At 36.9% G+C, this 72,089-nt stretch overlaps 1 protein-coding gene across 6 annotated transcripts; it reads left to right on the forward strand.

The window, feature by feature from the left end:
* Window positions 1–22,173: 22,173 nt before the first annotated feature.
* Window positions 22,174–35,703, forward strand: PTHLH (parathyroid hormone like hormone). Of its 6 annotated transcripts, none has more exons than XM_020977197.2 (4): window positions 22,174–22,493; window positions 23,107–23,226; window positions 29,829–30,251; window positions 31,641–32,093. In XM_020977197.2, the coding sequence occupies exons 2-4, from the start codon at window positions 23,126–23,128 to the stop codon at window positions 31,672–31,674; spliced, it is 558 nt and encodes a 185-aa protein (XP_020832856.1). In that variant the 5' UTR covers window positions 22,174–22,493; window positions 23,107–23,125; the 3' UTR covers window positions 31,675–32,093. The 6 variants fall into 6 exon arrangements, with proteins under 6 accessions (XP_020832856.1, XP_020832853.1, XP_020832857.1 ...); XM_020977194.2 differs by lacking the exon at window positions 22,174–22,493 and adding an exon at window positions 22,728–22,947; XM_020977198.2 differs by lacking the exon at window positions 22,174–22,493 and adding an exon at window positions 22,728–22,885.
* Window positions 35,704–72,089: the final 36,386 nt, after the last annotated feature.

The raw sequence follows: 72,089 nt of genomic DNA on the forward strand, positions 1-72,089 counted from the left end.
GAAGATGGTTTCAGAAAAACCTGGGAAGACTTATATAAATTCATGCAAAGTGAAGTAAGAAGAACCAGGGAAAAATGTACACAGTAATAGTAATATGATAAGGATGAAAGACCTAGCTATTCTAATCAGGACAATGATCCAAGACAATTTCAAAGGATCTATGATGAAAAATGTTATCAACCTCCAAAAAGAGAACTGAGGAACTACAAATGCAGATAGAAGCATATTTTTTTTAACCTTTTATAGTCTTTTTTAATTCTTTTTTTGTCTGTATTTTCTTTTGCAACATGGTTAATATGGAAATGTTTTGCATGATTTTCACATGTATAATTGATCACCACACACCAGAAGGTGAATATGTATATACATACACACACATATGAAATCCTGGGAAAACTTTAAGGCACTATATAAAAAAACAATGATACATATTTTTTAAAAAATAATTTATGTGAACTAGGGTAGTGACAGGGTGAGTAGAGATATACAGATGGGTTTGAGAAATATTTCAGAGTATCAAAGTGAGAATGGCAGAATGGAAACAAATCAAACCATTTTGCTACTTATAAGCAATGCAACTAAAAAATAAAGACACATAGAGAATGAAAAGAGAAAGGTGTATTGTAAGACCATTGTAATATTTCTTATTAGATAATGAGGCTAGCATGGTCACATTGGGAATAAAGAAGAAATATCATAGAGGTGGAACTGATAGTACTTGTAACCACCTCTGTAAGAAAAAGAAAAGAAAGAAAAAAATTGATGATAATTTATAGGTATCCAATATGGAGTAGTAGGTGAATGGTGATATCACAGACAGAAACAAGGACATCAAAAGGGAAGCATATTTGAGATGAAATACAAGCTTGGTTTGGGTCATGAATGAGTTGTGATTCTAGTTTTTCTCTTAATTTTAGTTATATACATATTAATTTGGGGGAGGAGTCAAGATGGTGGAGAAAAGGCAGGGACTTGCCTGAGCTCTCCCAAATTTCCCTCCAAATACCTTTAAGATATTGCCTCAAAACAAATTCTGGAGTGGCAAAACCCACAAAAGGATGAAACAATTTTCCAGCCCAAGGCATCTTAGAAGGTTGCCAGGAAAGGCCTGTCAAACCAGGATAAGAGTGGAGCCCAGTCCAGTGCAAGCTGTGATGGCACAGATCGGGCCCCAGTAAACCCAGAGCAGGCCTTGGGAGCAACTGAATAAGCAGTGGCAGTGGCTGCTTGCAGAATTCTCAGCCCACAGTTGGTAAGAGAAGTCAGACAACTGGTCAGAAGGAATAGAACAGGGGTCCCTTTGCTGGCACTGGGGGACAGGACTCTGTTGCATTGCCCAAACTCACATCTGTTTCACACTCCTGGGCCTCAGTCCCAGGTCTATGAGGAGCACTAACACACCAGAGCTTGCAGCCAGAGTGGAGCAGAGACTCTGGTCACAGTTACAGGGTAGAAAACAGTGCTTGTGGTCACTCACAGACCAGAGCACAAGCCAGGAGAATAGTAAACACACCTCTCCTTAAATCATAGCACCTTGGAAGAATGGAAAGCTTACAGGCCCCTAGAACTGGCTCTGAAAACAGCTTCACAAAAATCCTGAAGCTTGGGTAAGTGAATGCTCTGCCTTGGAAGCAGAGCCCCACTTTATTTTTAATAGTATTTTTTTTCTAATTATATGTAAACACAATTTTTAGCATTCAGTTATATAAGATTTTGAGTTCCAAATTTTTCTCCCTGTCTCTTTTCCCTCCCTCCTCCCTAAGACAGTAAGCAATTTCATGTAGGTTATATAGGTGCACTCATGTAAAACATGTCCATATTAGTCATGTTGTGAAAAAATAAAAAAAATAAAGAAAGTAAAAATAAGGAAGAGAAATTAGAAAGTAGAAGCTAATAACTTTATGAGACATTAAGAAAAAATAAAACAAATAAAAAGAATGAAAAAACAAAAGAAAATGTAAAATATCTCATTGAAAAAAACAACTGACCTGGAAAATAGATCCAGGAGAGATAATTTAAGAATTATTGGACTACCTGAAAAAAGAACCTGGATGCCATATTTCAAGAACTTATCAAGGAAGGATACCCTGATGTTCTAGAGCCAGAGAGTAAAATAGAAATTGAAAGAATCCACTGATCACCTTCTGAAAGAAATCCCAAAATGAAACCTCCCAGGGATATTATAGCCAAATTCCAGGTTGAGGAGAAAATATTGCAAGCAGCAAAAAAGAAACAATTCAGATATTGGGAAGGCACAGTCAGAATAAGGCAGTTTCTACATTAAATGATAGGAGGACTTAGAATAGGATATTCTAGAGGGCAAGGGAACCAGGATTACAACCAAAAATCATCTACACTATAAAACTGAGTCTAATTCTCCAGGGGGAAAATAGACATTCTATGAAATAGAAGACTTTCAAGCATTCCTGATGAAAAAAAACAAAGCTGAATAGAAAATTTGACTTCCAAATACAAAACTCAAGAGAAGCATAAAAAAGTAAACAGAAAAGAGAAATCATAAGGATTTCAATAAGGCTAAACTGTTTATATTCCTATATGGGAAAATGATACTTGTAACTCATATGAACTTTCTCATTATTAGGGCAGTTAGAAGGAGTATATATAGACAGAGGGTATATGTGTGTGTTGAATATGAAGAAATGATTATCTAAAAAAATAAAATTTAGAGGTGAAAAGAGAATTGCATTGGGAGAAAGGGAAAGGGAGAGGTAGAGTGGGGTAAATTTTGTCAAATAAAAGAGATGAAAAAGAGCTTTTTAAAAATAATTTAGTGGAGAGAGCAAATGAACATTACTCTCATCATAATTGGCTCTGAGAGGGAATAACATACATAGTCAGTTAGGTATAGAAATCTATCTTACCTTACAGGAAAGCAGGAAGGAAAGGGGATAAGAGAAGGCAGAGGAGGTGATAGAAGGGAAGGTAGATTGGGGATAGGTAAAAGACAGAAGCAAAACATTTTTGAGGATGGACAGAGTCAAAGGAGAGAAAGCAGGATAAATGGAGGGAAATAGGATATGGGGAAATACACAGTGATCATAACTGTGAAAAAAAAATCACAGCAAGTTTCTCTGATAAAGACTTCATTTCTCAAATATATAGAAAACTGAGTTAAACTTAGAAAAATAAGAGTCATTCCTCAATTGATAAATGGTCAAAGGATATGGACAGGCTGTTTTCAAACAAAGTAATTAAAGCTATCTATAATCATGTGAAAATGTTGTAAATCACTACTGATTAAAGAAATGCAAAATAAACAACTCTGAGCTACCACCCCAGAACCATCGAATTGATTGATACTACAGGAAAGGAAAATGACAAATGTTGAAGTGGAAATGGTAAAACTGAAACGCTAATGCACTGTTGGTGAAGTTGTATACTGATGTAGAGCAATTTGGAACTATACCCAAAGGACTATATAATCATGCATACCCCTTTGACCAAGTAACACCATTACTTGGTATGTATCCCAAAGAGATTTAAAAAAAAAAAAGGAAAAGGAACTATATGTACAAAAATTTTAAAGCAGCTGTTTTAATGGAGCTAACAAATTGGAAATTGAGGAGATTTCTGTCACTTGGTGAATGGCTGAACAAGTTGTGGTATATGATTGTGGTGGAATATGATTATGCTTTAAGAAATGATGAACAGGATGTTCTCAGAAAAAAAAACAAAAAAAGACTTACATGAACTGATGCAAAATGAAATGAGCAGAACCAGGAGAACATTGTACACAGTAACAGCAATATTTTACAATGATCAGCTGTGAATGATTTAGCTATTCTCAGCAATACAATGATCCAAGGCAATTTCAAAGGACTTAGGATGAAAAATGCTATCCATTTCCAGAGAAAGAATTAATAAAATTTGAAGGCAGATCAAAGCACATTTTTCTTTGCTTTTTTAATCTTTATTTTTGGACTGTGTTTTTCTTGTACAACATGACTAATGTGGAAATATGTTTAGCATGACTACGTGTGTATAACCTATATCAAATTGCTTGCCTTCTCAATGGAGGTAGGTGAGAGAATTTGGAACTCATAATTTTAAAAAACTGAATGTTAAAGATTGTTTGGCACATAATTGGGGGAGAGGATAAAAATATTAAATCATAAAAAAACTGGTTCAAGTTTGTTCTTGTTAAGTTGTTTCAGTTGGGTTCAACTCTTCATGATCTTATTTGGGATTTTCTTTTTTTAAATTAATTTATTTTGATTTATCAACAATCACTTCCATATGCTTTTGAGTTTTAAATTTTTCTCCCCCTCCCTCCCTACCACCCTTCCCAAGACAGTGCACAATCTGATACAGGCTATATATATGCATTTCTATTAGACATATTTTCATATTTGTGATGTTGTAAGTAAGAATTAGACCCAATAGGAGGAACCACCTGAAAGAGGAAACAAAACACAACAGAAGAAAAAAAAATTAGCCAATACTATGCTTGGATCTGCATTCAAATTCCAGAATTCTTTCTTTGGATGTGGATAGTATTTTCCATCACAAGGCTTTTGGAAATGTCTTAGATCCTTGTTTTGCAGGGAAGGGTAAGTTTATCAATGTAAGTCATTATACAATGTGGCTGTTATTGTGTACAACGTTCTCTTGGTTCTACTTATTTCACTCAGCATCAGACCATACAAGTCTTTCCAGGTTTTTCTGAAGTCAGCCTGCCCCTCATTTTTTATAGCAAAATAGTATTCCATTACATTCACATATCACAACTTGTTCAGCCATTCCCCAATTGATGGGCATCCTTTCAATTTCCAATTCTTTGCCACCACAAAAAGAGTTGCTATGAATATTTTTGTACATGTGGGTCCTTTTCTCATTTGTATGATCTCTTTGGATATAGCCCTAGAACTGCTAATGCTGGGTCAAAGGGTATGCACATTTTTATAGCCCTTTGGGCATAGTTCCAAATTGCTCTCCAGAATGGTTGGATCATTTCACAACTCCACCAACAATGCATTACTGTTCCAATTTTCCCACATCTTCTCCAACGTTTATCATTTTCTTGCTTTGTCATCTTGGCCAACCTGATAGGTGTGATATGGTACCTCAGAGTTGTTTTGATTTGCATTTTTCTAATCAATAGTGATTTAGAGCATTTTTTCATATGACTATACATGGCTTTAATTTCTTCATCTGAGAACTGACTGTTCATATCCTTTGACCATTTATCAATTGGGGAATGACTTGTACTTAATTCTCTATATATTTTAGAAATGAGGCCCTTATCAGAGACACTGGTTGTAAAAATTCTTTCCCAGTTTTCTACCTTCCTTCTAATCTTAGTTGCATTGGCTTGGTAGGTTCTTATCCCAGAATCTGGGGTCTTTGGGTTTATCAAATAATAGATTACTGTAGTCATTGACTACTGTGTCTTGCATACTTAACCTATTCCGCTGATCCACCACTCTATTTCTTAGCCAGTACCAAGTAGTTTTGGTGATTGCTGCTTTATAATACAATTTAATATCAGGAATGGCTAGGCCACCTTCCCTTGCATTTCTTTTCATTACTTCCCTTGATATTCTGGACCTTCTGTTCTTTCAAATGAATCTTGTTATTGTTTTTTCTAACTCTATAAAATAATTTTTTGGCAATTTGATTGCTATGGCACTGAATAAGTAAATTAGCTTAGGTAGAATTGTCATTTTTATTATATTAGCTCGGCCTGCCCATGAGCAACTGATGTTTTTGCAATTATTTAGATCTGATTTTATTTGTGTGAAAAGTGTTTTGTAACTGTGTTCATAGAGTTCCTGGGTGTGTTTCAGTAGGTAGACTCCTAAATAGTTTATAATGTCTACAATGAGTTCAAATGGGATTTCTCTTTCTATCTCTTGCTCTTGGGCTTTGTTGGTAATACATAGAAATGCTGATGATTTATGTGGGCTTATTTTATAGCCCACAACTTTACTAAAGTTATTTATTATTTCAAGTAGTTTTTTACTTGATTCTCTATGATTCTCTAAGTATATCATTGTGTCATCTGCTAAGAGTGATAGCTTTGTTTCTTCTTTGCCTGTTCTAATACCTTCAATTTCTTTTTCTTCTCTTATTGCTAAAGCTAATGTTTCCAGATGATATGAACAACAGTGGTAATAATGGACATCCCTGTTTCACCCTTGGAAATGCTTTAAGCTTGTCCCATTACATATGATGCTTGCTGAAGGTTTTAGGTAGATGTTATTTATTATTTTAAGGAAGACTCCATTTATTCCTATGCTTTCTAGTGTTTTTAATAGGAGTGGGTGTTGTATTTTGTCAAAAGCTTTTTCTGCATCTATTGAGAAGATCGTGTGGTTTCTGTTAGTTTTGGTGTTGATATGATCAATTATGCTAATAGTTTTCCTAATATTAAACCAGCCTTGCATTCCTGGTATAAATCCTACCTGGTCATAGTGCATTATTCTTGTGATAAGTTGCTGTAATCTATTTGACAATATTTTATTTAAAATTTTTGCATCTATTTTTGTTAGAGAAATTGGTGTGTAATTTTCTTTCTCTATTTTGACTCTTCCTGGTTTAGGTATCAGCACCATGTTTGTATCATAGAAAGAATTTGGTAAGACTCCTTCTTCACCTATTTTCCCAAATAGTCTTTATGGGAATTGTTCTTTAAATGTTTCATGAAATTCGCATGTAAATCCATCTGGCCCTGGAGATTTTTTCTTAGAGAGTTCATCAATGGCTTGTTCAATTTCTTTTTCTGCGATGGAGTTATTTAAGTATTTTACTTCCTCTTCTGTTAATCTGGGCAATTTATATTTTTGTAAATATGTATCCATTTCACTAAGATTGTCAAATTTATTGGCATGCAGTTGGGCAAAATAACTCCTAATTATTGTTTTGACTTCCTCTTCCTTGGTGGTGGATTAACGCTTTTCATTCTTGATACTAGTAATTTGGTTTTCTTCTTTCTTTTTTTCAACTAAATTAACCAAAGGTTTATCTATTTTATTGGTTTTTTCATAAAACCAGCTCTTAGTTTTATTTATTAGTTCAACAGTTTTCTTAATTTCAATTTCATTAATTTTTCCTTTGGTTTTCAATATTTCTAATTTGGTGTTTAATTGAGGATTTTTAATTTGTTCTTTTTCTAGTTTTTTTAGTTGTATGCCCAATTCATTGATCTCCTCTTTTTCTATTTTATTTACCTAAGCATTTAGAGATATAAAACTTCCCCTAAGAACTGCTTTCACTGCATCCCATAAGTTTTGGTATGTTGTCTCATTATTGTCATTCTCTTGAATGAAATTATTGATTGTTTCTATGATTTGTTGTTTGACCCAATCATTTTTTAGGATTAGATTATTTAGTTTCCAATTATTTTTTAGTCTATCTTTCCATGGCCCTTTATTACATATAATTTTTATTGCATTGTGATCTGAAAAGAATGCATTTAATATTTCTGCCTTTCTGCATTGGATTGTGAGGTTTTTATGCCCTAGTACATGGTCAATTTTTGTGTATGTGCCATGTACCACTGAGAAAAAAGTATATTCCTTTCTATCCCCATTCAGTTTTCTCCAGAGGTCTATCATACCTAACTTTTCTAATGTTCTATTCACCTCCTTAACTTCTTTCTTGTTTATTTTGTGGTTAGATTTATCTAGTGCAGAGGGGAGGTTGAGGTCCCCCACTAGTATAGTTTTGCTGTCTATTTCTTCCTGTAACTCCCTGAACTTCTCCTCTAAGAATTTGGATGCTATACCATTTGGTGCATATATTTAGTAATGATATTACTTCATTGTCTATGGTGCCTTTTAGCAGGATGTAGTTTCCTTCCTTATCTCTTTTGATTAGATCTATTTTTGCTTTTGCTTTGTCTGAGATCAGGATTGCTACCCCTGCTTTTTTACTTCAGCTGAAGCATAATATATTCTGCTCCAGCCTTTTACCTTTACCCTGTATGTGTCACTCTTTTTCAAATGTGTTTCCTGTAAACAACATATTGTAGGATTATGGTTTTTAATCCATTCTGCTATATTCTTCCATTTTATGGAGAGTTCATCCCATTCACATTCACAGTTATGATTACTATCTGTCTTTTTCTCCATCCTTCCTCCCCCCATTTATGCTTTTCTTTCTCCTTTTCCTTTTCCCCCTCACTAGTGTTTTGCTTTTGACACCACCTCCTTCAGTCTCCTCCCTTTATTATCCCTTTCCCTTTTCTTCCCCTTTACCCTTACTACTTCTTCTTCCCTTCTCCCCCCTCCCTTTTCTTTCCCCTTTTCCCTCCTACTGCCTATAGGGCAAGTTAGATTTCTATACCTAACTGATTATGTTATTCCCTTCTTGAGCCAAATCTGATGAGAGTAAGGTTCAAACAATGCTCATCCCCCTCCCTTCTTTCCCTCTGTGTAATAGGTTTTGTGTCTTTTCCTGTAATGTAATTTACCCTTGTCTGCCTCCTCCTTTCTCAGTACATTTGCTTAGATCAGATTAATCCACTTACTTGGATCAATTTAACCCCTTGATTAGATTTGTTTTTATCATTACATCAAAGTCAACTTATATCCACCCCCTTTATGTATACTCCTTTAACATGGTGTAATAACAATACAGTTCTCAAGGGTTACAAGTGTCATCTTCCCTTGTAGGGATGTAAACAGTTTGCTCTTATTAACATATTGTACCTTTTTGTCCTATTTACCTTTTTATGTCTTTCTTGAGTCTTGTATTTGAAGATCAAATTTTCTGTTGCACTCTGGTCTTTTTATCAGGAAGGTTTGGAAGTCCCCTGTTTCATTGAATAGCCATCTCATCCCCTGAAAGATCATGTTCATTTTCACTAGATAGTTGATTCTTGGTTGTAATCCAAGCTCCTTTGCCATACAGAATATCATGTTCCATGCTCTAAGGTCTTTTAATGTAAATGCTGCAAGGTTCTGTGTAGTCCTGACTGTGGTTCCATGATATTTAACTCATTACTCTCTGGCTGCTTGCAGTATTTTCTCTTTGACCTGGTAATTTTGGAATTTGGCTACTATATTCCTTGGTGTTTTCAATTTGGGATCTCTTTCAGGGGGTGATCAGTGGATTCTTTCTATGGCTATTTTATCCTCTGCTTCTAGGACCTCAGGGCAGTTTTCTTTTTTGATTTCCTGAAAGATACTGTCCAGCCTCTTTTTTACATTGCGATTTTCAGGTAGACCAATAATTTTTAAGTTGTCTCTTCTGGATTGATTTTCCAGGTCAGAAGTTTTACCAATGAGGTATTTTATGTTTTCTTCTATTTTTCTTTTTTTTTTTTTTGTTTCTGTTCGAATGATTCTTGATATCTCATAGAGCCATTAGCTTCCACTTGCCTGATTCTAATTTTTAACAAATTGTTTCCTTCTATTAGATTTTGTACCTCCTTCCCCATTTAACCAATTGTATTTTTTAGGAATTTGTTTTCTTCAGTGTACTTTTTTTCCATTTGGCCAATTGTATATTTAAGGGACTTGTTTTCTTCAGCGTACTTTTTTTCCAGTTGGCCAACTATATTTTTTTAAGGACTCTTCTACCTCTCTCATTTGATTTTTAAAATCTTTCATGAGCTCTTCTAAGAAGGCTTTTTGGGCTTCAGACTAGTTCATATTCCCTGATATGGGTTTGTTGACAATGTTGTCCTCTTCAGAATTTCTGCCTTGATCTTCACCGTTCTCTTAATATGAATCTATGGTACGTTTCTTTTTTGCTCATGCTATTTGCTTATTCCCTGGCCTTTAAAGAGATTGAGCTGTCCTGCTGGGGAGCAGAGTGCACTGACCCAAGCTGCTTGTGTTGGGAGCCTAGGTCTCGGTCATTGGTTTGTGTGCTTGGGCCTGTTATGTTGGCAATTGGAGGCTGTAGGGCTCTGGCAGCTTACCTGGTGTTGGGCTGGAATCAGCAAAACTGGAACTCTAGGGCAACTGTAGGTTGCCTATTTTTCCTTTCCTTTCACTTTCTTCAGCTCCTTTCAGATGGATGTTGCAGGGTGTTTATCCACCTGTGGCCCTTTGTAGTGCTTCTTCCCTTATTTTTGCTGAGGCACTGAGAGACCCATTTGCTGTAGATTGCTGAGGCACCTGGTGGTTTTCTGAGCTGGTTTCCACCAGTTCTCCCACCCTCACTGAGGCACTCAAAAGCCCAGGTGTTGGTGTTTGCCTGCTCCACCACTTGGGTTTCAGGATCTCCTTCTGGTGAGCTAAAGTGGGGCTTTCCGCCAGCTTGCTGACACACCTCCTCTTCTGTACTGTTCCCCTTCCCCCAGGGCAAGAGGGGCCTTTCCCGTTAATCCCTCAAGCTACCTGGGCTACTGGAATGCTGCTCCCCATCTTTCTTCTCATTCAGCTGTTCCAGGGTTTTTCCTGGGGTGATATTTTCTGGGCTTTCATAGGTTGATAGGGGAGGGAGAGAGCGACTACCTTTTTACTCTGCCATCTTGGCTCCTATTTGGGATTTTCTTGACAAAGATACTGGAATGGTTTGCCACTACCTTTTCCAGCTCATTTTTTAGATGAAGAAACTGAGGAAAACAGGATTAAGTGACTTGCCCATGGTTACACAGCTAGTAAGTATGTGAGGCTAACAATGAACTCAGGAAGATGAGTCTTTCAGACTCCAGGCTCAGCACTCTATCCACTGTTCCACTAGCTGCCCATAATTCAGGGACTCATAAGATTATGATTTAATATCCAGTATCTCCTGTCAGTTAAAATGAAGCCAGTTTCATTCTTTGTGATGTTAGTTGGTGCTCACCACATCCAAGGCTTACCAATTCTTCTTTCCCAAATGGTTTGATGATATAGAGGCATGGTTTTGTTGACATCCACAGGTCTTGCCTCATTTCTTTCACATCTTTTTATTGTAAATACCAAGTATCATAGTGTATATCAATTTGATTTGGAGGGTATTAACAACAACAACAACATTTTGTCCTGAAAGATCTGCAAAATGCTATATTTTTTGATCCTCACAATAACTTTGAGGTATAGGTGTTATTGAACAATCTCAATTCACTAAATCATTTTCCTTTAATTTTTCCTTCAATCCCCAATTTTTCCTAACTCTTAAAGAAGCAATGGAAAATTCTTCCAAAGCCAGGGTTTTTTTCTCTCTGGGAGGACAAATCTACTATGGAGATGAAAGATACAGGAATTCATAGACTGACCAAAATCTAAGTTTTTTGGATGACTTAGGTAGAATATGCTACTTAGGTATGGTGTGGTGATCTATAACCTATTTTTATTTTCTGATATTCATTCTACTACTGTTTTAAGCATTTATGGTATTAATAAAGAACCATGTTAACATTTTCCCTCAGTTTTAGCAGCAGGTATAGTATAAGACCTTAACTAAAGGTCCAATTCTAAAATAATGAGGTTATATCGACACCCAGCTGTCAAATCCTGCTGGAATCATGTATTCATTTGAATCAATTAGCTTTGCCAATCTGTAGGGTTCTATGCTTGGAATAAACTGGTGCTTCTGGCTTACTGTTTATCTTGGAGCCATGAAAGTATTAGTGGCTGCTGGTCTGCAACTAAGTCAAACCCACAGTTGGGCTCTGGTTGGATTTGGTGGTTGCCTGTGTACTTAACCTAGAGGAAAGTTATGCATGAGGACCACAGTGTCTATTCAGCTCAATCCAGGAAAATTAACCCATTAATTAAAGACTTACTACCGAAGATATCATTAAGAGTTAAAAAGATAAGTGTTCTTCAGTACTTCAAAGATGTGCGATATGATTCTCTCTCCATTGACACAATTCACAATCCCCCTGTCTCTTAGCAGATAGTCTCCTGAGTTGCTGTGGCTAAAAGTACTGATATATTTTCTCATAAATGCATATCCTTTGCACATGTAAATACCAATTTATTTTAGAATAGATACATAGCATATGTATCCTGATTTGGCAAATTTCTTCATGCCAACCTCACACCTATTATTACTTCCTATCAATAACTTAAAGTGTTACAAAGCTAAATATCAAATTAAGCAATAAATCTTTTTAAAATTCCAAATAATGTTTAGATAAACATTCTGAAGTAAATTGTTTTTGCCACCAAATTATAGTTATCCTTACATGCACATATCACAGTTATCCATTATCAGATGTTGAAGCCTAAGTACAGAGTTTTATTTTATCATAACCTGTGTCAAGTATTCATATTTAGTAGGAAATAATACCTATTGCACTTTTGGTGATTAAAAATTGTAACTGAATTATTAATCAACTAAAATGTTAGGCAATGTTGTACACATACTCCTTCTCTGTCCCTCCCATTCAAGTAAAAAAAAAATTTATTGTAAAGTAGAATAAATTGGGTAGACTAGCATGATACCTGAGTCGACTCCAAACTCTCTTAACAACCTGCCATTGTCATTTTACCATGATGGTAATAAGGGGATTTTTGGCAAGAAAATGTTTTCCACTCAACTGATCTAGTCCTAGGTGTGATTTGTGTTACTTTCAAATTTTTTTTCTTTGTCTTCTCTTCAATAATCACAGGAAAATTTTTTTTCTAAAATACACTATTTGTAGTTCCTAACACTTTTCATAAAGTTGCTTTATAATACTACATAGTTAAAACAGTTGCAATGAAGAAGAAATTTCTCCTTATCCTCTTCCTTTCTATGTTTTCATGTGTTCCTCATAGGTCTTCATGAATCACAAATAAGACACATACCTGCAAGACTCCATAGGAAGAATTACTTCACATTAAATTATTTTTCTCAACGTATTTTTAAACTTCTGACACAAAGTATTTTTCTCAATATTCTATTTGAGCTTTTAAATCTTCAGTAATCATATTGATAGCATCTGTGACATAGATGTTGGAAACAGGTGGTTATAATAAGAAAGCTAGTATTTGTACTCAGTTTCTCTGACTCCAAAGGGTAAGTTAGTGCTCTTTCTCTACTCCTCCCTGCTCATGGACATATGAACCAAACATCAGTAGTCATTAACCTAGTTTCCTATCCAGTCTACCAATTTATTTGTATTGCAGTTATTCTAAGGATTTGTCTAGACCTGAAAGGAACTTCACAAGAAGCCTAGCATAACCTCTTCATTTTAATGATGAGGAAATTTAACCCCAGAGAGATAAAATGGCTTGTCCAAGGAATCATCTGTGTTAAGTATCAGAGTTAGGATTAAAATCTATCTCCTCTGATTTCAAATCCAGTGTTACTTTCCAATCTACAACAATATGCTGGTAAGAATTTCCAGAATTTGCAATTATGTTAAGTGCTAAGATGATCTATAACAATTTGCATATAAATGTGTGTGAAACTATTAACGTTTAAATAGTTTGCTTGTAATTTAAGGGGAAAGGTTGTTCTTTTGTTTACACTTTTTCTGAATTTGATGTTTATTCTGAAAATTATAGGAGTAATGAATCTCTCATGAGCATGTAGTCCATTTGGAATAATAGACATTGTCTATAGATGTCTATGTCAAACTTTTCCAATGCTGGAAGCATCTAAGCCTGCTATGGTACTTAGCTTTCACATTTTCATAACAGGACCAATAATCTTATTTGTTAAAAGCAACTCAAAGTATTATAATTTAACCATGAACTTGGCTTAGTTATGCCAGATAAAACACAAGTACCTTATTTCAGGCTCTGAATTGGACTCAGTGGTTCTATCCACACAATCAGCAGTAGATCTATGGATACTTTACATTACTTAGCAAATAAGCAAAGCCTTCTCAACTGTTGCAAAGAGTAGGAAAGGTCTTACAGATCTGTGTTTGCTTATAGATCTGATGCTGCCGTTTCCCCCTAGTATATTCAGACTCTTTCCTCATACCTTGTTTCCTTGGTTTTGCCACAATGGGACTGGAAAAAGTTGAAGGAAACATGCAGTTCACAGAACTTCAGGATCATAGCTCAAGGACAAGAAGGGCCTTTTGAGGCTATGTTGTCCACTCCTCCCTCCTCATTTAATAGTTGAGAGCATTTAGCAGCATAATCCACAGTTAGAAAAAAAATATAGTATTCATTAGTTAGAAAACATAAAAAGTAGGCCATAAACTCAGGTCTTTTGTCTCTAGAGTCAATGCTTTTGGTTGAGCTTTTTATAGACTTGGTGCACATTGACAATGAAACTCTCTTAAACATCTGATTTTTTTTGGAAACCTTTCAACCATACTTGAGCTTCTATCATAAGCTAGCTCCACTTAAGGCTACCATAGATCTTTTAAAATTACAATTTAAATTACATAGACGTGTACATTTTTGCCCATTAAGAACCACTTTACAAAGAACGTGACCTATATTTATAGGGCAAAGCTATTTCTTTTAAACTCTTCCACAGAATGCCGTTTTTAACCATTAAAAACACCTTGGCAGTTCTATGTATAATTAACAGCTTAGTGGGATGAGCACAAAACTATAAAGTGCATCAGGTATCCAACCATGTCAGACTTAATTTGGAGGTGGACAGGGAAGAAACATACAACAGGAGAGTTTGGTTGTTCTGTTGCACAACATAAATTCATCTAGTGTTTTCTGTTTTTATGTCCATTGGAGTGGACACAAATCAAGTGCAGGAAATGTTCCTAGAGGAATAATGGAATCAAATATATTAGACAGCAGGGAGACACATTAACATATAAGACCCTTTGACATAGAGGTATGGCAGTCATTATCATCTAAAAAAAGTCAAGTTTCACACATGTTCCTGGCAGCTGGCTTAAATTCTTTATAAATTAATTGGAGCTGTTAAAAATTAAAGGAAAAGCTTTGATTCCTGAAAAGCAAGGAAACTGGTGGAAGTATTTGAAATGGTACCCAAGTCTATCTCTGTATATACCCTTCTTTCCCCCCTCTTCTCTCCTAGGAATTCATGCCTGATCAAGAAAATCAATGGAGGCAGGACTGGACATAACTACATTCTCCCCCAGTTAAAAAAAAATGTAATTGAATTGTGGATTTAAATCACAATTGCCTGGATTTATGATCCCACCTCTATTATTTACTTGAGGAATGACCTTGGGAAAATCACTTAATCTCTGTGTGCCTCAGGCAATCCCCTAGAGATTAACTAGCATTTATACAGAGCTTTAAAGTTTACAAAGCTCTTTATAAATATGATTTAATTTGATTTTCACAAAAGCCCTGTGAGAGTACTATGATTATCTTCATTTTACAGATGAGGAAACTGAGGCTAACAGTTTCAGTTACTTGCCCAGGATCTCACAGCTAGTAGGTATCTGAGGCAGGATTTTGATTCAGGTCTTGACTCCAGCACTAGCCACTGTACCACCAAGTAGACTTATCTACTTAGTCAAAGACTTAGCATTTGGCTTTGTTGGGGAAAAGTCCCTATTCCTCCCTACATCCTTAAAGATTTTTCTGTTATGGAACTAGAAAGATTGAAGGTGAAAGAAACCAGTGAAATATTAATGGATGTCATATCTTGCAACCAAGCACCATGGAAGTTATGAATAAGCAAAAGACCAGTAAAAAGACCAAGTAGGATTAAAAATGAATATTTACAAAACTTCCAGAAGAATGAGGAACAAGATAGTAAAGGTGATCTTCCAAATTTTAGTCTTCTACAAAAACAAACAGCAAAACACTTAAGCATATTAGGTGTTAATGTTCCAGAATATAAAAGTGGCTTGTTTGGGCAGACAGAAATAGAAGTGCCTGGAGATACACAATAGATATGGAAAACAAATTATCAAAGGAAATTAAAAGATAACAAAGAGGTGAGAATTTTTAAAAAGCAGCTAAACATCTTCCCCATGAGCATGTAAAGGAGCTTAGATATATTTCTAACTATTATATAATAGGGGACTGTCAGAAGTCCAGTGCAGATCTCTATTTCACTGGGAAGAAAAGCACATCTTAAGAAAATGGATGCAATTAAATTTTCTTTGTTTCTATATTTACTCAGAATGGTCAGTAGGTACTTAGTACATGACTAAGAGCCAGAAACACTGTCTTAAATAGGAAGAGGTGAACACTGGAGCTAGATTTGCAGCTCTACCACAAATAGGAACAAACCAGAATTCCTTGGATAAATGATAAGTCTTTTCTGCATCAGTTACCAGACCCTATAAAGGAGACTACTCTTTAAATAATCAGAACAATGCCAGACCACACCAACCCCTCAAAAAAAAGTAGAATGGGCAATTTGTGGATGCTTAAAAAAACAATTTAAGAAGCAGTACCGCAGCATGAAGCCACTCTGATCTCTCATCAACAAATCCAAGATATGGAAGAGCAGCACTGTTTGGTTTGGGGGATGAGGTGAAGAGGGGAGAGGCATTTCCTCAAAACCCAAGAAATATTGACCAAAAAAGAAAGAGGAAGGAAATGGAAACCCACAATCTGGAATATCTGGAATTTTTCTTTTCTTTCCAACTTTGAAGGTCCACTTTCGTTGAATTTGAGTCATAGAGCTTCCCAAATGAACAATGTCCAACTCTCAGATGCTCTGCTCTCAAACTGCTCTTGCCCTCAGCAAGTTCCAGGATCAGGGTGTTGCTAGCACCTAGGGGAGGGGTGGTCTGTGCCTTGTTTGAAGAAAACTGACATCCAGAAATTGTTAACCACCATGGACAGCTCACTAGAGTTACCCAGCCAGTCCAGCTCCGTTTACAAAATCCATCAGTGCCACAACCGAATTTGTTTTTATGCTTTGGAGAGAGTCCATGGATTCCACAGTCTACACCACCAGAGAATGCCAACTGCAGCCACTATGCAACTATATATAGAAAAAAACAGGCATTGTGAATTAATAACTGACAACTTGCCCTCAAATATGGTGTCTGCTGGATTCTATGAAACAGAGTAAGGGAGGTGGCTTTAATAAAAAAAAAATTAAGTATTATTTGTTTTTTTTCTTTTTCTATCTCTTTCCTCATCCTACCCCTACCAATAACCTAAACTTTAAATGAATTAAAGAAATAATGATGGATGCTGCTAGTCTGCCAGGAGCTGGGATAAATAGAAGCCAGGTAAATGAGGGAGTAGGTGGAATTCTCTGAGCCCTGGATTTTCAAGTTGGTGGGTCAGGGACAGAGACTGGAGGTTAGGGCAGGGAGACTCTAATTTCACACTGTTTAAAAGGGAACTTATCTTCCTTTTTTAAATCATGCATTGGCATGAAGGAGAAGGGAAGGTACAGTTGTAGTATAAGGAAGTTCCTTTTCTTGTCTATATTCTCTTGTCAGACTTTTTCCCCTTAGCTTTCCTGCCAGTAGACAGAAAGCAAATAGGACATCATGTTGAGCCAGCATGATTTTTTATAAGAGAGTTTCAAAAGTGTTCACCAAAGAGGGTGAGGAGATCAAAGAAGATGAGGAAATTGTGGGAGGAAGAGAAGGTGGAAAAGACACAAGGGGAGGTAGGAGGAGGAGAAAAAAACAGGTTATCTTCAATCTTGCCCTCTAAAAATCCATTTTGCAGCAGCCAGTACTTACTGCATTGAATTCATAAAACAAATAGACCAAGAAATTGACCTTAAAGTTCATAAAATGTCAGAAACAATGCAGCTATCATTAATGATCCTCCCCCTACCCATCCCTGCCCTTTCCATTTATGGAACTCAGCTATTTTCCTCTGCTGTCTCACAAGTGCTAAAGAGAATCCTCTCACCCCATGTATCCCAATCTCTGCCCAGAAAAACAAAGGAAAATTGAGCAACTAACTGTTTGTAGCTCCCAATGTCCATCCTAAGCTCTGGAAGTGGGAATATTCTTGCCTCACTGAAGAGCTGGGCACTTGAAAATATAGCAAGGTGAAATGTGGAGGCAAGAGGGTAAAAAGAAACAGTAGGAGTAAGAAACTGGCCTTTTCACAAGAAGACAAAGAAACGTTTGAAACCCTTCTTCCATCCCCACAAAGACCAAAAAGAGCATAAGGAAGGAAACCCAAGAACTATAAAATGTTATGGCTCATTTTTATGCTTTGGAGAGAGTTCATGGAGGAGATTTTAGGAATTAGTAAAATCCCTTTACCTTACAAGTAAGGAAACTGAGGCTCAAAAATGTCAAAGTGTAGTTATAATGAGTTCAAAAATAAGAGAATGGCTTCCTCTTTGTCTCACTGAAATTTAGATACCTGGATTACACCCAGAAAAAATACCATCCCTTACCCTGCACCCTGACCCCCCATCCCTAAAAAAAAATTAGCTTCTCTTTGTAGTATCTAATATGGGTTGAATTTGTCCAGGAAATACTGCTCTGGACCAACTTTAAGTTCCCTGAATCCTCTGTTGAGCCAGATGAGATTTTTAGCTTTTCTGACCTGTTTTCTAGAATACAACTTCCCCCCAGTTGCCTCCTCCTTTTTGGAGCAAGGCAAATCTACCCAGCCAAGGGTGATTACTGATGGGCAGTCTTCCAGAAGTTAATTGTCTCTGACATGGAAACACTCTACACACACATGCATACACAGGGATAATAACTCAAGACTACAGGAGATGCTTTGATGGTTAAAGTTTTGGAAAGTGTTGGGGTTTGGAAGAGCAGTTACTAATGCCTTCCATTTCCTAAAGAGTGTCTCATCTTCACCTTAGCTTGAAGAGTTCAGTGGAAATTTACCATGTAAACTGCTTATCTGCATAGACTAGAAACTGCTGAAAGACTGTTAAGATCTAAGAGAGAGACAAAGAAAAAAGATAAGGAATTCCTTACACAATTTTTAGTTAATCTGGAAATCATCTAAGCCCTAATTAACACCTAAGGCATTTTCTCCTGATGTTAAAAAAGGTCTTATGCAAACACACACACACACACACACACACACACACACACAAAGAGAGAGAGAGAGAAAGAGAGGGAGAGAGTCCCCTATTCTTGAATATTTACTCTTCTAACTTTTGTGCAATTCAATAGTTAGATAATTCCTTTCCCTTGTATACCAGGTTGCTTTAAAAAAAATCATATTGCCTGTTTGCTATTTTGAATACAACTAACCAGTCTCAGCTGATCTACAACCTCAGTCTGGAAAATCAATCATACCACCTTTTACAAATCAAACCAACATGTCATTTTGAGTAAACAAAAATGGCTCAGGACTCCAAAAGAACTATAGGAAATGGGCAAAAAAAGGAGAGTTTAGTAGTTTAGGTTTTGTTGTGGCTATAGTATTTCCCAAAGACTTTCTATATCACTATGTAGGAGCTATAGATTGACAGGTAAAATTGTCATTTCTGAATCTGAATACACCTTTTCAAGAATGACAGGGTCATGTTGTGTTTGTTGTTCCTGCTATTACTTTGGGGGTGATAGGGGGAGGTGAGGGAAGAAGAAATACAAGAAACCGAAACTGAGGAAAGTTTTTTTTTTAATACTAAAGCAGTCACCTTCAGAGTATCAAACATTTCTATCTTAATTTGATGTAAGATGAAACAAATGTAGGGAACCTCTTCCAAAGTGCAGCTTGTTTATAGAACTGCCACTGGATATAAGAAGATGGGAGAGCTGGAGCTTGCTCATGTGCTAGGTATTCATGTAGGTGTAGATCATTCAGTGAATGCCAAGTTGACTTTGCATGAAAATAGTTCTAGTTAAATGCAAGCTCTCAAATCTTCTCTTTTGCTAGGTTGCATTTATGTGATAAGCAAGTCATAAGTAAACATCTGACCATTATTGGCTCTTGTTCCTTTCTCAAACTTAAGAAGGGGGGGAGGTAAAGGGAGGTGAATTATACCTAGTACTTCTGTTTAGTCATGTGTCTGAGCATCACCCATGGTTACTCAGCTAAATGGAAGGTGGATTATGATGTCACTGTATTCTTTCCAAAAGGGGGAGGGGGAAACAGAATGTCCCAGTCTATATATTAAGAGAAGAATCTTCTACTGCAGGATAATAAAAAAGGCAGCTTAGGAGAAGGCACCTACCTTGCCAAAACTTCCTTTGGTGGGAGCAAGAAAGTTTCCTTACAGGAAAAGTATGTAAGATTTGTTTATTCTAATTCATCTGAAACTTGATTTCATTTTTCTAAAGTAGAAAAAAAATACTTTTGGAAGAGACTGCTGAATCTCCCTCATTTGACCAGAAAGACAGAGAAGACTGTAAATCAAGGAAAAGGTGAAGTAATAAATTATAAGGAAACTTCAGTATTCCAAGTATATAAAGACTATTTATTTTTCCTGAGTATATTTTTTTCTTTTTGTGGAAGAGAGGAAATTCTAAAAAGATTTGATAGATGTGTTGCCATTAACACCAGTAAGGAGTGTGTGGGTAAAGCAAAGTGAGAAGAGAAAGAGGTAAATTTTTTAATTAGTTGAAAAATCAGCGTAGATCAAAGTTTACTGATGATACCTCTTAAATTAAGGAGTACTGAAGTGTTTCACTGTATGGTGAATTTGTTTACAAGAAAAATGAGTTAATGTCTCCTATCTGATTTGAATTTCAATCTTCCTTCTTCAGGGTTTTGTTTATTTATTTTGCTTATGTAGTTTTAAATTTCGCTAAGTGCTTTGGTTTATTGTTGTAGAAGTTGTATTGTTGTAGGAGTAAATATAATACTGTTAATTTAAAACAATTCACAAGTATAAAGTGATCTGTTTGTAATTTGCTTTTCATAGATTCTAAGGGTTATGTTAAGGCTCGTCAATCTGTTTGGAAAGAAATTGTCAGGTGTCAGTAGTTTGATCAAGTGATAGATCCCTCTGTGGATCTGAATCTTGTCTCTTGTGTTGCTCTGACTGCTTTAATCTTTCATGAAAATTGTGGAGATCCTGAAAGGGTGATTTTAAAGAAGAAAAGTGATGTTCATTCTGTGAAAACTTGTGCAGAAGCAAGGAGTAGATGTGAATGGTGAATAGTGGCTGATACTGACACCTCCAGTGAAGGTCAAGCATATCATAATCATTTCAAACCTCAGCATCATTCCGGGTTTACTCAGAGAATAATGGAGCTACTACTGATCTTTTAAAAGATTATAGACATCCTTGAATGATTTCAATGAATTACATTCACTTCAAAAGTTAGATATAGGTCCAGGATGTCCAAAATTTACTGGTGATTAAATACATAAACTTGTTATTCTTCCATAGTTAACTCGATCGGAAGATGCTCTTTGAGAAAAACACTTCTGCTTTCCTCTGATTTCCCCAAGAGGATAACTTTACAGAAAGGTTGTCGAATTGCGTTTGTTGAACTGGAGAGGTCTTTTGACGCAGTTATTCCAGGATACATTTTTTTTTTGGAAGTAGGGTTTGTAGTGCCGGGAGAGGGTGGGAGTAGTGTTAGGGTAACTGGGAAAAGGGTGGGGGACATTATTGTTGTTGGGAGTGATGGTAAGCTGAGCACACTAACAAGACTGTCACTCCTTCAGCGGAGAAAGAAAGTTTGCATGAAGTTTCTTGGACCAGCTCCAGATGTCCCCAGCTGTTCTCCAGGCAGAAACAGCTAGAAATTCTATCTCAGCCTGAAGGCTGAAACCGTTTTTCTTGTATAAATGGAGGCTTCTCCACCCTCTCCTAGTGCCCTTAGCCCTGTACGCTTCCTAGCAAACTCATTGGGGGCAGGGTGGGGGAGGCAGGGAGAGTTACCTGCTAATACCATAAAGCTAGAGCCTAAAGAAGATAGCAAAACTTTCTGGAACCTGATGTTGCTGGTTCCTCAGAGGTTTGCTCCATCCCCCTCTAATCCATCCCTGCTCCTCTCCTCCAGAGTACGCTATCAGAAGCATCACCCTTCTGGTAGGGCACTGGACTCTGCTGGGCCTGGGAAGGAAAAGGGGAGAAGACTGTGGGCAGCCTCAGCGCCACACCTGAAAGTGACGGTATTCAAACTACCTCCTACCTCTAGGGAATGAAGTTTCCCAAAGGAGCTTAAAATGATACCCTCACCTACCCCACCCCCCAGCCTAACGCGGGGAACCGAAAGTTACCCCTTCTTTCATCCCGCCTCTTTCCCTTTGCCTCCGAGCCCCCTAGACCATCTTGGAGTCCTAAAATCGGAGAGACTTTTAGAGGATAAGCATATATATGTGCCTTTGGGCGTGCGTGCCTGCCTGCCTATTTGTGCTCTCTCTCTCCTCTATTTCTCCCTCTCCTCTCCCTCTTCTTCTCCAAGTCTCTCTGTCTCTGTCTCTAGCTCTCTCACAATCCACAGCCTCCTCCTTCCTACCCCCTTCCCCCATCCCCCCAACCCTCCCCCTAGCTTCATCTGTGCTCTAGGCTTGCATTCTCCCAGCACATGTTCCTAGGGCGCCACCTCTTTGCGAGTCGCTCACTTCTCCAGCAGGTTTTGCCTCCAGAGCGTGTGAACATTCCAGTCCCAGTTCAGCTTCTAGCCCTGCTCCAACCTGCACAACCAAAGCATGCTTTCCAGCTTCTAGAGCGGACCCCATCATTGCAGCTGCCGCTGCCGCTGCCACTGCCTATACCTCCTGCCTCCGCTGCTGCCTCAGCTGCTTTTTAGATCCGTCTGCAACCTGGTTCTCTAGATAAAGACAACGACATACGCCTTTTCCAAAAGTGTGTGTGGAATCGACTTTCTGTCTGCATCCAAGAAGGTATATAAACGTGTGTGTGTGTCTACATGTGTCTCTCAAACGAGAGGTCTGGTCCTTCAGACGTTCAGGAAGGCTGACTTATCTGGGGAACTTTTCTTCACCTAAAAAAAAGTGGGGACTTGCCTAGCTCCATAGACCCATGAGAGAGCTGTTTGCCAGATTAATTAAGCATTGCTATGGGAGACGTGTAAACACACTCCTTGCCCTGATGCATATATAAACTATTTCATTGTCGTTATTTCAGAGGCAGTGTCTCTGATTTGCCTATGTGTATGTGTGTGCGGGGTGTGTGTGTGTGTGTGTGTGTGTGTGTGTGTGTGTGTGTGTGTGTGTGTGTGTGTACGCGCAGTGCGCGTGCACGATCCCAGTTGCAGGAGCTGATTTCTGTAGAAGTGAGTGCTCAAAGAGGTTCTAGAGAACACTTCTCTTTTACAACTTTGGAGATGCCCCTAATGTAAAAGAGGCTTTTTCTCTTCTTTTCTTTTTTTTTTTTTAAAGACAGTGAAGTGGGGGGAGTACGGAGTGACTCTTTGGACCCATTTTTTTCTTTTCTTTCTTTTTTTCCTTTTTTTTCTTTTTCTTTCTTTCTTTTTTCTTTTTCATTTCATTGCAGGTTCCGAGACCAAGATACAATGTTCAGGAGATTGTTTCAGCAATGGAGCTTTGCGGTGTTTCTGCTGAGTTACTCTGTTCCTTCTTGTGGGAGATCGGTGGAGGGGCTCAGCCGCCGACTGTAAGTCTCTCTTCTCTTCTTGTGTGATTCCTGGACAAATACGGAGCGGGATGAGAAGGGAAAGTTTGTGGCCGCCTTGGAGCTGGCAGTAGTACGGCTCCAGGAATTCTCCCAACTTTCCACTGATGTGTGAATGTTGCTACCCACTTCAGTTTTGAACAGGATGAGTTTCAGGCTACCTGCTGAAGCCTGCTAGTTGAGACCAAGTCTATGAAGTGGACTTAATAACAGGTTGAGGATTTTTTAAATAGGATTTCTATGAAAGGTAGTTTTTTTCACCTAATCTCTTTATTCTTTCCCTTAATGGATAATAAGAGTCTCATTTTAATATCCGAAAACTGTAAGAGAATGGGATAAACTAGAGGAAGCATAGGAAGTATGAGGGAAGTAAACATGTGCTTTCTTATATCACATATATGCATATGTTTAAGAATTATAAATATGTATATTAATTATGAATGGCATAACCATGCCAAATAATGACAAAATTTTATTTAAAATAATTAAAACTTCTCACTGGCAAAATTCAAAGAAACTCCAAAAAGGTTACGGTGATTAGTTCCATAATGAACATTAAGTGTAGAACGCCTTTTCTTTGGATTATTGCCACTTTGAAATATTTTTTCAAGTGAAATCATATATTTTATCCCGTCTACTGAAGGACTTGGATAGCCTCTCCTTTGGAGATCTTCTAAGGATGAACTTTGGATCCAAAATAATCAGCCATCCACCCACACTAAAGAAATAACATCACTTCAATTAAAAGCATGTTACTGAAAAGTTAGAAGAGGGGCCCAGATCAATAACTAACCCGATCACAAAAGGAAAAGATTGAATTTGAACGTGTGCTTCGTGCTCTTTGTGCAGTCATTTTAATTGTATACTGAATGCCCAGGCGAAAGAACACTCAAAGTACTACAAAAGTTTTATTTGAAACTGCAAAGGGAATGAGACTCTGGAGAAGGAATTAATGGAAGAAACCTACACATTAAGGGTAGTCATATCCAATATTTACAACCACTGTTCAGTAGGGTTTACTTGTCAGTTCTCCAGGGAATACACAAAAGCAACTGTTTCATATATTTTCTTATTTTATTATTTTATTAATAATTATTGTTAGTATACGAATAGAAAATTCCTAAATGAAATTACTTTAGATGTGTCTGAGCCTTGGCACTAAATGAAAATCTATTATGAATCTCCTAAGGCAAATTGTGTAGAACATTGTACTAAAGATAAAGCTACATTGTTTTCTTCAAATTAACAGCTTTACTGGTGCATTTTTGAAAATTGTCTTCAGATTTTTTTTTCTTGAGTTTGAAACTGCTCAGTTTGAGCATAAAGAGAAGTTATGTTTAGGTGTATGTAAATAAGAAAATGTGACACACAATTAATACAATTTACAGTCTTGGAGAGTCACCTGGGCCAAGAAACACTGAATTGGAATGGAGCCAATTTTTTTTCTTTAAAGTTTTATAACAAATATCTGTTTTCTGTTTTGAGGAACCACTTGTGAATCATGATTGCTTCTCCCTCTCCACAATTACTGCAGAAAATTGTGCTGTTTTTTGCAATGCTATTTTAACTCTTTTTTGGCCATAATATGCAAAACACATCAGAAATCAGTTAGCAGCCAGTAACACTGTTACAGTTTTGTTTGTGGGTGAAACACAATCTCATACTTAAATACTCACACTCTGTAGACAGTTATAAAACTACCACAAAACATTGCTTTAGTCAATGATTAATCATCACATTACATTACAGCCAGGCTTTTTCATGGAAGCTTAAATCATCAGTAGACAAAAATATTACACCAAATTACTACTGCCAGATGGAGTTAAAAACAAGTCATTAGATCTGCAGTGTCACCAAGTAACAACAGTCAACTGCATGTTAGACAAAACACGAGTCTATTAAAAATATGAAATAAGTCAATTTCTTGAAAGAACTTTTATTAACATATAATCAAGCCATATTACTCCCCAATCACTCTTCAAACCAAATTCTAGGAAAACTGCTTAACCTCAACTACATAAATATTTCAGTACCCCTTAGAAATTCCTTAGTGCTTTAGGGTGTTAATACATAGAAGTATTGCTTTTAACATGTAGTGGGCAGTTCTATAATAAAACAGAACTTAGCAAAACTTCCTAAAGCAGGTGAACAGGAAAAAGATTAGAAATGTTGCAAGTTCTGGAGTTTGGGGACTTGATATAAAATATATTTAATGAGAGAGAGAAAAAGGCAGTATCCATTAATGAATATAGGGCCAATTTTAATATCAGGAACATGTGGGTTCAAATTCTGCCTCTGGAATATACTATGTGACTATGGTCAAGCAGTTTAACCCAGGTGACTCTTCAAGACTGTAAATTGTAGAAAAGTTACCCGACTGCAATGTTAGTTGAAATTTCTATACTAGGAGTTGCCCTACACTGTTGAAATTGCAGGTCCTGACTGAAAAACAAATATTTAATGAGGCAAGAGGGTGAATGAGACAAAGACCAAGATGCAAGCAGCAGATTATTCTAAGTTAAAATACTTTGGGCAAGTAGATGGGTACCTTTTGCATTCAGATTGTAAAGGGACTCTCTCCAGTATATTCGTAAACTTAAAACATCATTGGCTGCATTTGCTTTGGAGTCAGACTTGGTCTATTCCACTTAATAAAAAGCATTACTTTTGACTGAGTCATTTGAGTTGGAAGGGACTTCTAGTGAGTCATCCTAATTCTAACACCCTAACCCTGTCTCTTCCATGGACCACAGAACTTTTCTTCTCCATGTTTCCTTAAGAGCCAAGCTTCTGCTCCAGTGGCCTGCTTCATTCTGTACTTAAGAAAAAAATTTCTATCACAGTGTTTACTCTCCGTACTTGACAGCTCTTTAGAAATGTAATGTATTTCCATGATAATTCACCCAGAAAGATATTTCCCTCTGAATTAAAGCAGAACAGTGGACCAGATAAATGTGGAGAGGTACCTTTGTTAAGAATTCTTTCCTACATTTTTGTTTAAAAAAAATAATAATAATGTTTAAGGAAAACAATGAAGCATATTATGGTAAGGATTTATTGTTTTCTTTTTAATATTAAACCCTGAATAATAAATGTCATATGAAACATAAAACTATCTAATCTTGTATGGAAATATAGAATACTGGAGTGTTATTGGGAGACAGATATGTCTCTCAAATACTATATAGATACTTAAATGGAAAGCTCCTTAATTCTTTCTTATTCTTTCCAAACAATGTGTATGTACACATCTTTTAAAAGGCAAGTCGTTTACTCACTATAAAGAGAACTAGAACTTAATCCATATGCCTAAGACAAAAACCTAGTGGGGGGGGGGAGTTCTGATGATCATTTTTATTTTTAGCCACATTTTCAAGGCTAAAGTCCTTGAAACACTAGGTGAACTGCCTGACAGCATTGTCTGTGAAGATTACAATCAGCTCCTAATAATTTTGTCAAAGACAAAAGGAAAACTTTGCTCCTTGCAAGAGACATACGATTTTAAACTGAGCGAAGTCATACAAATCTGAATGCTTTTTATAAAGTAGAAGCGTAGAATGATAACTGCATTTCCCATGAGCAGTATCCTGGGAACGTCTGGAGCTTAAGTTAGGAAAGCTATGTGACTCACATATGACAGAAGCACTATATGCCAGTGAGAATGGACATGAGCAAAACTGATTTGATTAGAAGAAACCAACTGCTTTTAAAAGTTAGCTTGTAGCTAATAGAATGGATCGGTCTGTGTTATAAAATTGGAAAACAGGAGAGATGAAATGAGCTTCTGTTGGAGCGACAAGGGAGTGAAATAATCCAGAATATGTTATGAATGATTAATGGCTAAGATACTTTTGTGTTTATGTGTTTGGCATTTTGCCAAAGGATGCTTTCTAAATTGTAATAACTATGAGATATGTAATTATACTAGACCTATTTTTGAAAGAAAAATACAAAACTGCTGCATTTAGAATATGTAGTCATAGTATAACTAACTTTCAAGTATGCAGATTATTAAAAGTTTCCAAGATATTAAAAGTTCCCACGGACTAAGTGAATTTTAATCTAGTCACATGTGGCACCTTCAAAAAGGAAAAGAGACTACTGCATGGTTCATTTAAATCAGGCTCCTTTTAAATTCCTTTCCATTAAGTAATGTCTTCAAGTCAGTCAGCACTTTAAAATACACAAGGGTAGTTTGAATGTTAAGCATAATATCCACGGAAATTACCATTAAAATCTAAAATCTCATTGTGCACTTTCACTTAGAAAGTTACTGAATAAGCACCTCTCTTCCAGAGAAAAACTCTAGGAACCATAGTTATTTATTTTGTGATGAAGAGATAGATAGCAATAGCAATAATAATATCTCTAAGTCATAAAATGATGCCTATGCTCCAGATGCCAGAGGTCTAAATTGCTCTCCTCACTGTTACAATGGCTCCCACTAGTCTTTATGTTACTCTTATTTCCTCCTCCCAGGAATCAAACTAAGGGATGCTTTAAATTTGTAAGGAGAAAAAAGGTGAGGAAATGGAAGCTATTTTCATTCCTGTGAGGGGAAAGTGTTACCCTGGGAGTCATAGTGAGTATGGATACAGTGCAACCACAGATAGATGTCAGGATATTTAGGGAATAGCCCTTCCAATTTTCCTCAGATGTGTTTGAGATTAGCCCATGGTTAATGATCATTCTAATGTTCTAGAATCTTTTCTTATGGTTCACTAGATATTATTTACCTTTACCCCTCAGAATTTTATTTATTCTTATTCCTTTTGAAGGCAACAAACCTAGTTCTCCAACCTGCATAAGGAGGCTGGATCACAGTAAACATAGTAGGGTTTAGTAAAAAATGGAAATGGAGGAAGGTTTCTCTGAAAGGTATATAATTGAAAATATGGCTGAGTAAACTAAAAGTTCACCTAAATAACCTCAGAATAACTTTAATAACTGGCACATAGAAGGGAGGAGTGGGGTAAGGAAAGGAAGAGATAAACAAATTTGTATAAGAGACTGGAGATCATTTAAAAGGACTTTGTAGGAAATGAGATAAGCAGGAGTACAGCGGAAATATGAAAGTCCTAGTAAAGATACGATGTGCCCTCATGGCCAGAAATCCATCAGATCACACCAATATATCTTTACTGGTGAAGTTTTAAAAATAAACAAACATGCCCTATAGGAAATTCTCAACTCCTTCCACTTTTATCTTTTTCACTGTCTTTGAATTAAAGTGATATTACACATATTAGATAATATTTGATGAACTGTACTTAAAAAAACACACCATCAGTGGGTACATCAAGGCATTTATTGCCTGCAGAGAAATATTGCAAGGCAAGCACAGACAGTAGAAAGTTGGATTTCTCATATTCAAGGGAGCACTCATTTCTTTTACTTGAAGCATACTTTTTTAAAGAGCAGAATTGTATTTAAACTACATACATTGGTGCCTGCTAGTTAGCTGACTGACTGTTTTGCTTTTCTTTGAATATTTGAAATGTTGTCATGTGGAAGACGAATGAAATCTGTTCTTTATGGCCACAAATCCAATGACAGAATTAGAACTAGAGTATGTAAGTTACAGAGCCAGACTTCTCTTCAGTATTAAAAAAAAAAAACCCCTAATGGGTTATTTGAAAAAGGAACACTCCATTTCCCACCTACATTGCTTTGTACAGGCTGTCCCCCTCATAACAGCTGCCTTGGGAGATAGTGAATTTTTCATTACTAGAGGTTTTCAAATTTGCTGAATGACTACTTGTCAGTTATAATGTAAATGAGATTCATGTTTTGAGTAGGAGTAGGAAGAGCTGGTATAGTTCATCTGCTATCCAATCAATCAGCATTTATTAAGTGTCTACTATGTGCTAGGCATTCTGGGAATACAAAGACAAAAATGAAAGTTTAGTCCCTGACTTTAAGAAACTTACATTTTTCTTCAGAGGAGATAATATATAAATATATAATACATAACAAAATATATACAGTACATAAGGAAGGGTATTAAGAAATGCCTTATATAGGAAGTGACATTTAACTGAGCTCTGAAAGTTACTAGCAATTCTTAGAGACAGAGGTGCAGAAGGAAAGCATTCCAGGCGCAGAGACAAAAGATGGACTATTGAGTGTGAGGCAAGAAGGCAGGCTAACTGGACTGCAGAAGGAGTGAAGAAGAGGAAGTCCCTTCTAAGTTTGGGATCCTATAGTCAGTGTGTGGGATAAGGGAGATGTGCTTAAAAAGGACCAGAAGCTACTTCTACATTTCTCATCTCAGGTTTATTGACTTATTCCAGGAACTAATTATAAGGGGTTTCCTCTCATAGAACCCTGAAAAAAATAGATACAAGCCTAATGATTCATGTTGAGTTAGTCAAACATTATTCCTTTTCTGATTCTACTCTCCTTATCTTTAGAAATAGTTATTCTAAGAGGTCCTGCTCTTATGGTCCTCTTCATAATGTGCAAAGTGGAAAATTAGTAGAATCAAGACATCTAGTAGTAACTAAATTGTAATTTTCTCCACTTCCTCTCCCCAACTTTTGGGTTTTTGTTTTTTTGTTTTTGTTTTTGTTTTTTGTTTTTAGCAAAAGAGCTGTATCAGAGCACCAGTTCCTCCATGACAAAGGGAAGGTTATTCAAGATTTACGACGAAGAATCTTTCTTCAAAATTTGATTGAAGGCATTAACACAGCTGAAATCCGAGCTACCTTAGAAGTTTCTCCTAATCCCAAGCCTGCTACTAACACAAAGAACTACCCTGTCCGGTTTGGAAGTGAAGATGAAGGGAAGTACCTAACTCAGGAGACCAACAAGGCACAGACATATAAAGAGCAGCCACTGAGGACATCTAACAAGAAAAAGAAAGGCAAGCCAGGGAAACGCAAGGAACAGGAAAAGAAAAAACGGCGAACTCGATCAGCTTGGTTAAACTCTGGAGTAGCTGGTAGTGGGGTTGAAGGGGTTCACCTATCAGACATCTCTGAGACCACGCTGGATCTCAACTTACGGTAATTAAACTTTTCCAGGCCTGTTGCCTGGCCTTCATCACCCTGAGATATTGTATACATTCTCTCTCCAGTTCACATAGTTCTTGAACTTTCTCCCTATTGATATGATACATAAATCACAACAAAGATGAAAATATAGTCTGCCCTGGAGCAATACTTTTTAAGATCTCTTATGATATTCTGTCAGAACCCTGCTAAAGTAATTGGAGATTCCCAACCCTTCTAAACATATTTTCCCAATTTAAATAGGGACTAGACTCATGATTTCACTGATAAAGGGAACTTCCAGGTAAAGAAATACCCACCAACATAAGTACTTTCTTTACAACTTAGAGGTTAGAGTAGGAACACTTAGAGGTTAAGTGAGTTGTCCAGGGTCACAAGAGCCAGGATGGGTAAAGATTAAGACTTGAATCCAGGTCTTTATGGGCAACACTCTAGCCATTATACCGTGTTATCTCTTCCTAGGCTCTTCCTCGGCTAAGTTGACCAATACTAAGATTGAATATCAATTGAGCTTCAGAGAAGTTAGTGGCTATGACTGTAATATAAAACAAATCAGTGTTCAAATGTTGTAGACATTTTATTTATGCTCTTTTCATCTTAAGGAAAAATTAGGAGAGTTTCTGCTTTCCCAATATCTATAAACACTACAGAACAATACATATTATTTTGTATATGTACAATATTGTATTATATATACAATACATATTATATTGTATATGTATTATATGTGTTCAATTGCATTATATATGTAAAACAATTTATGGGCAAACTGTAAATATTTCCAAGTCTTTAACATTTTAATTGTTTTATCTTTTTGATCAGAAATTTAATTCAATTTATTTCAACAAGCATTTAGTGTTCCAGGCACTGTGTTAGGTACTAGGGATTCAGGACAAAAACTAAACAGTCTTCCCTTGAGGAATTTATACTATACTATGGAATATGACTACCAAGAAAAATTTTGTGTATTAGCTTTCAAAGAATGTCTATTTCCCTGTATATCATGATATCATGAGTTACAATGGCCCACCAAAAGCACATTATTAGAAGAAAGGGAACATTACTGATGATGATAATATTACTATGAACTCTTATGGCAAATTTTATCCTAAATGCTAACAGTACTTTTGATATCTATTTACGATTACATTTGTCATGAAAATGTTTTTATAAGTCAGAAAGGTGCCAAATATCAACCCCATTTTACAAAGGGAAAAGCTAAGTCACAGAGTACTTCAGTGACTTGCCCAAGATCACAATTTGAATTTGGACTTGGACTTTATGCCAAAGTCTTCTGACTTTCAATCCAGTGCTCTATCCATTAGATAACAGTACCTTCCTATACATACTTTTCACTGATAGGATTTTTTTTTTACTTTTCAGTACAGAAATCCTATGGGGTTTGAAAGACAGATGAAAACAACACAAGAACACATCAGATGCAACCAATGATTTCTTACCATTCATACTCCCCCTTCATCCCACCAATCTTTTCCCAGTTCTCTGGCAAATAGTAATACAGAATGATTTGTTTTTAGTCAATTCTGAACTTGATAATCAGCATCACTTCCTGAGTTAATTGACTAAAATTTAGTGTGTATATCATATCAGATGTCAAATTATTTGGTGTTATTAGGATAACTTAAAGAGTAAGTGATGACATCACTGAAGACTGCTTGGATTCAATGAATGACCTAGCACAGATACTGAATGCATCTGTAAGTTATAGTGAGGTCTATATATCTTAGATCATTTGCTGATAATTAGTTAAATATCTTCAGCATGTTTTAAGATATATTCCTATATGCACATATGCATGAAAGTAAGTAATGAAAACCAGTAATTTTATTATTAGGCTCCATTTCTATTTTATTACTCCTACATATGCTGGAGATCTGAAAAAAGGCAACATAAATACTTTATTATGGATTTTATTGGCTGACAGTTTAAGTTTTCAGTGCCCTTGAATGTCTAGATAAATTATGAAAATAAGCACCATTTCTTGTACCAACAGCCCAAAAGAAACCAGAGTAGATCGAGTGAAAATTAGACATTGGCCTAATGCAATTAGGTCTCACACCCACACATGTCTGCCATGTGAAACTTTGCCCACAGGATTGGCAGTCAATCCAATGCCTAATGGGCTAAAAAGAAATAATCTGTTTCTTCTTTCTATTCTCTTATTGTTAGAAGCCTCATGGGACTATGTTTTTTGTGTTGTAGCCAGATATTTGTATTCTCTTTCTGTAGTATTATGACAAACTGTAGAAGAAAGTGGATTGGGTAGCAGGGTAAAGAAGTGTCATTAGTAAAAATGAATAGAACCATAGAAATTTTTTAAGTAGATGGAATAATAAGCCATATAAAATTTGTTTGGCTGATATACCTCTGCAGTTTATATTTAAGGAATGCAAATGTATTTTGTGTTCTTTTTCTACTTATTGAGATAAGCCAAATAAAATTTTTTTCAGATACAAGCATTTAAGAAAACTATACATAAGATCAACAAGGGGAAGAGGCATCTAGCCATTTCTTATTTCCCTGTCCTTTTTTGGGGGGTTGGGGGAAAGGCATTATTAACAATATTGTCTGAGAATGGAAAAAGTAGGAAATAGTAAAGTCATAAGCTTACATCTATAGAGTTTTTGTCTTTTAAAAACTATCCAGCTAATTTTTTTGTTTTCTTTCATATGGCATGCAGAGTAGGAAATGTATTGCTTTATTTTCTAAGAATTACATTATGATCATGTTTTTGATCTGACATCTGGCTGAAACGTCAGAATTCAGAAAAACATTTTAATTATAACTTTAAATCAGATATTTTTTGTCTCAGCAAATATTTATTCACAAAAAGACAAATAATATAGCAGAGTTCCTCAATAAATAAGAGAGCTCAGAACTATAGTGTGTTTGTATTTATATATTTGTAATAAAATACACCTGCTTACTGTACACATGGATTGTTTACTTAGATGTTCCCTATTTGGGTGTGTGCATATGCTACAGGTGAAATCATAGGTGAAGACAATGAGCAAATTGGCTGAGCATTTTTAAAAGCATTTTAAACGTTGGCTTTTGGTGTTTTCATTTTGATTTGGAAGGAAATTCAATACTCAGTCTTTATTCTTACTGATAATGTTCTCAACACATTTCATCAAATACTACCTAACATTGAAGACTTTTCAAAGTGCCTTGGTTTTGAAAACAATTGGTTCCCCTTCACTAAAAATCTTCAAGCTGGATGGCAACATGTGGGAAATGTTATAGAGAGAATTCTTGTTCAAGCAAAGGTTACACTAAACAGACTGAAGTCCCTTCCAACTCTGAGATACTGGGATTCTATGAAATTATTTCCTCTTTCAGTCATCTTCCTGACTTTACTCATAATGTACATTTGTACCCACTTTTTAGTCAAAATTGTAATCTGTAGCCTGTCATCTCTGCATTTTGGAATAATCCCAGTATAATTAGAAATGCTTATTCATAGGTCATATTCAAAGGGTCATGGTATCATTGCCTTAGAGCTAGAAAACAGTTATCTATTTCAATCTCCTCTTCTTACAGAGAAGCAAACTGAAGCTCAGAGAAGTGAGTGATTTCCCCAAGATCACAGAAGTAGTAAGTGGCCAGGTTGGGATTCACAGTAAAACTTCTCTAAATGTCCGGTATGCTTTTTGCCTCATACAACAAATAAAACCCCTAAATTGTCAAGAATTTGCTCTTTTTGTGTGTCTCACACCCACATGTCTGCCATGTGAAACTTTGCCCACAATCCTGGCAGTCAATCCAATGGCACAGCCAATCAAATTCCATTCTATATTGTTTCCCTAGCAACCAACACAGTAACTGAAATGAAGTAGGCCAAGAGGGAAAGGGGAGACAGGAAGACAGGGAAAAGCTTTGCTATATACTCTTAAAATATTATTGACCAGACCAGAGTGATTAAAGGTTCTCAATACCAAGTGTTAACTTAATACAAGTAGTAAAAGACACACAAGGAAGTAGCATGCTGCCATTTTTTTTAAAAGTCAGTTCACTTTATCCCCTAAATTTCAATAGGGTTTTTCCTTCCTTCCTAAATTAATATTCATTGCCTAGAAGAAAGAGGCAGAGAGATGCCTCAATCTCAGTCTTTTTTGGCTTTAAAGTTATAATCATTTGTAATTTTCATTTCCAAAACTATAATCCAATAATAAGTTTGTTCATTAGTGTTTTAAGTACAGCTAAAGATGAATCCTTTGTCTCTCCCCCAAATCATCAATAAAGAACACCATTTAAGTATGATTCATATATGCAACACAATATAAAACTGAATTCAGTAAATCAACGAATGTCAAAAGTTTTCACTCCAGCCTAAGTAATCTATTTTCATTGACAAAAGGGTAGGCCAAAAGAGACAGTGTCAGGAGAAAAACTGAGCAAAAAACAGTCAACATTTGGGTCACTCAATGGCAGCAGTCACAGAGGAAAGAAACCTGCCTGAAGCTTTGTCTAAAGCCAGGGGGTTTAGATGACATATTTTCCACTTCTACGTCACCTTCAAGTGCTCTTTTTTTTTTTCTTTCTTCCCCTATCCTTATCACCTAGAAGCTCCCTGCAAGTCTTCAGAGAACATGGTTTTTCTGACAGCCTTAGCAGAAATAGAGCAATATTTTCCCTGTGATAATTTTTATATAGACTTAAGCTTTAGTTTTTAGGGGCGCAGTTATTTTAAACTGGTTTGCCACAAACTTTACTTCTGCTTTGTCTGTCCCCAAACCTTGCGTGCAAAAGAGATTCTAAAGGGATATTTGAATTCTACTCCACTCAATGCTGTTCCTTAGCTCCTTTGGAAAAAATATTTAAGAGATAAAATGTCTTTTTTACCTTGTTATGTTATCTTCTTTAACTGTATACTTTTCATGTTCCATCATTTTGTGTGTGAAGAGAATTAATTGATTTCTCCCTTCTTTTCTTTCCTCTTCTTTGCAGGAGGCATTGAAATTTTCAGCTAAGGACTTCAGAAAGCATATTGCAGTATTCTGTAATAGTGAACATATGGAAAGTATTAGAAATATTTATTGTCTGTAAATACTGTAAATGCATTGGAATAAAATGGATCCCCTCCCCCATTGCTCAATGAAATGGCACATTGGTCATTGTGAATTTTCTTTTTTCCCCCCAGGCTAAGCCAATTATTATCATGTTTTATCATAATTTATTTTTGAACAATGTATTTATTTTGTAAATGTATCTTGGTGCTGCTGACTTTATTTTTTGTAACATAATGCACTTTAGATATACATATCAATTATGTGGATAACTGACACAATTAAGTGTTGCTATTTGTGGTTCATTTTAATGAATGCCTAAGTACAATTGTTCAAACTGATTTTCCTCTGTGCATGTAAAAATAGCAGTATTTCGAATTTGTAAAGAAAGTCTAATAAAAATATTATCTAATTATGCTGTGACTCAGGAGAAGTATGTCATTTAGAATTTTTAGGAGAAGGAACATAATGTAATTTTTTAAAACTACATTTGAAAATTGTCTCAACCTTAAGAAGATCATGTTAGTATAGTTTAAAACTACTTAGCCTACATTTTGTTCTAATTTATCATTTCAGATCAGTGGCATGACTAGACACCTAGACACCACCTTTTAAAAGTAGATCCTATTGAAAGTAGAGGCAGGATTGGCAGTGGGGAAATTCAGTTCAGATGCAAAAAGTAAAGGCATTTGACTATAGATTTAGCCTGAAGTAAGAGAAAGCTAGATTGTTTAGAAGCTTTATACCATTCAAAAGGCCTAACCAAAATAAAATATCTTTAGAATCTCAAAAAAAAAATAAAGAAGAAAAGGAGTAAATAGTATTTAGGTTGGTAGATACAACAGCAACAAGAGAAATCCTCAAGGGAAAGGGTTATTTAAAAAATAAAACATAGTAACTGTTTCTTGTCATAGTGACTACACATACCATATTTCTCCTTTTGACTATCATTCTACTTATGTTAATGCTATTTTGATGAGAAAATGCAAGATTTTGACTACAACAGATACAGTTTTCCCCTTAGTTAGTTATAGCTTATTAAGTATCAATGAATTACAGTTAAGAATTAAAAGCAATTAAAGAACAGCCAATGGGGGCAGCTAGGTGGCGCAATGGATAGAGCACCAGCCCTGAAGTCAGGAGTACCTGAGTTCAAATGTGACCTCAGACACATAATACTCACTAGCTGTGTACTCTGGGCAAGTCACTTAACCCCAACTGCCTCACTAAAAATAATAATAATAATAATTAATTAAAAAAATAAAGAACAGCCAATGGAGGGTGCAAATATAAAGTTCTTTTTTTTTCTGAGATTAATGCTGTGCTAAATGCTCTTGGAGAAAAAAAATACCTTGTTGTCAGAACCATATTCAAGATTCTTCAATCTTATTATTCAGTTGTTTGGGTTTTCTTGGCAAAGATACTAGAGTGGTTTGCCATTTCCTTCCCCAGCTCATTTTATAAATGAGGAAACTGAGGTAAACAGGATTATATGACTTACCCAGGATCACACAGCTAGTAAGTGTCTGAGGCCAGATTTGAACTCAGTAAGATGAGTCTTCCTGACTCCAGGCCTTGCACCTTAATCTACTGTGCCATCTAGCTGCCCCTAGTTACCGAGAAAAGATATATATGCATATGTAGACATATATACATAAATACAAGCATCCATACATATGTATGTGTTTTTGTGTGTTAGAGACAAGGAGAGAAAAAATGTCATAGTAGATAGAAAATAGGCCTTAGAGTCAAGAAGAACTCGGTTAAGAAAATCTGACATATGCTATGTGACCCTGGGCAAGTCACTTGATCTCTCACTGCCACTGTCACTGCCAGCTAGAGCTATGACTACAAGTTGCAAAGAAGTTTGAGATCTGCATTAGTTGAAGAAATTTCCTCAAGAGAAGTTCATTAAACTAATGAAATCACAGGCCCAGACTTTAAAAAAAAAGTGGAGAAGAGGGAACTAGGGAGGGAGTGCACACCCACACCCACATGTGGGGAGATGTGACATGAAATAATTGTCATTATTGGTGCTCTGTAGGTGGTAGAATGTGTGAGGCCAGAACTTGAACATTAACTAGACTTTTTAGGACAAGACAGGAGAATTGAAAATTTTCCTGAAGTCTACAGTAGGTCAAAATCTGAATAGGGAGATCAAACATCAGAGAAACAAAGCATTAGGCAATAGGTCTCAGTGGTCAAACATCACTCACTCACTCATCTAAAAAGCATTAGTAAGAATTTAGTGTGAGAAATTTTAGTCATAGGAACAAGCTTTGCCCTGGCAGGTAACTAGAGTATGATGTCCAGGTAGTGACAAGCAAGGAGAATTGATAGCAGAGAACATGAGGTTGTGCTTTGGGGTTAGGGCTCTGTTCTCTGGGAAGTCATATGAGAACAAGGCAGAATTCAATCCCGCTGAAACTCAGATATGAGGCTGAATACCAAGACAACTTTAGCCAAGGAAGAAAAAATGTAGCTATTAAATTATTGGGATTAGGACACATGTGGATTCCATCACAATAGATGAGGCAAAAATCTAATTACAAGAACTGTACCCAGTGAGAGTACGGTCAGCTGCAAGGCTGATAGTACCAAAACACCTCAACTATGGGTCTATAGGTCTTATATGTCTGCTTAGCAGCTAAAGGCTGCAGAGTGGCTAAAAATAATCCACTTAGAAGGATGCATGGGCAGGAAGCCAGTTTATTGTACACATAGGCAATGCATAATGAAGGAGAAATAATATGGTATAAATCATAAGTACTATAGGAATTTAGAGAATGAAAAAAATACTTGCGGCCAGAGATTAATCAGGATTTTGGCTGATTTCTGTTAGAATTGAATTTGAGAGGGAAACTGTAGCGTTGGCTTTAGTAATATTTTCTCTTAAGAAATGTGACCTTCAGAATAAGGCCAATTGAGTGATTAATTAAGCCACATCAATAAATAGATTACATAAAATGTTAGTTGAGATTGTATTGGGGGACTATTATTTGACATAATTCTACAGGGACTTTTTAACATATGTTTTAGTTACCCCACACACACATACTTAGCACTAGGCTTGGCAAGTAATAAATGCCTAATAAATGTTCATTGACTGATTTATTTAAGAAATGCTAACAGTAGCAATGACAAGAGAAAGAAATTAAAGGCATAAAAAGGCTTATCTGTATTTGCTGATAATAGAATGATTCATTTAGAAAACCTCAGAGAATCAGTAATTACTTGTAAAAGTACATTATTAGAATGGTACAAAATATACCTACAAAAATCATCAGCATTTCAACATAGCAATAAGAAAATCTAGAAAGAAGCAGTAGAAAGATAAAGTAAAATAACTACAAAATATGGAAAACATCTACCAAGATACACTAAAGAATTATAAAATTCTCTTTTAAAAATTAGGTAATTGAAGGGATTTTCACTACTTATGACTAGAATGTTTTATTTCCAATTATGTTGCCAGTAGAATAAAAATTATGATAGTCCTAAATTAATTTACAGATTTAGTGCTATGCCAATGTAATACAAAATTAATTTGGAGTTACAAAAGGTACAGAATATCAAAGAACGGGGTCAGCTAGGTGCCACAGTAAATAAAGCACTGGCCCATGGAGTCAGAAGGACCTGAGTTCAGATCCAGTCTCAGACACTTGACACTTGCTAGCTGTGTGACCCTGGGTGAGTCACTTAATCCTGATTGCCTCACCAAAAAAAAAAAAAGGAATATCAAAGAACATAACTTTTAAAAGCAGAAATGAAAGGGGAATAGTATTTCTGGGCCTAAAATTTTATTATAAAGCAGTAATCATCAAAACTGTTTGGTACTGGTTAAACAAAAATTTTAAGTCAATCAATGGAATGGAATAGAAAAGGAAGAATAAGAAATAATCAAATTCAATGGTAAAGAGAAACTAAATTACCTGTGGGAATAACTGTCTATTTGAAACAAACATCTAAGAAAACTGGAAACCAAAGTATAATCAATTTAGCACTAGAAAGGACTTTAAAAGCCACTGATTTGTCCCTCTAGTTTTTAATTATTAACTTAGCAAACATTTACAAACAAAATCTTGTCAATATAGGGACAAAAAAAGAAAAAAAAAAAAGACTGCACATGAACACAGCCATATCTATTATGTAGAATTTATGTTCATTTTTGAGGTTATATTAAATTTAACAATATAATACTAAAATTATCCTGATTGTCCAACAATTCTTCTTAACTTATTTCTACTCCCTCCTTTATATTTAAACATTTCATTGATATCTTTTTCTTTTCTTTCTCTTTTTTTGGTATTGCCATCAGTATCTGTCTACTTTCCCCTCCATAACTCAAGCCTTCCTTTCTAACAAATGAGTATAGTTAATCAAGACAAATAGTATGTTGGCTATGGTTGAAACTATGGGCTTCTGGCCCACCATCTTCCAGTAAAGACATGGGAACCATACTTAGCTATTAGACTTCTGGTGTCATGATTGGTCATTGCATTGATCAGAGTCCTTAAGTCTTTCAAAGTTATATTGCAGTCATTCTATAAATCATTCTGCTTCTACTTAATTTATACTGCATCAATTCGTAGAAGTCTTCTCTAGTTTCTCTGAACATACCCTTTTTATAATTTCTTATGCAATGATATATGTTCATAAAATTTGTTCAGCTAATTGATAAACACTTTTCCTTCCAGTTCTTTGCTACAGTAAAAAAAAAAAAGTATTGTTCTAAATATTTCTATACTTATGGGTCCTTCTCCTCTGCCTTTGACTTCTTTAGGTTATATGCCTAGTGGTGGGGTTGCTGGGCTCAAAGAGTATACAGAATTTAGTGACTTTTTAGCTAATACTTCCAAATAGCTTTCCAGAATCAACAGTACATTGGTGTGTCAATCTTCCCACAGGTCTTCTAACAACTGTCATTTTTAGACATTTTGGCCATACTGATAGATTGTGAGATGGGACAACAGAGTTGTTTTAATTTATATTTCTCTTATCACCAGTGATTTGGATAATTTTTTATAAGGTTGTTATTAGCTTATCTTTCTTCTTTTAAGAATTGTCTGTTCAACTAATGCATTGTTGGTGGAGTTGTGAATTGATGCAACAATTCTGGAGAACAATTTGGAACAATGCACAAAGGGCTGTAAAATTGTGCATACCCTTTGACCCAGCAATACCACTTCTAGGTCTGTATCCCAAAGAAATCATACAAATGAGAAAAGGACCCACATGTAGAAAAATATTTATAGTAGCTCTTTTTGTGGTGGCAAAGAATTGAAATTGAGTGGATGCCCATGAGTTGGGGAATGGCTGAACAAGTTGTGGTATGTGAATGTAATGGAACGCTATTGTGCTATAAGAAATGATGAACAGGCAGACTTCAGAAAAACCTGGAAAGACGTGTATGAATTGATGCTGGGTGTAGTGAGTAGAACTAAGAGAACATTGTACACAGTAACAGTCACATTACACAATGACTACCTTTGATAGACTTATCTCTTCTTAGCAATGCAAAGATCTAAGACAACTCCAAAAGACTCATGATGGAAAATGCTGTGCTGTCCATATCCAGAAAAAGAACTATGGAGTCTGAATGCAGGTCGAAGCATATTATTTGTTCTCTCTCTCTCAATCTCTCTCTCTCTCTCTTTCTCTGTCTGTCTCTCTCTCTCTCCTTCTGTTTCCTCTTTCTCATGGTTTCTCCCATTGGTTCTAATTCTTCTTTACAACATGACTAATATGAAAATAGGTTTACTATGAATATAAATGTTGAGCCTATATCAATTCACATGCCATCTTGGGGTAGGGGAGAGGAGAGATGGGGAGAAAATCTGGAACTCAAAATCTTATGGAAGTGGATGTTGAAAACTAAAAATAAATATATTTGTTTAACAAAAAGAATTGCCTGTTCATAACCTCCGATCATTAATTTATTGGGCAATGGTTCTTCTTCTTATATATCTGCATGATGTCTCTATATGATGATTTGGCATACTAAAAACTAAGAGTCAAATCTGGCCCACTGTCTGTTTTTGTGAGAGCCAAGAATGGTTTTTACATTTTAAAATACAATTTGTATTTTAAAATGTAAAAACCATTCTTAGCTCACTGGCAGTATAAAAATAGGTGGACAGCCAGAATTAGTCCTTGGGCTATAGTTTGCTGTATATCATCCTTGGATAATAGGTTTGTATCAGAAAAATACACCACAACAGCAACAACAAAGTATATATGCACAGATATTATACACACACAGAGATATGTATACATTTATATACATGTGTATATAGATATACTATGTCAGTATATCTCTTAAACAACCACTGTAGATACACAATGAATTGATCTAGAACTAAAGAGGAGAGTGGACTGGGTTGAATTAGATGAATAATACAGTGCTTTTAATGAGCCCAAGATTGTTGTTGAAATGAATAACAATTATATTTTAAATGCCAATATTTTTCAGGTGATACATGTGATTGTAAATCATGGAATACTTAAATATCCAATGAATAAACACTGCAGATCACCAGAAGGCAATAATGGAAAGAGAAGTGAATGATAAGAAGTGAATAAATAGGCTGAAGCATATTAATCAATTAATAAACATTTATCAAGCACTTAGATGCACCAAGCATTGTGCTAAGTACTGAGGATACAAAAAAAAACCAACGAAAGACGACCCCTGCCCTCAAGGATTTTACAGTCCAATGATGGAGATAACATGCAAACAAGTTTATACAAAGCAGGCTATATATAAAATAAACAGTAAATAGTTAACAGAAGGAAGACACTGGGGATCAGAGGGACTGGGAAAGGCTTTCAGTAAAAGATGAGATCTTAGGATTTAAAGGAAACTGGATAGGTCAGTAGCTACAACAGGGGAGGGAGAGTGTTCTATAGAGCAAGATGGCCATTTTGAATGGGAGGGGGAACAGAATTTAAGGTAATGAGGGTTTAAATTGCTATAAACTACCAGTAGGGTGGGATGCAATAGAGGTGTAAATGACCTTCCCTTGAATTGGCCAAGGTCTAGAAGCCAAGAAGAATTTTCCTAAAATTATGCAGATAAAATAAAATTCATTTCTGCAAACTCTTTGAACTTGACTCTGACCAAACACACACACACATACACAAACACAGAGAGAGAGAGAGAGAGAGAGAGAGAGAGAGAGAGAGGAGGAAATGAGAGTTGGCTAATGGTTTTATAGATATTGTTGAGTGTTTCTCAAAGAGGGTAAAGAGACCTAGATAATGAAGGGGTTTTCTCCATATAGTATTTTCTTAATATATAGCTCATGTTTGTTTTCTGTCTCCCTCTCTACCACCAACACCACCCCAACCCTCTCTCTGTCTCTCTCACTCTCTCTCTTTCTTCCTTTCTCCCTTTCCCCTTTTCCTCCCTCTCTCTCTCTGATTCTCTGTCTCTCTCTCTGTCTCTGTCTCTCTCTGTCAGTCTGTCTGTCTCTCACACACACACATAAAACCATACATTTTGAAACAGTAGGTTCATGCATTATAGAATGGAGGGAACCTTAATCTTATCTGGCTCTCATTTTATAGATAAGGAAAATAATAAAATGGCACTTTAAGGTTTGCCATGTGCTTTCCATATGTTGTCTCATTTGCTCCTTATGTCAGCTTGCAAAGTTGTAGCTATTATTAACCACATTAACAATTGAAGGAAACCAAGTCTAGGAGATGTTAAAGTGATTTGTGCAGACAGGGTCACAACTTTGCAGAGTTGACGTAAGGAGCAGCCAGACCAGCTCTGGTATTCCTGATTCCAGTGCCAATGCTCTAACCATTGTACTACCTAGCCCAGAGACATGAAATGGCTTGCCTCAGATCACAGAAGTGCCCTTTCCATTCTACTAGACTTCCTAATGAAACTAATACATTCAAGACAACATTAGGTCATATTCCATGATCAGCTCTGATGAGATTAGCCCTGAAAATCTCATGACCAACTTTGGCATCTTCTTCCTTTGTCCCAAAGGCTACTATGCAAATACAAATGCTATTACAATGAAAATCATGGAGGAGTTGAAGCATTTCCTGGGGAATAGTAATATGTTACACCTCTAATGCCAATGTTGCAGCTGTCCCTTTTTTCTCACTGCCACTTTGTACCCATTGTGCCTTATTTAGCCCATTGAATGAATGTGGGTGGAAGAACACACTTTTTGTTATGCTTTGTTCCTTTGTCCCCTCTACAAGTCACAGAGAACAAATGACATAAGATGTTTTAAAAAGCACCTTTAATACACTACACAGTGCCCACATTACAGAATTCAAAGAGAAGTCTATTGCAATATACTCCACTACTAATGCTTATTGAATGAACACAGAAATATGTTTTAATCTATATATAGCAATTAGATGACCACAAAAAGTGTTAGAAAAACATGTATTTTCGCCATTTCTAAAACAAAGAGGAAAAATAAAATAAACAGGTCACAAAGTACAAATGACTTAAGATGTTTTTAGAATAGTCTAAGCTATACAGTACCCCCATTGCAAAGACAAATTATAATACAGTTTGTAAAGATTCTTCTAGCATTCATTCTTTATAAATAATATGCCTTCGAGGTCTGAGTGCTCTAGAGATAAGAAGTATTCATTCCAGTGACATCAATCCACAATTTTACTTAATCTCTTCAAAGAGATTTGTGCTGTGAGAACTGTATAGATCTTCACTTTCTTCCATTTTATAATTCAAGTGCTTTAGAATAAATGTATAACATAATATATTATATTACAACAGGATTATATTATATTATATAACATATTACAATAGAATATTATATTATAACAAAATTAGTTCTATTTCTGTCAACGATCAATTATTCTGTTCATGCATTTCTATTTTTAGTTTTTATTTATTTTTAGTTTTCAGCATTCACTCATAAGATTTTGAGTTCTAAATTTTTCTCCCTTCTTCGCCTCTCCCCTCCCCAAGACAGCATGCAATCTGATATAGGCTATACATGTACAATCATATTAAACACACCTCCACATTAGTTATGTTGTAAAAGAAGAATCAGATCTATCCATGGATTTCAAGAAATTCTCCTTACTCTTCCCCCATCTGTTATTTCTGCTTTCTGTTACTCTCTTATTTCTACCTTCATAATAAGAGATATTATTAACCTGTTCCAATACATCCTCCACTCAGCCAGGTCTATTCATGTCAACAACCTATTCACTAAATAAAATATAAAATGCTCTATGTGGTTTTTAAAGCCTTTTATAACCTGACCCCTTCCTACCTTTCTACTCTTCTTACCACTTACTCCCCTCCGTATACTTTGGCATCCAATGACACTGGCTTCCTTACTGTTCTTCACACATGACACTGCATCCCCAAATCAGAATTTTCACTTTTTGTTCCCCATCCCTTTCTTTTCTGCCTCCTGTTTTCCCTGGCTTCCTTCAAGTCTCAGCTAACATTCCATCTTCTGCAAGAAGCTTTTGCTTTATTTTGGTGCCTTTTCTCTGAGACTAACCCCAATTAATCCAAATATAGCTTGTGTATACTAGTTTGAATGTTGTCTTTCCGATTACACTGTAAGCAATCCCCAGCACTTACTACAATGCCTAGCACATGGCATTTAGTAAATGCTTACTAACTGCTTGAATGCTTACTAACTGCTTGACCACCCTTCTTTCAAAAAAACATTAGACATGACCTCCAGTTGTTTTCATGTTATAGTGGAAAAAGCATTAGGCAAGGAAATAGGAGTCCTGGTTCTATCATGAACTCAGATGCAATTTTGGGAAAGTTACTTAACCTCTCTGGTTACAAAGCAGTTTCCTGTTCTATAAAACAAAACCATAATAGATTATCTCTATTATCTTCTAGCTATATTATTCTGTAAATCTTTGAGCCTACAATTTTGTTCCATTTTGCCTCATCTTAGTTCTAAACCATATCACAGTGTAACACATCTCATTAAGCTAAGACTCTAAGCAATATTGTGGCAAGACATTATTTATCCAACAGGCAAGGTTTGAAAATTGTACCTCTGGGTATATTTGCCCATCAGAAGGGTTGTGCCCTCACTGTAACACATTAGACCTGATATCACAAAATAAATGTCCAGGTACCATGGAAATAGAATTTTCTAACATTAAAATTATGTTTATTATACACATGTATCACCTACATCTAATCTTGGTTTTTCTAATACCTACTGAAAAATCTAAACTCAGTGGATAGAGCTCTGGCCTTGGAGTCAGGAGGACCTGGGTTCAAATCTGGCCTCAGGCACTTGACACTTACTTACTAGCTGTGTGACTCTGGCCAAGTCACTGAACCCCAATTACCAAAGCCTTACCAAAAAGCAAAAAAACAAAAAATTTAAACTCAATACTTGACATGCATTGTGTTTAATTAGGTACAATAATTAGCAAAACTGGGATTAGAAGCTCTATCTTCCAGTCTCAAATCAAGTACCCTTACTACTATATCCTAAAGGATTATTCATCCATCAGGCCTCACAGAACTAGAAACAGCAGGTAGAAGTTGCAGAAGGGAGATTTAGGATCAATATAAGGCAATACTGCCTAACATTTAGAGTTAGAAGGGACTGTCTCAGAAGTTAGTGAGTTTGCTGTCACTGGAGGTTATTAATTCAGCAGAAGATTCCTGTTTAATAACATGTTGAACTAGATGGCTCCAGATTGCTTCCAGTTCTGAGATTATGGGATCCTATGAGAAGGGAACAGCGCTCCCTTGAATCCTAAAACACCAAAAGTTGCCTCCTGGAAACCCTCAGAGGGTTTTGGCAGACCTCTGCCTTCCAATCACTTACCTTTTTTTATAAGTAGTAGCCTAACACAATTTCCCACATTAACCCTGTTATATATAGACACCATTTCTCTTTCGACATAGTTTCCAGTTCAAGTCTGTCTTTAGCAAAAGTTTCATTAGACCTTAAAAACGTCGAGCTTCTAATCACACCATCATCCATTAAATAATACTAATTCCTTATTCTAATAGACAGGAGGTGATCAACACAAAGAATATCCGAGCTGGGTTACAAACTCCTCACCAAAGTGCCCTTTGTTTTGCATAATCTGGTTTAATAGGAACTCTTTCAGCACTGGAAGCACAGAAGCGAAGGTTTGCATTGAGTGTACCAAATACTCCCAAAGGAAGGGAGGAGAGTTTAAAATATCAGGTTTTCTTCCTTTGAACATACTACACAGAAGTTTCCCACAGGGCCCAGGCATGAAAAAGAAACATGCTACTATTTGGACTGAAGATTAATGTACATAATTCCCATTAAAAGCTCTGCAGCATTAAGATGAGAACATTAGAATGCTGAGGTATGTTTTTACCTGTTCGTGCATACACAGAACATAAAACGTGAGGGGTATTTCACAAAGAAAAAGGAGTATATTTGTATTTGACTCCAAAAAAAAAACTCCCAGAGAGTTTCTTTTTTTAAATACAGAAAAGCACTTACAATTTGGAACAAATGCAGAAAAATAATGGATTGTTTTAATGAAGACTGCTCCCCTCTGCCAAATCTACATTGCTCTGACATGAGAAAAGAAAAAGATTCCATGACTCTACTAGTGGAATTAAAATAATTGATCATCATAATTCTCCATGCTTTTGTGGAAAGACAAGGGAAAAGAAGTGATGTTGAGTTTCATGTTCTGCACTAAAACAGCAAGTGACCACAGGCAGGAATTATACATTCTTGATTCACATTCCTGTTTCTTTCACTTCCTCAAGAATGCTAGCAAAGCTCTGGAGCCAGTATGAGGTGAAAAATCATACACCTGTGGTCTGTACTGAAGTTATCTCCAGGGGAACCAAGAAAATATGCACATTTTTTTAAAAACACAGCAAACCCCATTCCTTAGATGACACAGCAGGAGAGATTTAATAGTCATACTCTTCAAGAATCAAAACTCTCTTCCTGCCAATAGTACTTTGTCTAGTTCATAATTATTTCAGAAGGGGAAGGGAGTGGGTAAGGGAGGATAGATGAGTGTTGGTCTTCTACTAGACTACATTTTTATTTTGGGGAAAAGAAAGAGGAGAATATAATGCAATCTACACAATGAGTCCCCATGCATATTTGTCCTGATCACCTTCACATCCCATCTAGTCATCTACCCAGACCATCTTCATCTGCCAGACAACCTGTGCTCTTTTCCTCTTTCTCCACCAGTTTTCTGCCTCTTGCTCTGGACACAGCAATAAAAATAATAGGACCATTGATTCTGGAAAGGGTATGCCAATTGATTGCCTATGGACTAATTAACCAACCTTGTGACTCCCTAGATGGTTCCTTACCTGGTCACCATTTTCATATTTGAGCTGTCTTCCCCTATTAGAATGTGAGATTCTAGAATAAAGGAAGTGTTCCACTTTTTATATTTTTATCCTCAGTGCTCAGCAGAATGGCTGGCACATGGTAAGTGTTTAATAATAAATGCTTTTCATTCATTCCCTAATAGGAAATGAAGCTCCAGTGAGAATACACTAATCTAATGTTTCTTCATCAAGTAAGTAACCAGGGCAATATTACAACACTCCAGAAAATGTTGGAGTAAAGTATACATTATTTTCCTTAATTATTCCGATCTTCTCTTTTTAAAAGTCCAGTGAACTTACGCATCTGAGATAAATTAATTTTATTCTAACCTCCCTATGACAGTAACCAATGCTGTCCTATTCCAATTGCTTCAAGGCATCCATCTTTTATGTTTAAGTGCAGCTTCATATTCACCACAGCTCATAAAATGTGCACACGCATACATTGGCTGCTTTTCCCCCTCCTCCCTTTCCCTCTCCCCTCCTTCTGCCCTACCCCCTTAGCTTCCCCCTCTTCTCTCTCTGAGGTTAACACATCCAGGTGTTTGTACAAGATATATAGAATACAGTCACTCAAATGAGCAGCTGTGGCTTTAAAGGGAGAGTGGGAGGGGGAGGAGAAGAAAGAGGAGGAGGAGGCGGAGGAAAGAGATTCCTGGCAGCCAGGTATATAAAGTACACAGAGGACCACTTTCAGGGAAAAGACTCAACATTTTTGAAAATGGGACCACCTCAGAGATGAAATCGTTCCTCTCCTGTTACCTCTCAACCTGCTCCAAGACTTCAGCATTTGCTTCTTCCAAGAGTTGCTCCCCCACCCCACAACTCCCCTGATCTTTCCCTTGAGTATACTGATTTTCTATGTGAACATTTTGGCACATTGCAGAATGGCTTTTACTCATTCATTGACCAGTCACAAATAATTTAAGCAGCTAATGATTTCTCCAGCTAACTAACAGATGTCTGTGCCTACCCTGTGTATTCAGTGAGGACACTGGAGTGAGAGTGGACGTATGGGGTGGGAGTTGGGGGGGGGGGCTAAATTAATGAGCTGTAGTTTCTTCCTTTCAACAAGTTTTGTTCTCTGGGCAGACTTGTTTGTTTGTTTGCTTGCTTACTATTTATTTCCAACTATCTATTTATAAAATCTTAGAGGGAGGAAAAAAAAGTTTTCTAAGAATTCTGTTCAATTTAGGAAAGAACTGGAGCAAATATAGTCACTGGAGGGCGCTGTGGCAATGAATGAGAAAGACTGATTTCAATTTCAACTTCCTCTCCTGGAATAAGCCAGCTTGAGTAGGGACTGGAAGGTAGTGAATAGAGACTGGAAAAGGGTAAAGAGAGGCAGAACTTAATTGACACTCTCCACTCTAACTTTACTTGGTTTTCTAAATGTTGGCTCCCGAAATCAGTTGCCCAGCATGAAGTTCTGTCCACATCAATCACTTGAATTCTCCCGAGATTTTCCTCTAAACAATCTGAAACTTTTTTATCTCTTAGATATACTGACATATTTGTAGTCGTCCATCTAACAGAGAAGTGTCCTAGCCTGCTCTGGCATATCTGACTCCATTTTACTCTAAATGGACCTTTTAAAAGAGATACACAACACTATTATGTAAGGTCTGTTATTTTATTGACCAAGGGATAACCTAAGTCTAAGAGTGCACATACCTTATTGGAGCACTTCTTGGCACTGGATGCCCCACTGAGAAACTACACTATGTCCCTAAAATTGGCCCTATCCTGGTACAGTACTACTCATACTCAAATTTTCCAAATATCATAAAATGATCTGGTTACTACCTGAGAAGTAGATGTTAATCTATAGCTATATAAGACTAGATCAGAGACCCATCTCCCTCCTCAGTCAAATACTATACTCATTGTCTTCTAATGTAAGTTTTCAGTAGGTGCCCACAATCAAGAGGGCAAATGATAACGTATTCATAGCTGAATTTTAAAAGGCTCAGAATAATTTACAAAATTCAAGTCAAGTTAATCTGAAAAGAAAAGACCAAAATTCTCCACTTTGTAATTGGGCCTGTTGTTCTTCATACTAACTGTAAAGCCTATTTTCAAACATCTAGAGAAGGAAGAGACTAGGTAGGAATTACCCATCTGTAACAAAAGGATTATAACTTCCACTCACTACATAAAGGAACTGTTGAAGATCAAAATAATATAAATACAGAATTTCTCAGATGGTTGCAAGTTAGCGATTCCTTCCTGGCAAGGCATTTGTATGCATTTGTATATGTATAGACACATACGTAAAGCGATAAATAAAACTGCCTTTGCCTATTTCCGTCTAGCACATGGGCACCATGGGGATGATAGCGTCCCTGGTTACTTTCAGCCAAGTGGGTAACTTAGCCTTGAATGACCCAGACCACTTAGGGAATGATAAGCAGTTCCCATATTAGTCACTAAGCAAAATAATGCTTAATCAGTAGATCTTTAAAAGGTAGTAACTTATCTTTAGTTGTTTCTTCCCACCAATCCTCCTGAATATCAGATCAAGGCTACTTGAACCTCTTCTATGAGGTATGTGCGGAAGGGCAGTCTTTCACTCCACCCAGAAAAACAGCAACTGCTTCCATGTGGCAAGCTAGAGGAGGTACTCATCTGAGTGAAGTGATCCTGGACCTGGAAGCCCCTGGCTACCGTTTTCCCATTTCGCATTTCCTTTTTTGTTCGTAGGTGACTAAATATCATTCTCAAGAAAGCAAGTGTACTTCTATGACATGGTCTAGGCTTACGAGCTCAAGAGATTTGGAGATGCGAGTGCCAGTTGCACTTTTGGGAGGAGTCCCTGTCAGACTTCTTGGAGAAGATAACCACTGGCCAGAGGAGTCCCAAGCCCTGGCCTCACTCCCAGAGGACATAAACCAGGAAGGAATTATTTGGCAATACAGAGCTGGGGTGGAACAATACCTGTTCAGCAGTTCTTAAAACTGTTTCACGTCCCACTGTTTCAGTTTCATCATCCTGGAAGAGTATAACAGTAGCTATTGCTGCTGTTTATTTAAGTTTCTGTTAATGTTTATTGAATGAGACCTTTTTGTGTTTAGCATTTCTTTTGTGTAGAGGAAACAAAAGTGTCCCATATCCATGATCTACATTGTGCATTGAGTACCTTTCTACTTCCCTGCTTTGAAAAAACTCTAGTAGGGCAGCTAGGTGGCACAGTGGATAGAGCACCAGCCCTGAAGGCAGGAGAACCTGAGTTCAAATCCAGTCTCAGACCAAACACTTGACACTTACTAGCTGTGTGACTCTGGGCAAGTCACTTAACCCCAATTGCCTTAAAAAAAAAAAAAAGAAAGAAACTCTAGTAAATAAGAACTGAATCAAAATTTTAAAAGTTTTCTCCAGACCATAGATTGGGGATATAATGAACCAGAGTGTGAGAAAAAGGAATCCAACCTCTATTCAAGGTATTCTTCCTCACAACTAAACTCTGGATAAATGATATGAGCAGGTCCAAAGCATATGGTCCCTTTAGTGGAGAGTCCCTTATATGAAGTAGATGCTACTTGGGCTAGTGAGGAGAATGAGTCATTCCCTTTTTCTGGCCCCTACCCTTATGTGAGGGGTGTTACTGAATCCTAGCTTCTCCCTCTGGCTTTCTCTGGGTATAGTGTCCTCTCCAATCACTTTCTTGTCTACGTCCTTCAGGAAAAGTGTTTTCCTTTCAAGCCTGCTGTGGGAAGAGAAAGACAGAGAGACAGAGAGAAAGTACCTATGATGATTGTCCCAGAAAAGCTAAATCTCATCCCTTCTAGTCTTCCCCTACCAGAAACTGCTAAGCTTGCTTTGTATAGGACCAGTCTAGATCCACATTCTCTTTTTCTGCTTTTGAGAATTTATAAAATTATGAATCAGTAAAGTTCCATACATAAGAATGTATGGCTCTGAGCTCCCATTGTGTGAGGAAGGGTCCTAGAAGTTATAAAAATCTCTCTCCCCTTTCTGTACTTTACCAACAGTTGCCTTTCCCCGTATCACTATTGTGCAAATACACACACACACACACACACACACACACATACACACATAAACACACACACATGCAACAGAAAAACTGCAAAACAGAAAGCAAAACAAACTCTTAAGAAATAAAAATAAGCAAACAAGGTTGGGGAAGCATTTATTGAGCACCCATTATATGCTAGGCACTATAATAAGCACTTTACAAGTATTATTTCATTTGATCTTCACAACAACCCTAGGAGGTAGGCGCTATTATTAACCCCATTTTGCAGTTGAAGACCTCTTTGATATGGGAAATACTGAACAAGTGTTCTTCTATCATTAAGATGACATATTCACTACTCCAGGGGATTTTCCTCTCTTGCTTGGGGATACAGTGGATTTAAAAATTCACATGTATAAATGTAATTTTCTTTTATGTGCTTATTTGGTGGTCTTTGGACATTTGAAAGGGAAGCATAAAGCACATCTGAGAAACAGCAGTCCAGTTTGGTTGGAGTATAGAATGTGCAAAGGAGAGGGAAATAATAGAAGGCTGAAAAAGAGCTGGTAGGAACTTGAGAAATCACCTAGCTTGATCTCATCATTTTATAGATGAAGAAACATACCTAAAGCGGTTAAATGACTTGCCTGACACATCACACAAGTAGTAAGTAGTAGACCCAAGATTTGAACTCAAATTCACTGTCCAAGAAGTATTGTCACACTGCCTTCAGGTTTTGAAGAACATTGAATGCAAGGCAAACAAATACAAATTTTACATGGTAGACAGTAGGTAAAGAGGAATAAGATTGTTCTGGCAATGGTATGGAGGAGAGATTGGGCAAAGGATAGAGGGCAAAGAGTGGAGGCATTATGTTTCATTAGTGTTCATGAGGGTTGGCATTATGGTGGTATAAACAAATGCAAGAAATGTTGCTGAAATGATCAGTAGACTTATTTGACAATTGATTTAATATAAAAGATGAGAGAAAGGAGTGAAGGATAACCCCAAAGACTCAAACATGGGGTATGGGAAAGATTAAAAAATTCTCTTTTCAACATATTGAGTTCAAGATGTTGGCAAGACATCCAGATAGAAATGGGCAGCCAGAGATGTGAATCTAGAGCTTTAAAGGTCATACACAGAGACAAAGATTATAGGAGTCATATACATGCAGGTGAAGACATAGAAATGAGTGAGATTGTTGAAGTGGGGCTTGTAAAGACATTGGAGGAGAAAAGAGGGGCAAGGACAGACCTTTGGAGAACATCTTTATTAAGGAGTTAGAAAGGAATGAGGATGCAAACTGAGGAGTGGTTTTAAAAGAAGGAGGGGAACCAAAAGAATGTGGCATCTCTGAAGACAAGAGAGGAAAAAGAATCCAGTGGGAGAGGTGTGGGCAACAATATCAATGTCTAGGAAAATGTGTTTTGATTCAGTGATCAGAATAGTTTCATTGTGAGGGAAGTGAAAGCTAGATTAAAAGGGGTTAAAAGAAAGAGTGGGTAGTGAGGAAATAAAGATTGCAAATAGAGAAAACTTTTTCAAGAAGTTTAGCATGGAGAAAAAGGAGATGGAATGGTAACTAGATAGATTAGAAGATTTCAAGGGAAATGTTAAAAGTCAGAAAGGTTTGGCTATGTTTCAATTATTCAATTTTAAACACCTTAGTGCTGAAATGATTTTTTTTAAAAAAACACCCAACTATTAAAAGCTTATATTATAAGCTATTATAAACTAGATATGCTCAGCTTTTCAGAGTTTTTCACTCCAAAAGAATTTAAAAATAAAACCACAACTGAAAATTTTCAAAATTAGGTCATGGCAAATACATACATAAAAATTTCCAATTCATTCATTGATTTCTTTACTCATTCACCAATTATTTACTGAGCACCTTCTATTCACTTTATGCAAGGTTTGTCACTGTTCCATTTAGTATCACACAATTTTGTCAAAATATCTGTAACTTTACAGAATATGCAATATTCTTTGTTGATTCAGCCAAGACTAAACATCAAAAGGATTTCAAGCCTCAGTAAGCCTTAAAATGGGTATTGAATATTGCGAAGTCCCATTCATTTTCTTTCCTTTTTTTTCCCCCCAAGGCAATCGGGGTTAAGTGACTTGCTCAGTGTCACACAGCTAGTGAGTATCTGAGGTTGGTTTGAACTCAGATCCTCCTGGTTCCTGGGCCAGTGCTCTATCCATTGAACCACCTAGCTGCCCCTTTCATTTTCTTTCGTCAAAGAACTCCAAACTATGTCAGGGGCTAGGTACTTCTAATTCACCAGAGAATAATCTTCCTCAAACACTGTTTTCATTGTCATTCAAGTGCTCAAGAATCTACCATAGTTTCAGCAGTAATACAGGATCAGTTCAGATAAAGGTAATAATTTCCAGCTCTTTATCCAACTCTTTAATGTGCTCTTCGCTTGCCCTCTGATTCTTCATCTCATCAACCACATCTTCATAAAACTTTTTGGTTTTGAACTGCCAACCTTATTTATTTGCCACCCTCCAAAAATTTCTTATGTATCTCTTTGCCTTGTGTAGTAGGAGAACCATCTACTACCAATCTGGTCTGGAACCATTACAGTAATCCCCTTTGCACAACTGGAAATTGACCAAACATTTCCTAAGTTTCCTTAGAAGGCACTGAAGTTTTCTCAAGATTTGATTGGCCCAGGAGACTAAATTCCTTAGTGAGTAAGGCATAAAAGCCCAGTACAAGCATAGTTAGGGCATGTCAGGCTTGACAAGACTCCCCAATGCCATGTGAGGAAATATATCCTTCTGACCAATCACACCCCCATGAGGAATTGGTGGGGGGCATGGTGGTGCTGTGTCCAATTGAACCAGCACTACATTCTTTCCATGTTATTTTTGACTAACTTCTTTTATTAAATGTCATATAGTCTACAAGTGTTTCATTCCATTCCCATTGGAGCCTGAATCACTGAACTAGCCCGAATCAGAGCAGATCCTGCACATTTGGTGAAACTGACATGTTTGGTCTGGAATGGCCAGGTGACTGAAATGGGAACAGGATAATGTCCAAGGAAAGAAGCCCTGTATTATTGTGTAGCCTAATACAGGAATCTGGCATCTTGTGAGCACATGTCTAGCACATATGGCAAGTCCTATCACTGGGACTGGGAAGGTATCCTCACTGACCCTGAAGTATTAGCCTACTGTGGATCTAAAGAGGTTAACAAGGAGAATAAACTAACACCAGGTCTAGCATCCCCTGGCATTTTTTGGTGTCCCTAAAAAAGTTGGATCACCAGAATAAGGAAAATGAAAGCAAACAATCAGTATGTATACAGTAATTTGGAGACAAATGTGAATGTGTTCTTGGTTTTTAAGGACTCTCTCTCCTAGAAGAGGAAGGAAAACTGATGGTGTCAGTGACAAAGCAAATAAAGAGATATTCATAAAAGGGGCGATGGAGACAGACCAACCTCAAGCAGGCTCAGCTTTTAGCCCAAAAGTCCACCAAGAGGAAGCACTAGAACACACTGAAAACTGGATCAGGAGTGATGATTAAAACTGGGAATCCACCTAAGACATACTCAGACTTAGCTTATTTCTATTTTAGGGGCTGGAAGGGCTCCCTAAGAGGGAAATAAGAAGGCATAAGGGCTTTCATTATTGCAAGTGTTTAACAAATGGTTATTGATTGACTAACCATGAAGAAATTTGGGAATTAGCAGGACAAGTTTAAGCAGAGCCCAGACAAATTACTAGAACCAATCTAGAAATGCTCACAACTGATGAATTCCATCAGTTTGGGTGCCTTTGTTACTTTCTAGCTAACTAAACTGGGGATTTAGCATACACCTGGCCTTGGATTATGGAAAGACTGGGCTCAAGTCCTGTCACTGATACACGTGGGCTACATATGACCATGGGCAAATTACTGAACTCTTCAGGACACCCAGACAATTCTCCAAGTCTAAATTACAGATGAAGAGCCGATCTGCAGTAAATGTGGGAGTTTCCATACTGGAGCTCACCCACACTGATGAAATCACAGGTCAAATGCTAAAAAGAATTATTACTGTTATATTTGGAAGTGATTGCCAAAAGACCAGTACAAAATTCCCAGAATTATGAAAGTGATTCTAATCTAACAGTCTGAGAGATCTGAGTTTTCAAAAGGTCATTGAATTCCCCCACCTGCATCTAAGAAAGAATCTAAATGATATGTTTAAAGAAAGTTTGTTTTGATTGCACTCCCAGATTTTGCAGTGATTAATTGACATTGAGCAGTCTTTTTCTTTTTTTTTGCAAAGATCACAAAAGGGTAAGTCAGAATGGAACCTGCTTTTGAAAGAAAGCAAAAGAGATTGTTCAAAATTTAAAGCTAAAGTCCTTTACTTCATCAAGAGTTTGGTTCAATATGCATGTCAAATCAAAAGAACTCTGTCAAAAGAAAGGGATATTAGGGATACATTGAATTTGGCCAAGTCATATCACTAAACTACTCTCCTATTTAGTCTGCAAATTAGAGAACTTTGTAGATCACAGCATGGCAGCAGACTTTAAAGTGTTATATAAATGCCAGTTACTTAAGTTAAGATATACCTTTGAGGTCAGGAAGCTCAAGTCTCATGTCAAGGCATGCAGGCTGTGTGATCTTGGGCAAGTCAGAGTCCTAGACAATTCTCTAAAATTATAAGTTGCAAATAAGATGTCAACCTGCACTGGTAAAAAGAGTTTCCTCATCCAGGGGCTCCCTGGATTCATGAAATCACAGGTCTGTATCTCTTTCCCTGGGAAGTTGCAACTTAAACCCAGTATTGATAAATCTTTAATAACTGACTCTCCAGGTAAAAAATGTATACACCTGATACACTTTTAAGCTTAATCTGCAGTACTAACATTTTCTCCATCACGTTCTTAAGTCTAGACAATAAAAAAAAAATCAAGCCCTGATTTGTAGTTCCCCAATTTCTAAAGTGTAAATGCTTACACTGAAAATGTAATAATTGGCTTACAGGAGTGGGTTAGAGCTGGCTCCAGCACACCCCTGGTTATATCCTTAGGGTTAGCTAACAATCTTAGTTCAAAGAGATAAGACCAGTAGAGCATGCCTAGTTTATAGCTTCTTGAACCAAGACACAAATATCTTTGAATGATTTTTTTAAAAGCCAGCCTCTTCTTTCCCACCTCCCACATTCCCACTGCTCCCCATTCACTTGTAGTGAAGAAGCAAAGATCCTTTCAAATGAGCTGCATCAGGGATATGCTGGAGCCAGTTCTTATCATGTATCTAGAGCCAACTGCTGAGTTTTCAGAGTGAGCATTTACAACCCTGAAATCTGCAAATGCTACAAATCAGAGCTTGATTTATTGTCTTGTTAACTATCAAGACTTAAGAAAGTGATGGAGAAAATGTTAATTATGTGTGTCATACATATTTTTTTCTGGAGAGCTGGTCATTAAACATTCAAGAGCACACCCCTGACTATAGAGCATATTAAAATTTTGTCTGGCAGCAAGGGGCTACTCTTTTTTTCTAGTCTTCAAAATCTTGGTCTTTTCTCAGGCCTTGATGACCAATATTCTGACCTCCCCATTTAATTAAGCATATGCCCAATGCCTACACACTTTGAAGTCCTTCACATTGTCATACCCTAGGATGCTGATTGGCTGATAAAGTTGATTGCCTAACGCATCAACTACCAGTGTCAAGTTCTAGGTAAATACTACTTCTAGAACTAGCATAAATAGTTATGCACTGTCATTTAGGACACTCTTTCACTTCAGTACAGCCTTCAGTGGAGTTGAATGACAAGCTGGCTGTCTTGTTGCCTTTACTAAAGCCTAAAGTCAGAATCAATGCTTCCTGTAAAATATCTCATGTTGTAGTGGTAGCATTCATTGGAGGATTGAGACAAATGTTCTTCTTTATTATCAATTTCATCTTTCTGGGAAAACAAACCACAATAGAATGTGATAACAGGGCTCCAAACATCAGATGGTTTCTCAATAAAGTAAGATGGTAAGTTACAAAGAATAAGATATATATGACTTTCATCATAGTTTATTTTTCCACATTCATTTTCATCTCAAATTTAGTTCTTTACTGTTCTGTAAGTAAATACCAGTAAATAAGCAAGGGAAACAAAGGCTTCCAGCATGACTGATCTTTAATTGACACAGACAGCATTTTTGTTAATGGCTGCGTAGTTTGTCAGTGTGTATGCTAGGAATGTGTACATAATTGTATCCCATAGATTGCATTGTTCTTAAGTAGAAAGTGATTGCTTCTCAATGCATTCTGTAACTAAGCATACCTCCAGCACCATAAGGTGGGTTACATTAATTATATAGGTAGCCCCATGTCAGCAAAGAGGCTTATGGGAAATGTATTTTTCCTAGCTAGAGGGAGGGACTGAAGGTTCATGGGAAGGAAAAGGCACACAAGATTGGAAAATCCTAAGAACTTTTGAGCCTAAGGGAGAAGACAGTCACTCAATTCTATTACAGGAGAGATGCTAACCTGAATCACCTTGTCTGGCTAACTGACCTGCTGGAGTGATCTGTCTAGTCAGCATTTTGTAGTTACCTGGCTTGTTGCTATTACTAGGACCAAGCAAATTTATGTCCTCTTCCCTTCCTCTCCCACCCCTGACTCATCACTGCCCAGAAGACTTACCTTTGAGGGAATTTCCTACTCCTTAAACTTTCTTTTCTGTACATACTCTATACATATCTTTGCTTATTTTCTGTACATACTTTTTAAATGGGTTCCAACACTGCATTAAGATAAGCTGATATTCTTAAATCTTGAGCAATAGTTTGCTATAAAGGAATAGACCACAAAATAAGGATGGATAAAAGGGACTCCATAAACCAATAGCTCTGTGTGTGTGTGTGTCTCACTCCCTTTATCTCTCTCTCCCTCCCTCCCTCTCCTGCCTCCCTCCCTTTCTCTCTCCCACTCGATATTCCAGAAAGGGTCTTCATGATATTAATTCCAACTTTGGAGAAGACCTTTTTCTTAGTTAGTAGAGTAGTTTAGTAATGTTGATCTTTTATGGAAGAAAAACATTATAGAAATTGAGCAGCCCAGAGTCAAGAAGATCTGAGTTCCATTCCAGCCTCAAATACTTGCTAGCTGTGTGACCCTGGGTTGTTGTGAGGATAAAATCAGATAGGAACTTAAGGCATGGGAGTTGAAGTGTTCTATGTCTCATTTCCTCTCTATAGTCTTTTCTTTTACAAAGGTAACTAACCCCTGTCCCAAAGCCCATTGGTACAGAACTCTCTCCTTATTGATGAAGGCCTTGCCCTATGTGAGGGGTGGGGAAGAGTGTGAGAGGACAGAGAGCCCCTGCCTTCATCAGTCCCCCTTTGGGGCCTTACCAAGCAAGTCTTTTTTGAGCTTAGTATCAAATGGCCTTCCAACTTTGAAAGAAAAAATGGAAAGAGGTTACACAGGGCAGGTCCTTCATCTCTACCAATAAGAAAGGTATTCCATATTTATGGGCTTTGGGACAGGATTTACACAAGATTTTTTAAAAATTAATTTTTATACATCTGTAAATAGTCTTTCCAGCTGACAAGCAAAGTAGGCTGAGCTATCAATCATCTACAAGCAAAGGTACTTATGGGAGCATTTTCAAACTTGCTCCTCCTCCTTTCATGTGGGTGGATCATCCTCTCCTATAGGGGTATGACTTCCTTTTTCTGAAGGAGTCTTTCTGTATCCATTCTTTTGCAAGTGCATGGCTTTCTTTTGCCAAAATATGGTACCTTCCAGAGAAAAGGGAAAATGAAAGTAAAATATCATCCCTATATTTTAAGCCATTTTCTAAAAGTCTAAATCTCAGATACTACTGTTTACTTCCTAAATCAATGTTTCTCTTCAGCATCCCTTGCCTTCAATGGGCAACCATGAGGAAACACAACCCGAGTTCTTATGAAGTTCAGGTTTTTGTTTTGCTTTGTTTTTACCCAACACTTTGTAACCTTTGGTAGTCCTTATACATATTCCCAGAAGACCACAGATCTCTCCATTATTATTATTATTAGGTCAACAAATAGCTGCCTCATGCCTCTGAATACCAGGGAATCACCAGTCAGTTGGGTTGTTAGCATTTATTAAGTACTTACTATATGCTGGGCACTGTGCTAAATGCTAATGTTATAAAGAAAGATAAAAATAGACTCCTACTCTCAGGATCTCACAGTCTAGGGAAACAACGTGTAAATGACTGTGCATAAACAACAGAGAGAGAGAGAGAGAGAGAGAGATGGATGGATGGATGATAAATTCGGGGACTCTCAGAGGAAAGGCACTAAAGATTAACAAGTATTGAGAAAGGCTTCTTACATAAGGTGGGACTTTAGCTGAGACTTGAAGGAAGGCAGGGAAACTAGGAAGTGGAAATGAGAAGAGAAAGCATTTCAGGTATAGGGAACTGCCAGTGAAAACAATTGGATTTGGGAGATGGAGTGGCATGTTAGAGGAATGGCAAAGAACTCTGCTTCTTCCTTTGACCTTTACTCAATGATCTCTCACTTGACAGCTTCTGTGGATCTACTACTATATATCATTCCTTGATGGAAAAGTGGCTGCTTTTACCTCGAAATTATTATAACTTCCTATATTCTGGAGTAGATGACACTATATGTATATAGGCACCAGTCAGATTGAAGAAATTTAACTAGCAAAGTATGAAAAAAAATCTTGTTTCCTTATCTAACAAACAGTATATTCTCGGGTTAGATTTATGTTTTGTCAGCTGAGATCTCTAAGCACCTTCGACCAGATCCCATAAATTGCTTTCTTACACCAAGTTTAAATGGCCCTTGAGGTTGGAATATTAGCACTTCATTTCTCTTTTGACAACTCCAATTCTTCTCTTCCATTTCTAAGTCAAGGCAAACCTATTACATTCTCCTTTTTCCCCTCTAGTTTTCTTCTTCTCTCCACTCCTTCCATTTTTATTTTTCCTCTATCATCCTTCTGAAAAAAACTGAATAGATGGTCAGTGGGAGAACTGTAATAAGGTAGCACAGTTCTCACACTGGGACATTTGCTGATATCTAAGGCCTTAATTTCCTCTCCTTCCCTCTCTACCAGATATGCACATTTTGTGAACTGCATAACTAGTTTCTGAGGCCCCACTGGCATAACATTCCAACAAATATCCTTATCCATTCCAATTTATTTCTTCCCCCATCTTAAGTCCTGGATATATCTTCTTTCTAAGTATGGAGTGGGGCAAGATGGGGTTGGGGGTTCTGAGTACTATGGTTCCCATAGAACTTGTCTGTTGGTAGGGAATGTACTACATAAGGGCTTGAGCTATATTACTGAAAACATCCCATATCGAACCTAAGAGATAGTAAGGAGTTCTTAAGTTCATATGATAAAAGATTTCAAGCTGGAAAGAATCTTAGAGTCCAGTCTCTGACAGGCTACTCTCTGGCTATAGAATCCAATCCCCTTACTTTAAAGGTTAGGAAACTGAGACTGAGTGACTTGCCCATATTCTCAGAGCTAGAGTAGAATATTAGTCATGGAATGAGGAAGACCTATATTCAAACCTTGCTTCAGACACTTACTGGCTGTGTGACCCTAGACAGGTCACAACTTCTCTCATCCTCTTTTTTCATCTGTATAATGCCTTTGTGACATTTGTGGCATTCTCTAAGGTCCAATCTAGTTTTAAATTCATTATTCTATGAACTTTAGAACCCCTGACTACCACTCAGGTTCACATAAAGTATTTTAGAAATATGTCTCAAGCCCTCATGTAGTTCATGCTCTACCAACAGACCAGAAACTATTCATCAAATAGCATAGATTTTAATTAGGACAGTAAAAAATCCAAAGCCCTGATTTACACTTCTCCTTCTGAACTACTTGAAGCATTCATTGACACTTTCGGTTTTGGAGATCCAGGCACATAGATCATAGATTGAATGGGGAAAGGGGAAGATACAAAAAAAATCAAGTCATATATTCAGACACCCACTCAGAAGATAAAGAGATGGTGAGTGAACTTGGTGGTGGTTGGTATTGAATTGGGGATTTTCTGGAAGCCACTTCCTGTTTCAGGAGAGTAGATCATCTTTTCTGAAACTTGTGGTGTTCAACTGTATGAATGTTCACTTAGAATTTAGCTGGTTCATCTGTTCCTTGCTTCTAGTACCTCCTGGCCAAATTTATTGCCCATGGCTGAAGAAAGGATTTTTTTTTCACTAAGAAACTTGTTTTGGCTTGAAGCAAAGTTCAAATAATATTTACCAAGATTATTAAAAAACTCTAATTTTTTTTGCTTCAAAATTCGAGGATGGAATGTCAGAAAGTGTTGACATTTTTAAATTAATATTTTTGAAGGAATATTCTTTAATAGAAGACCAAATGGATGCCATAATACTGGAAGAAGGCCTTAGACCAGTGGAAATGCTTGTCAGCCACAGTACTAGGGATTTAATGGAAGCTCTGTTGGATTAACACAAAACAGAAATACAAAAAAAAATTAATGAAAGTTTTGAATTTCTATTCTAACTATATCCTTTGCACAATCTCATGTTTAATCCTAATAATGAACTTTTTGATTTTCTAAATAAAAATCTTTTGTATGTAAAAATCCACATACATTCTATATTGCCATTTGTTGAAGAATATTGAAATTGTTCACTAGGAAATTGGGAAAAGGTTGGAAAATGAACTGACAAACAATTCTATTTTATAACCTATTCTTTAACTTAGCATTCAGTTTAATTTCATTAGTTCAATATACATTTCAATTCAGTTCAGTTCAATTTAATTCAGCAAACATTTACTAAAAATACTTAAACAACATGGCCCCATGGGAAGAAAAACAATGGCCTTTGAGCTGTGCTCAACCTCCAGCTCCAGTACTTACTAGGTATGTGACCCTAGATCTCCCTGACCTCTGATTTCTTTGTCAGGAAAATGAAGATAATAATACTTGTACCTCCTAATAGACACTGCTATATATTTAAAAGCTTTAAGTGCTATAGAAATAAGTTGGTTTTGTTATTATTATTATTATGTATCCTGTTACATGTGTTAAGAATACAAAGACAAATGGTTCATACTCACAAGGAACTTAAAATTTAATTGGCTTACAGAGTAGGAAGTGGGGGGAGGGGTGTGTATCTAGAAATGACTGTGATGAAAACAAAAGCATCACTAAAAGGTCTGGGTTTCTTTTTTTTATTTCATGGCATGAAAGAGATAGATACGTACACAATTAAAAATGCAAGAAAGAATATGAGAAGTACAAAGACAGATCCTGATGGTCTTTATAATGACACCACTTTCCCAGCCTTGACACTCCCTGTTTCACAGTCTCCCATCCCAACTCCTGTCTTCATGCTAAGGGACTTCAAAATACAAATTGATTTTCCCTTAAATAGTCTAACTTCCTAGATCTCATAATATGCTCAAATTCTATAACCTACTTCCACTTCAGCTATTCACAGGGATGGTCATAGCATTGACCATGTCATCACCCACAAGTATCCCACTTCCACGTTTATGAATTCTGAAATAGTTTTATCCAGTCATAATCACTTATTATTTCATCTCTCCCAATACCTTATTTCCCCTTACACTATTCCTCATCCTGATTCCTCCCTCCATGCTCAGTACTTCCCCAGGCCATCACTCCTACTCAAGTTACATTCTCCTGTCTTGCTAATTTTGCCCCCTTGGTGAACCAGTTGAACTCTACACTATTCCTTTATTCTTGCCCTTTGAGCCCTTGCTGAATAAAGTACGACCTTGCATTACTCCCATCATCTTTCTCCTAACCCACATGCTGCTTAATAGAGCCACAGGGAGTTATGAAATCATGCAGACTGGGTCCATTACCAACTTAAGTTCCTCTACTCCTCCCTAATTAATTTTGTGTTCCACTCACAATAGTAGCTGTTCCAAACATTTCCTTTTTTCCTGAAGCAACTATGTCTCACCCTCACCCCACCCTCTCAGTTGAGGACCTTGACTCACACTTCCCTGAAAAAAAAAATGACTATTTGTCTCAAGTTTCCTCTTCTCCCCTTCTTTTCATTTCATATTTCTCTGACATCATCCTCCACTACCTCTTCCTTCATTCCAGTCTCTGATGAAGAGGTGGCTCTTTTCCTTAACAAAGACAATTCCTCTATGTTGATCAATTCCCTTACCATCATCTCCAGCAGATTGCCCCCACCATCATTCCCTCTCTCTAATCTTCAATCTGTTTCTACTGGTTCCTTCAATGCTGCCTACAAATGTCCAAGCCTCATTTATTCTTTAAAAACTCTCCCTACATTCTACCATATCTGCTAGCTGTTGTCCTAGGTTTATTCTCTAATTCTCAGCTAAAGTCCTTGAAAAAAATATCTATGCTCAGTGCCTCCACCTCCTCTACTCTCACTGTCTTCTAAACCCTCTGCAATTTATCTTCTGATCTCATCATTCCACTGAAACTCTTTTTTTTTTTAAGTTACCAATGATCTTTTGTCAAATTTCATGGCCTTTTCTCAGGCCTTTCATCTTTCTTGACCTGTCAATAGCAACTGATAGTGGTGACTTCTCCTTGAAACTCTTTATTCTATCTTGGTTCTTCTCTGACCTATATTTGACCACTCCTCAGTCTTTTTTTTGCTGGATCTCCATCCACATTATACTTATGTCATGCTTATTGTGTGTGTTCCTAAAACCTGTACCCCCTTGTCTCCTCCTTTTCCTCCTTCCCTCCTCTCTCTCTCTCTCTCTCTCTCTCTCTCTCTCTCTCTCTCTCTCTCTCTCTCTCTCTCTCTCTCCCAGCTTTCCTCCTTACCCCCTCACCCCTGGTCCCTGAATGTCCCAGAACCTACTCCCATATGGCTAAGTGGTTCTCTTCCCTCTTGACTTCCTTCCTTAAACCTCCCCCAAACCAAGGCAGTCTGGAACCCATTTGTATTGTTTTATTCTTCACAGAGCTTGAATGAGATGAGAGCCACTAATTCTATTCCTTCTGGTATGATGGAGGACTATCAGGCCTTACCAAGTATGTACCTATTTATAGGCACATGGTTCCCCCATTAGAACGTGAGGTCTTCAAGAGAAAGAGGTGGTTTTGGTCTTTTTTTTTTTAACATATCCTCAAAGCTTAGCACAATATGAATTAGCAGTTAGTGCTTAATACTTGTTGATTGATTGATTGGAAACCTGAGGAGGGAGAGATCACTTCTAAACTGGGAAAAATTACTTCCAGAGTCTCAAACAATTTACCTATTTAATTTATTTAGTTATATGATGTCTAGATGGGCACAGTATAAAAGTTTATTTTGCACTGCCTATTTTCTTCATATCTCTTCAGGTTAGTGTGTTTTCATGCAGCTATCTTTCACTGAGCTAGAGCACTCAATATTTTCTACACTTTCCAGCCTTATCTTCTGGTCTCTAATGATAGCCATTCTCTTTCCAGCAGCAGGGAACACCCAAGAGGATTGTAAACATTTCAGAAGATTGGTATAAATCCTGGCAGCTATTAAACCTAAGTATCCCCCATTGATTCTGTTTTCTCTGCCTCTATGTGGCAATGAATTTCCTTTTATTTTTTTTTAAAGCAGCATTTTTATTTTTGCAAGATGAAATTAAAGTTCTCATTATTGTTCTACAAACTCTCCAAAGTTAGCAATGATCTCTTGATTTCCAAATCCAATAATATTTTCTTAGTCCTAATCCTTCTTCATCTCTCTGTAGCATCTAATACTGCTAAGCACCCTCTCCTCTTGGCTACTAAGACCATATCTTATAGCAGATTGTTACAAAATGAATAGATTCCAACTACACATTCAGTATTGCATTGATCTGTATGACCACCAGTGAATATTACACCACCAACTGAGTTCTCATAGTTCCATATGTGATTCAACCATCAAAAAGTTTCAGTAATTTGAATGGGGGCCTACAGTGAATTCTGGGAAAGGACTGAGTATTTTAAATACCAATTGATGAGTAATGCAATGCCTTCCCCTATCACACCTAGCACTCCATAATGTGACTCGGATCAACCTGTAGGTGATTCTGTGATGTTTCTTTTAGGAAACACTTGATAACCCTAATTGCCTAAAAAGAAAAAAAAAAACACTTGAGACACATGTCAGAGGGAACAGAAGGATACAGGAGGAATTTATAAAGAAGCATCCCTCTGACTTTGAGGTCTTCATACTGAAGCTATTAGACCCCCTCTACTTTTCTATCTTTAAAGGCACAGTTATTCAAGGGTTTTCAGAAATCAATTTTGAAAAGTCAAAACTGAGCCCTTTACATTCCAATTTTTAGTGTCATTCCCTCTCCAAGTTTTCTTGATGCTTACTCAACTGTCATGAAAGTCTAATATTTTACTCAAGGACTTTGTGCCCAGGACTTAAATGGATCCCAGTGATGCCAGTCTTCCTTACAGTGATGTAGATTACAACTTATCTATGGCTGCCTTTCTATGCTTTACTCTTGTCCATGTTCTCCCACAAATTTGCTACAAAGATTTCATCCTAATATCCTCTTGCCATCTCAAGGATACCAATGGAGCACATAGGTTATATAGCAATTATTTCACACTCTATTCATACTTTTTCAATCATGAACATCTGTTACCCCAATCTTTTTTGTAATTTCTTATTTGCAAAGCATTTGCAACCTGCTTACATCCACCAAGAACCTCAACTTTGAGTTGGATACTCAACTTCAATTTTTCAGGTTCTGTCAGCTTTTCCCTAATATCTGTTCACGCAATTTATTGCCCAAAGATAAAGGCAGAGTAGCAAAGTGGACAGAATGCTGTATTTGGAGTCAGAAGACCTGGATTCACATCCCAGCTCTGCTATTTATGATATACTTTATGATAGGCAAGTCATTTTCCTTTTCTGGGGCTATTTCCTCCTCTGTAAAAATGAAAGTGTTGGATTAGATAACCTCTAAGGTCCCTTCTAATTCTAATTCTCTGGGCCTGTGTGCAGAGGATTTTTTCTTTTTATGATTTTACTGTTATTTGTAAAAAAAATAAAATAAAATATCATTGCATAACAAGAGAATAATTACTTAAAGTGATAATACTGGAGCCCTGGAATATAAACAAAATTTCAGTTGCAGGCACTGTGCCTCACAGTGCATAAGATAAGCTCTGTATCTTTTTGTACATCGTAGAGAACAATTTCACATGAAGTCTAAAACAGGAGTTCTTAACTTGGAGTCCATTAACTTTTTTAAAAATTTAATAGCTGTATTTCAATATAATTGGTTTCTTTTTTAATTCTACTTCTTTTATTTTATTAATTAAAAATATTATTTTAAGAAGGGGTCTGTAGGCTTCACTAGATTTCTGAAGCAGTCCATGACATACACACAATACACAAAGATTAAAAATCCCTGATCCCCAATTTCAGAAGGTAGAATATAACAACCTCACTTACAACCTAAGAGGTCTCCAATTTCCTACTGAGACCATGTTCACACAGATCCTAGCTACACATTCATTATTGCATTAGTCTATATGGACATCATTGAAGAAGCATGTCAAAGCATCAAAAAGTAAAATACAGATCTTTCTGAGGCAGCATTGCATAAGCAAAGCAGCTGAATACAAAGCTGCTAGAAGTGTGTACCTTCTTAACCAAGTTCACATTATAGCAAACCACTTTATAATTGGATTTTGCTTCACATGAAATAGAATATAGGTCAATGAGGAAGTAAATGTGTGGTGCCTGTATCCAATTCTCTTTTGGGTTTCTTCCACATAACAACACTACCACTTCTAGTCTCACATGGCCCTGTCTAATGTGGGCTCAAGTTCAAAGTAGTAGGGAAAACATTTGATAAGACTAGAATCAACTGGGCCATGTATGGTGAAGGGCAACACTAAGGGGAAAGGATATATTTACAGTATGGACAAGATAAGTTCTTTGACTAAGCTATGAGGAAATCTTGTCCACACTGTTCCTGAAGGCTCTGATCTATTTCCCTAAGTAGTAAATTCCTAAATAAAGTTGATATTGCCGTAAGAGTCATAATTAACAAAAAAAAAAGTTTGTCTGAATAGGGGGTTAAAATTAACTTATACCTTTTCAAATCTTCACATCGTAACACCCCACTCAGGGATCAAGATGTAAATCCATTAATAGCTCAATACTCAATATTCAAAGCAACTCCGGCTTCTCTTCTCTCTCAATCCAGATCCCAGAAGAGTTGAGGTATGGGGAGGTGGGAAGGGAAGACAAGGGTGATTTCTCCTCAACACTAAAACCAAGTGTGAGGGCCATGAAACCTGGTCAGATTCCTGTCACTCGACTCAGTAAAATGAAAACAACTCAGATCAGAGCAGTAATTACAAGAATGCAATGTTCGTTTCTGCACTAGGCACGGTGTCTGCCTGTCGGCAGTGCCTGGGAAGGACCCAAGATGCTTACAGAATTTATATTTTCCATGCTGTGGTGAATTTGGAACCTTTACATAGCTCAAGACAGAATAAATTTTATTCCAGCACAAATCTCTTGATCATTTCTCCTTCAAATGTGGGAAAACAGCACTGAGAATGTGGAAACTGTAGAGCACATCATAAATCCATGGACACAGGAACTCAGAAAGCTGCATAAGGCACATAAGGTCTCCTATAAAGGAAGCACTGTGCTCTAATATTATTTTCTGTTTAAAATCCACATGTGTGGTTCAGGACAAAGGTCTTTTAGTGTGGAAGAAAGAGGGTTCAGTGCTTTTCTATTTGAAAAGCCAAGGTATGTCTCTGGAGAGACAGTGAAGAGGTGTGCTCTCGGGTACAATACAGAGAAATCAAAAATAAAACTGCAGCACCTTCGAATAACTACACCGAGAAAATCAAACTATGTAGCCAACTGCCCAAGATTTGTACGCATTGCAATTGAATTTGAACAGGTGTCTCCTGATTGCCTCCCACCCACTCACCCCATCTCCCAATTTAAAAAAAGCATCATCCTGCATCTCCATGGCAGGTCTCCCTAAATTCCTCATGAATTCAAGTAACCCTGTTTCTTCCCTCCACCTGTCACCAAAATAAGCATATGTACATTAAAATTCCCTATTACATTCAAATTGTTCTTCCTTCATGAGAAAATTTAGGGACTTAGCAAGTGAACTACAATGAACACCCGAACTGATTATTCTTTCATCAGAAGACTGCCCCCAGGGTTTCATCAGAACACTGCCCCCAGGGTTCATCTGTACTTTCATTCTACAATACTAAAATGGACCTGTGATCTCACCAAAGTATCTATTTCCTATAACTATACAGATTGCAACTCATCTATGCCAGCCCATCGCTTGCTCATGCTTGCCAATACATTTGTTATAGACAAATTCAAATTATAATAAAATTGCCACCCTATGTGCTAGGTCCCTTCCTTACATTCTCTTGACATATAGTAGACACTAATGGATCACAAAGGTGATCTGTTGGTTAGCACTTTCCCTTGCCATGTGAACAGCCTATCTTTTTTTGTTATATCTTTTATGTTGCTTTTCCTGAGTACCACTTGATTTGTAAAGTGTTGCAGTCTGCCCATACCAACAAATCACCTCTGCATGGCTACTTAGGGGATCCTCAATTTCAATTCTTCAGAGACTATAGGGTTTTTGTTCAATTTGTTTTTACTAAGAAAACAAAAAATAATACAAAGGGATATTATCAGAAGGATGTATAACTGGAAATGGTAGAAGAGTCCAGTAGTAAGAGTGATAGATAATGCATGGTCAGCCAAACTACTTCACTGGCTTCTGCATAATGTCAAAAGAACTCTAAGAATGCCCCCAAGTTGCTTAGTGGACCTTCTGTGGAAGTTTTATGGAATGACATGAACAAGAGTCACACAGGATAAGAGGGAATAGATGGGCTATGATTTTGAGCATTAAAGAGAATATCTAAATTAGTAAAATTACAGGTCCATTGGAGTTTTATGGATTTTATAGATGAGAATGCAGAAAAATGAAAATCATACGCAGGAAGAATCAAGACTCGAATCCAGGTCTTTTGATTCCAAGTCAAGTGCTCCTTCCAATACAACCCATCTTAATATTGCTAGTAAGGTCATGCAAGATTATCAGGAAGAAAGAAGAAAAAAGAATTAGTTAGAAAGCCATGATTGAAAATTAATGGGATAGACTTCTGGGTTATGTGAGTAACAAGGTGGAGGACTAGACAGTTTCTCTGATCTCCACAACCTCTCAACCTCTTCAAATCATATGTCAAAGATAAAGCAACCTCAGCTATCTCCCTGGTCTAAAAAACTCAAAATTCAAAAGAAAGTTAAAAAAAAATTTCATGAAAATCATAATACACTCCACCTCACCCTTTTCTCCCAGAAGCTTGGAGACCCAAACAACAGAAATTAGCCCTGAAGCACCAATGTGTCAATGCTCTGAACCAAGCCAGAGAACAGAGAGCAGGTTAAAGACAAAAAGACAGAAAACTAAGGGGTAAGGAGGAAGCAGGCTGTGTAGCACTCTACTAAGCCTAAGGGAAAGAGTTCATCAATCCAGCAGGGGCCAATTCTGCCACTTCAAAAATCATTTGGGGCTAGAGAACCATGAATTACCCAACATGGGAGGAGGCTGAGATCCAATCCCCAAGAAAATCACCATCAGAGAGGAAAGAGTCAGAAAGTAAGCAATAAGGGAAAATAAGAGGGAAAATGCTAAAATTACCAAAGATTTCAGAAGAAGAAAACTCAAAGACCTTGAATATAAGCAGATAAATCAATAGGCAAAATATTAACAGTGTAAGGAAATAGGACTTCTAGATCAAGTAAATGAGTTCAGGAATCTATGAATAAATACTGAAAAACCAAGTAAAACTCTCCAGCCCTTAATGAGACAGAGGACAGACCCTGTAGAATATGAGGAGAACATGGAACCACAGGTCGCTGCTCCTGAGTGATTGAAAAGAGAGATGAGAATCATAAGAGCAGAATTCATGACCTGCACAGCAAAAATAATACACAAAACAAAAAACTGGAATCTCCAATGGCAAGGCTCAAAGAAATAAAAGAAAGAACAGTAGATTGGGAATACAGAAGTGAAGAACAGTACAGAAAAAGAGAAGCAAAAAACAAAGACATTAAAAGAAAATATACTCATTATTCGAGCAAAATGCACCAATCTCAAAGACAGGGTGCATAAAGACAACCTGAGAATTGTACTTCTCCCAGAGGAACACAATGGGACAAAAACCCTTGGCTATAATGCAGGAAATAATACAAGAAGACAGCCCATACCTTTAGAACACAGAAAATGAAATTTCAATTGAAAGAATTCATAGATTGTCTCCAGAAAAAAAAAATAAGGCTACAAACTACCAGAAACAGTGGTTAAATTGAATAATTCAATTCAGAAACAATAAGTCCTGCAAGTAATCAGAAGATTTTAATAACACAAGACTATTCTTCACCTACTAGAAAACACAGGAAGGAATGGAATACTGTATAAGAGCAGTGAAGCTCAAAATGAAGCCCATTCTACCCTGCAAATCTGAGCTTGGCCATAAATGAAAAAAGGACATTCAATAATAAAGAAGCATTTGAAAATTCTTAGAAAGAAAACCAAACCTGAAAAGATTATTTGCTTCTTAAACACCCTAGGAAACTGAAATCAGAAGGGGTAATGAATGCCTCAGCTAGGGACAGCAACAGCAAAGGGTGACAGTAGAGATCAATAAGAGAATCTTTTCTAAAGGCACACAAAGAGACAGGGGTGAAGGAGAAAATTAAGTGGAGGCAATGCTGAAGTTATGGGCCTGGAGCATTTTGGACAGAACCTGGTGATATTCAGCCTATAAATGAATCAAGATCATTTTGTGGGACTATATTACAAAGTAGGAAGGTATATGAAAGGGGAGAGTGAATCATGAGGATATAGAGAAATATATGATGTACCGTCAATTTGAGGGCTAGCAATGGTGATACCTGTAGTCTCTTGGGAAGAAAAGGCTTCAGGGGATTGGGTGAGAAGGAGGGAAACTAAAAAGATGGCAGTGGGACAGGGGTTTTGCTTTGGTGGTGGGAGCAAGTTCTACTAATGCAAGCTCCTATGCAAAGGAGATGAGGATCTTGTGCCAGGTGTAGTCTGAGGAATTTGGTACTTCAGAAGATCATTCTTTTTCCCTTCAGAGAGGGAGACTTGGAAGTACTGGGGGTAATTGGCTTCTGGGGGAGTGGAAGGGCATGGACTCAGTAAGGACATTTTTGAGACAAAAGTGGGGAAAGAAGGTAACCAAGGGGAAGATATGGAATGTTAGTGGGGAGACATACCTTGGTGCACTGTCTTCTCTTGACACCTCCAAGAATTGGTTTTATTCCAGGAATGAGGCACAAAGGAAAAGGGGCAAGCTTCTATAGGGCAATGCTTGAAATTGCCTAGAGAACAGATCCTAGAATGGATACCTTGAAAGTTTTGATTGCATGAAGAATACAGAGAATAGAAAGATAGACTA

This window comes from Phascolarctos cinereus, unplaced genomic scaffold (genome assembly GCF_003287225.1).
Source record: "Phascolarctos cinereus isolate Bilbo 61053 unplaced genomic scaffold, phaCin_HiC Scaffold_1;HRSCAF=81, whole genome shotgun sequence".
Lineage (NCBI taxonomy): Eukaryota > Metazoa > Chordata > Mammalia > Diprotodontia > Phascolarctidae > Phascolarctos > Phascolarctos cinereus.

What these genes read in the sequence shown, in the direction of transcription:
- PTHLH (XM_020977194.2), top strand. Translation starts at nt 22,760, where the DNA reads ATGTGTATGTGTGTGCGGGGTGTGTGTGTGTGTGTGTGTGTGTGTGTG. An exon ending in GAGGGGCTCAGCCGCCGACT is followed by an intron (nt 23,227 to 29,828) that starts GTAAGTCTCTCT and finishes TTTTGTTTTTAG; the next exon opens with CAAAAGAGCTGTATCAGAGC. An exon ending in ACGCTGGATCTCAACTTACG is followed by an intron (nt 30,252 to 31,640) that starts GTAATTAAACTT and finishes TTTACTTTTCAG; the next exon opens with TACAGAAATCCTATGGGGTT.